The sequence below is a fragment of the Delphinapterus leucas genome, chromosome 8, assembly GCF_059928025.1.
Source record: "Delphinapterus leucas isolate spDelLeu-1000000601 "Yukka" chromosome 8, BTC_Dleu_Yukka2, whole genome shotgun sequence".
Lineage (NCBI taxonomy): Eukaryota > Metazoa > Chordata > Mammalia > Artiodactyla > Monodontidae > Delphinapterus > Delphinapterus leucas.
The window spans coordinates 1,281,990-1,349,060 of record NC_143136.1 but is presented as its reverse complement, the minus strand read 5'-3'; the positions used below and the strand labels follow the sequence as shown (position 1 = coordinate 1,349,060).

General features: G+C 58.4%; 3 protein-coding genes and 1 long non-coding RNA gene across 13 annotated transcripts; 3 read left to right on the top strand and 1 right to left on the bottom strand.

Moving 5' to 3' along the window:
• Positions 1 to 25,193: 25,193 nt before the first annotated feature.
• LOC111171998 (uncharacterized) lies at positions 25,194 to 27,698 on the bottom strand. Its single transcript, XR_002643813.3, has 2 exons — positions 27,331 to 27,698; positions 25,194 to 25,875 (listed from the first exon to the last, which is right to left on the bottom strand). It is a non-coding gene; the product is annotated as an uncharacterized LOC111171998 (long non-coding RNA).
• On the top strand, positions 26,935 to 27,820 carry DUSP28 (dual specificity phosphatase 28). The gene is made up of 2 exons (XM_022568141.3): positions 26,935 to 27,469; positions 27,683 to 27,820. The coding sequence occupies exons 1-2, from the start codon at positions 27,077 to 27,079 to the stop codon at positions 27,809 to 27,811; spliced, it is 522 nt and encodes a 173-aa protein (XP_022423849.2). The 5' UTR covers positions 26,935 to 27,076; the 3' UTR covers positions 27,812 to 27,820.
• A 4,917-nt stretch (positions 27,821 to 32,737) lies between these two features.
• RNPEPL1 (arginyl aminopeptidase like 1) lies at positions 32,738 to 42,849 on the top strand. 3 transcript variants are annotated; one of them, XM_089916108.1, is made up of 11 exons: positions 32,738 to 33,366; positions 36,753 to 36,893; positions 37,438 to 37,571; positions 38,093 to 38,209; positions 38,389 to 38,624; positions 38,851 to 38,964; positions 39,347 to 39,489; positions 39,860 to 39,968; positions 40,902 to 41,132; positions 41,205 to 41,347; positions 41,876 to 42,849. In XM_089916108.1, the coding sequence occupies exons 1-11, from the start codon at positions 32,839 to 32,841 to the stop codon at positions 42,161 to 42,163; spliced, it is 2,184 nt and encodes a 727-aa protein (XP_089772234.1). In that variant the 5' UTR covers positions 32,738 to 32,838; the 3' UTR covers positions 42,164 to 42,849. The 3 variants fall into 3 exon arrangements, with proteins under 3 accessions (XP_089772234.1, XP_022423852.2, XP_022423851.2); XM_022568144.3 differs by having other exon boundaries at positions 32,739 to 33,366; positions 37,420 to 37,571; positions 39,347 to 39,459; XM_022568143.3 differs by having other exon boundaries at positions 32,739 to 33,366; positions 37,420 to 37,571.
• A 113-nt stretch (positions 42,850 to 42,962) lies between these two features.
• Positions 42,963 to 62,558, top strand: CAPN10 (calpain 10). 8 transcript variants are annotated; one of them, XR_016394004.1, is made up of 13 exons: positions 42,963 to 50,118; positions 53,187 to 53,318; positions 54,460 to 54,656; positions 55,443 to 55,660; positions 57,229 to 57,370; positions 57,858 to 58,024; positions 58,293 to 58,513; positions 59,293 to 59,495; positions 59,581 to 59,833; positions 60,556 to 60,636; positions 61,420 to 61,619; positions 61,748 to 61,915; positions 62,196 to 62,558. XR_016394004.1 is itself a non-coding variant. In XM_089916110.1 (13 exons), exons 1-13 carry the CDS (start codon positions 49,984 to 49,986, stop codon positions 62,223 to 62,225), a joined length of 2,025 nt encoding a protein of 674 aa, XP_089772236.1. In that variant the 5' UTR covers positions 42,963 to 49,983; the 3' UTR covers positions 62,226 to 62,558. The 8 variants fall into 8 exon arrangements, 6 of the variants coding, with proteins under 6 accessions (XP_089772236.1, XP_089772237.1, XP_089772235.1 ...); XR_016394003.1 differs by having other exon boundaries at positions 61,730 to 61,915; XM_089916110.1 differs by having other exon boundaries at positions 61,870 to 61,915.
• The last annotated feature ends 4,513 nt before the right edge of the window (positions 62,559 to 67,071 follow it).

Here is a 67,071-nt window from a genome sequence, read left to right as displayed (position 1 = left end):
ACGCAGGACTTGACCCTGAAGCCGCGCACCTCCCCCCATCCAGCCACGCGGCTCCAGTGACCGCCCACGGTTGACGCGTCCACCCCGGCAGCCCTGCCACGTGCTCCCGGCGCCAGCGTGCGCTTCTCTGCAGCTCCGCCTCCTGCAGCTGCCCAGGACACGCTGAGCGTTTCAACGTTGAGCTCTGACCCTACACCCCCTCCCGCCAAAACTTGACCCGTCACTTAGACCCGTCGATCGCTGCCTTGTGCCCCCCCCCACCGTGGCTGGTCCCCCTCCTGCTCTCGTGGCCCTGACACCCAGCGCAGCCCCTGAGGGACCCAGTGCCAGGCCCTCGGAGCTCCTCCCTCTGGGGCACCGAGGTCCCGGAGAGTCACCAGGCCTCGCACACCGTACTCCCTGGCCTCAGCCCACCCCCCGATGGCGGTCTCACCCCCAGCGCTGCTGCCCCAGCGACCTTGGACGTTCCCCTCCCACCAGCCTCCAGCAGGCGACCGGCAGTCCCAGCGACGCCATGACCCCCCGAGGGGGTGGGACCCACGAGGGAGGGGCGGGCAGCCTCCTCCAGGTCCAGGGTGTCGACGGGGGCACAGGTCGGGCCCAGAGTGCAGCCTGGACACAGCCTCCCTAGCTTCCTGGGGCCCGTCTTCCTGCCGCGGGTCCTAAGCGACCAGAACTCCAAGTTCGCAGAGAGCCAAGGGACCAGCGGCCAGCCCAGCCCACTGCGGCCGGGAGAAGGGAGGTGGGATTTCGGGGCACATCCTCACGCTCAGAGAACAGAAGCAGGCAGAGGGTCTCAGCAACATCACAGAACTTTCTGGAAAGGGAGCTTTGCTTTGCAGGAGCCCCTAGCACGGGGCCCCCCTTGCTCCACACACACTGGCAGTGCCGGGCGCCATCCTGCTCTGAGTCTGTCAAGGGGAAAGCTGACCCCAGGGACAGCCAAGAGCCCAAGCTATCCCTGTGTCTGAAATCCCGACCGGCGGCTGCCCGAGGCACTCGGGACCTGAGGGGGTGGCCATTGGCTTGGCTGTATCCCTGCTCTGGACGGAGTCTCCGTGGACGGCAATGTGGGAGAGGAATGGCCGGCACGAAGGAGGGGTCCATGAGGCACAGCCTCCCAGACACTGCAGGGACCACCAAGGGCAAGGTGAGAGGTGATGGGTTCCCGTATATACTGGAGACGCAGCTGAATTTCCGGGTGAGAAAGGGACGGAGAGGACAGCGCTGGGCCCGTGGCCTGAGGATGGCGGTGATGGGGAGATGCTTCACCACACAAGTAAAAATACACAGAGGCACAGCATCCATTAAATAGATCAATGGAGCAGAGAGGTAAGATTTAAGCTGGGACGACTAAAGCGCAACAACCATAGAATGGAATGCCGCGTATCCTTTTAAGAAATCAGTGGCTGAAAGCATTCCCTTAAAGTCACAGGTGGCCTGCCGCTGTCACGTCATCCAGCACCACTGCAGCACCGGCCAGCGCGCCGGGGAAGGGATAGAGAGCCACAGACGCCGGGGAGGGACGGACCCAGGCATGGCCATCTCCGGAGCCCGTGGCCGACCACCCAGAGAGCTGGGGGCAAGCAGCAGCCGCGGCTGCCCGATCTCATCCGTGGTGCGGGCACAGGTCATGTGTAAGACGGACGCTGGGGCCTGTGGGTGGGTCCCCCCTGGACGGTACTGAGGCACTGTTGTGGCACCTGCGGTTCAGCTTGGCACACAGTCCCTTGTGGAGGCCGGCAGCCGTGGCCCTCCCCCACACAGCAGCTCTCGCTCCTGGAATGTGGGCCCCCCCCCAGGGCAGGGACCCGGTGCCCTTGTCCTCTGCGGTGTCCCGGGTGCCCAGAGCATGCTGGGCAGCGGGGAGGCACTCAGTGCACGTGTTGGCCCAGAAAGGAGTGGACATCGCAGCACCCATCTGGGGGCGGGAAGGAGGGAATGAACCACGTTTTTGGGAGGGCGGTCCAGCCAGAGGGTGGAGCCAAGCGCCAGGGTGGGTGTGGCGACGCAGCGGCCAGAGGCGCGAGGGCTCTGAGGGCGTGCGGGTGGAGGGCGGAGCTACATGGCCCTGGGCCACACATTGAAGGCGGAGCTGATCAGACTTGCTGAAGATCTGACGTGAGGTGTGAAAGAGGTTGACGGTGATGCCTTTGTAACGGAAAATATCGAACTCAACAGCAACATACTGTTGCCTAGAAAACAACATACAGAAGATGCTAACTGTCTCCCAATCAAACTAAACACTGAAAATAATTACAAAGTCCCAGCAACACATTCTTGAACCTAACAATTTACAATTCATCTACGTACGGACAACAGCTAGTGCATTTCAGAGGGAACAGAACCCTGGTGGGATTGTCCCGAGGACAGTAGAGCCAGCAGCCTGGAGCACCCAGGAGCACGTGTGCCCGGGCAGCAAACAGAAATGGACACTCGATCACCATTAATCCTGGGGGGAGAGGTCCAGCTAGGCGGCTCTCGGGTCCTGCACAAAAATGAATTCTAGTCTGATTATAAAATTACAGGTAAAACCATAGTGCAAGAAAATCGTTTGTAAAATCTGGGCACACCCTTGTATAATCTCGTCCAGGGTTGCTCCCTAAGCAGCCCAGCAAACCGGACCCTGAAGGACAGAACAGACGAAGTGAAGAAAAGAGTAGAAAATTCCACGTGGCCAAGTTCAACTGGGAGAAGGCCCTTTCCACAGGAGAGGGAGAGGGGATGTGCTTTAGGAAGAGTCCTCACAAGTCGGGGAGAGCAAAGCTCTCCAGTGAAAGCAGGGCAAGAGGAAAGACAAATGTCGAATCGGAAGTGTGGAAGTCTGCTCACACTGGTACAAGCGTTCCCCAGGGGACCGGACAGGGCGACAGTGCCAGAGCCCGTGACTGATGGTGCGGTGTGGGGACACGCGTGGTGACCTCCCAGAACGCAAAACTAAAGGTGTGAAGAGTTAACGCCTGTGAATTTAGACAAAGGGGAAAATAGGCCAATGGTGTGTGTGCAGCACCCTCTCACAGGTGAACGGTGAACCCAAACGCCCTTCACAGGGGCATCGGGCAGACGTGCTCGGGTTCCTGCGTGCAAGTGACAGGACCGCGCGGTGCTCTAGGAAGGCAGGTTAAGGTCGCAAAGTTAACCTTTGTTTTAATTAACGTAAATGGACAGAGGGCATGATAAAGCTCATGTGTGCATGGGGTGCTTGAGGACATACACGCATGTATGCATGCGTGCACAGACGAAAGTCTAAACATGTTCGGCATAGTTATACTTGAGTAGGCTCGGATGCTTTACACTGAGTTCATCTTGCATAACCAGAATAAAACAAACTTCATCCGGGGAAAATGATACTGCAGGTGAGTATTTAGTAGCATAGAGAGATGTTCGTGGCCTAGTTTAGAACACGATCGTGCTCCCACTTTAGATAGGCATGTGCGGCTGTGTTGTGTGTACGTGTGTTGTGTGTGTGGTGTCTGTAGACACAGAGATGAAGCTGGAAGGACACACAGCGCAGTGCCGACCATGGTAACTTCCGGGTGTCGGGATAGTCGTCGTTCGCTATTTCTTACTCTTGTGCACCCACCCATGTTCTCTAACTTTTCTAAGAATCCTTGTTAGGACGTTTTCCTCTGGCGGATGCAGTGGGAGGCGGCCACACCCCCGCCCCTCCCCTCCCCAGGAAGGCCCTCCACTGCCATGTTATGTGTCCCCCCGGGGGCCCTGCAGCCACAACTCGCTGAGGCTGCTACAGAGGCCCAGCCCCCAGCCTCCATGGAGAGCCCCTCTGAAAAGCCAGCCCAGCTCCAGAGCGACACACGAGGTCATTTCTCACTCTGCCCACAGGCCTTCCTCTCCCCTTACAGGAGCATAGGTCGGGACGGCCCCCAGCACACCTCCCACATAGGGAGCCCCGTCTCCCACAAGAGGCTATGAAAGTCAAGCAAAACCACCACGGCTGCAGATGCCGCCTTGACCAACAAAAAGCCTGCCTGGTTGGGGTCCTCACCTGCGGGGCTCCAGCCCCGACTCCCTGCCCACTGCCATGCCCCGCCCTGCCCCACTCCCCACGGTTCTGCTCTCAGCAGCGAGCCCCCCTCCCGCCACCTCCTCCCTGGAGACACCAGCACCTTCTTGCCCTCACTCCTCACCACGCCCTCCCCCACCCCCTTCCCCCCACCCCCTCCATGAGAGCAGACGCACCCCCCAGGGGCCCACCCTCCTCACGCTGTGCTCCTGGCTCACGGTCGCCCTCTAGTTCCTCCTCCGTCTCAGTCCACACCCAGCAGCCCCCCTAGAACACCCCTGGCAAAGCAGACACTCAGTAAATGCACGAGGAAGAAATGAACGCGCTAGACACCAGCGGACAGCCTGGAGCCCGTGGGCAGAAACGTGAGACACCCAGCCCATCCCTTCTGAGCCCAGATGGAGAGCAGGGCTGTGGGTCCCCCGTCCCAGCGATAATCTCTAGAGCGCGCTCCAGCCGCACCCTCCGGCCCTCCTGACAGACGGCCCAGGCCCACGGGCCCAGTGAGATGGCCAGCACAGACGGGGAGCCCCTGGCCCGGGTAGGGGCAGAGAGGGTTAAAAACACCCCAGGGGGCGCCGCTTTATTGGGGGTCAGGAGGGAGACCTTGCTCCGCACAGCCCTACAGGCGCAGACCCCCGCCCCCGATTCCTTGGGGCCAGGAGCCCAGAAGCGACCCCAAGGGGCAGGTGCCAGCAGGGGAGAACAGGCAGCCCGGCCTCCCGGCGGGAGCAGCCTCGGCACCAAGTGCGGCTCTGCCACTGAGATCCTTCCACCCTCCAGTCCTCGTCCTTCCGGTGGGCCCCTGCACAAGGAACTGGCAGGGACGAGGAGAAGGTGAGGGGCCTGGGCCGTCCCCCGGGGGCCCGCACGCCCTCGAGGGCTGGCGGCTGCTGCTCCCAGAGCGGGACTCCGCTCCCCACCGCAGCACCAGGTGACCACAGCCCGACTTGCGGTGAGGGCTGCACAGCTGTGCCGTGCTCCGTGCGCGCTCGTGTGTGGGTTACACGGCAAGGACTCCCTGTGCGCTGCGACTGCTCCTCAAAGAGGACCCAGACACCGGTGCTGCAGCCCCGACGTGAGGGGGCTGCGAGCAGATCCAGGGTGCACCCCACAGGGGGCCTGTTATCAAAAGACCCATCACGCAGGGGGGAAACGGAGGTGACACTGGCTGTCAGAGCTTCGGGGGCACAGGCCCGCGGGCAGGGTTGAGCCCAGCGTCTCTGGTGGAACCGAGGACAGGCTCTGAGTAAGAACAGGTAACACCTGCCCCCCCCAGCCCCCCGCCGCCTGGCCACGTCCCAGGGGACGGTCTGCACACAGCCCTGCTCGCCACCGGCCTCACCGGGAGCACAGGGCCAGCGGAGAGTCACTACCCACGCACCCTCAGCTCCCCTCGCAGCCCACCAGAGGGGGGTGGGGAGGGTGGGAGAGGAGGGTGCTTCTAGAAGCAGACTCCTGCTGCGACGGACACCCGGGTGAGCGGGTTAGGAGGAAAGTTCCAGAAGCAGCCCCAAGGCCAAGTGCCCTGCAGTCCGGGGAAGCCACTGTCTAGCAGGGCCTTCCAGTGTCAGCAGAGCCCCCAGGTGTCCAGCGGAGCCTCCGGTGTCACGTCACACCTCCAGGGAGCCACGGGCACACTGAGCGTGGCATCGCCACCTTACACGGGGACAGTGCCCTCCCTGTCCCCACACAGACCCATCTGGGAATTCTGCAGAGTGGCTTGAATTTGAGCAATTTCAGAGAATGATGGGGGATACTTGCCCGGCCACCCTGCAGGCCGGTGCCTGTGTTCTGGGAGCAGCCCGGCCCGACACCTGGACTCACCGATGGCCATCAGCTAGTGGCAATCCTTCTTGCGGAAGTCGGTCCAGGCTTTGGTCTTGCAGTATGTGCTGCAGGTCAGGATCCCGTAGCAGTGGGTGCAGGGTGCGAGGCGCACCCCAGTGGAGCGGCCACACTCGTAGCAGAACTTGAAGAAGGGAATCCTGCAGGGGAGCCACGTGGGCCGTCGGGAGGCACCCGTCACCTGTGCTCGAGGCCCTGAGCCCCAGGGCCTGCCCTGTGTCCAGTGCGGTGCTACTGGGAACAGGAAACAAGCCCCGTGCCCTGGAAGCCACCCAGGTGCTGGCCGGCCCAACTGGGCAGGAGACGACACCACACCGTTTGGGGACCCGCACCACGGCGTGGGAGTGGGGAGGAGTCTTTGGTGGGGGGAGCAGACTCCTAGCGGGCGTGCCTCGGGAGTGGGCCTGGCACGCCTGCGTCAGGGGAAGAGTGAGCCCGGTGGGTGTGCCTCCCCCGCGCCCCACCCCAGCCCCGCCCACCAGGGTTTAGTGGGCGGGCGCCGTCCAGGATGCCCACCGCCCGCAGCAGGGCCAGGCCACTCGAGAGCCGTGCTGTCTGGGGCAGCGCAGGTCGGGACCGGCCCGGCAGCACACCCAGCCCACTGCCACCCTCAGCCACTCACTGCTCGTCCAAGCCCAGGCCCTCGGGCAGGCGGTGCCCTTCCGCTTCAGCCGGCCACAGGGGGCCAGCTCCGTTGCACCGAGAGACCGCGTTAGCCCCCAGGGGCCCTCCTGGTCACGCGTGACGCCACATGCGGAGGGGGCTCTGAGCTGCCCACCTCGACCACCCTCCTGTGGTGGGCCCACCCCTGGCTGTGCGGCAAGGCAGGCAGGCGCCCCAAGCCTTGGACAGCCCCCAAGCAGGTCTGAGGGCACAGAGTGGGGCTCGGTGTTGGCGGCGTCCCTCTGCTCCTGCATCCGGGCCCTCGGACCCACAGCCTCCAGCCCCGGCTCTGTGTCCGCTCACCACGCCTTGAAAGGCCACCGGGCAAGCACCAGCTTCTCTCTGGCCTTGCCCGGCGGCTCACACCCCTCTCTGGAGGGGAGACTCTTGGCTCTGCTCTCTGGCCACTGGTGGCAGGAGGCACAGTGGGCTGGGGGACAGGAGGGCAGCGAGCCCCCGACAATAATCATCACAGGCTCAACCACGTCCCTCCACCTTCCTGCCCTTAAACAACACACAGTCCTCCCGAGAAAGGTCACCCATCCTCCGCTTCGCCAGCACCCCTGAAGATGCAGGAACTTCACAAAGAAACACCTGCTGGCAAGTAGAGAAGAGCAGAGAAGGTGGGAGCCCCTCATCCCCCCGCCAACCGCCACGCCCACCAGCACCCAGAGCCACTCCCCACGCTGCTCTGGGGACTAGGACGTGGGTCAGGAAGCCAGCTGTATGACGAAGTGTGCAGGGCCAAAGCCACCGTCCTGAAGACCACATGGCACCAGGGCGATGCTTCTGGGAGGGCTGACAATAAAGCAGAACTTAAAAGTGGATCTGATGGCACCTCGGTGTCACAAATCACCTCTTTTAAAGGCAACAGGGAAGTGACAAGAGGGCATGTCTGTTAGAGTGCTGGGACTCTTTTGTGAACAGCTCTGTTGAGACCTAATTCATATTCCATCCAATACCCCCATTTAAATGTGCACAATCCAATGGCTTTTAGTGCATTCACAGCTGTGCAACCATCACCACAATCAATTTTAGAACAATTTCATCCTCCAAAACGGTTCCCAGCCCGACAGCTTTCATGCCCCGATTCCCCTACCCCTCCATCTCTAAGCAACCACTCATCTACTTTGTCTCTGTGTATTTTCCTGTCTGGACAGTTCATATAAATGGAATCATATAATATGTGGTCTTTCACGACTAGATTATTGTGCTTACTACAATGTTTTCAAGGTTCATCCATGTTGTAGCATGTTTCAGTACTACATTCCTTTTTATGGATGAATAATACTCCAATGTATGGTAGACCACAATTTGTTTATCCATTCATCAACTGATGGATACTTGGGTTGTTTCCATTCTTTGGCTTTTATGAATCATGCTGCTACAAATCTCCGTGTGGACATGTGTTTTCATGTCTCTTGAGTATATGCCTAGGAGTGGAATTGCTGGGTCTTATGGTAACTCGATGTTTAACATTAGAGGAGCTGCCAACTGTTGTCCACAGCAGCTGCACCATTCCCACCAGCGGCGCACGAGGGTTCCACCGCCTCCACATCCTCACCGACACTTATTATTGACTTCGACTATAGCCATACTAGCGATTGTGAAGTGATCTCTCTTATCTCCCTGATGGCTAATGATGTTGCGCATCCTTTCACGTGCTTATTCGCCATTTGTGTATCTTTCTTAGTAGAAATTTCTATTCATACGCTTTGTCCATTTCTTAATTTGGTTGTTCGTCTTTATTATTAAGTTGTAAGATTTTAAAATGCATCCTAAATACATACAAGTCCCTTATGAGATATATGATTTTCAAAACATCTCCCATACTGTGGGTTATGTTTCATTTTCTTCATAGTATCCTTTAAAGCATGAAAGTTTTACATTTTCATTTATTTTTTTCTTTCCTTGCTTATGTCTAGGAATCCATTGCCAAATCCAAGGATATGAAGATTTATCCCTGTATTTTCTTCTCAAAGTTTTATAGTTTAAGCTCTTACATTTAGCTCTTCAATCCAAATTGAATTAATTTTTCTATGTGGTGTGAGGTCGGGTCAAATTTCACTCTTTCGTGTGTGATCACCAGCAGTCCCAGCACCGTTTGTGGAAAACACTGTTTTTACTCTCACTAAAAAGTCTTGGCACCATTGTTGAAAATCAGTTGACACAGACACATGGGTTTATTTCTGGGATCTATTCTACTCCATTGTTTCTATATGTCTATCTTTAGGCCAGTATCATGCTATCTTGATTACCGCTGTTTTGCGATAAGTTTGAAATTGGAAAATCAGAGTCCTTCAGCTTTGTTCTTTTTCAAGATGGTTATGGCTATCCTGGGACCCCTGCCATTCCATATGAATTTTAAAATCAGTCTCGATTTGTACAAAGAAGTCAGTTGGGATTCTGATAGGGAGATGTCTTTCCATTTATTGAGGCCTCCTCTAATTTCTTTAACAATGTTTTGTGGTTTTCAGAGTATAAATTTTACCCTGGTTTCGTTAAATGTATTAATAAGCATTTTATTCTTATTGATGCCATTGTAAATGGAACTGTTTTTGAAATTTCACTTTTGGTTTGTTCCCTGCAACTGTATAGAAATACTATTGATTTTTGTATGTTGATCTTATATCCTGCAATCTTACTGAATGTATCTATTAGTTTTAATAGTGTAATAGTTTTATTTTTAGATTAATATTAATATTTTTATACTTAGTCAAAATAGTTTAATACTAGTTTGTTAGTTTTAAAAGTGGTTTCCTAAGATTTTCAATCTGTAAGATGATATCTGCAAATAGAGTTTAACTTTTTCCTTTCCAACCTGAATGCCTCTTATTTATTTTTCTTGCCTAATTACACTGGCTAACAACTCCAATATAATACTATATAGAAATGGTGAGAGAAGACATTCTTGTCTTCTTCCTGATCTTAGGGAGAAAGTATCTAGTCTTTCATCATTGAGTTTGATGTTAGCTACGGGGTTTTTTGCAGGTGCCCCTTATTGCGTTAAGGAAAGGCCCTTCTGTTCTTTGTTGTGTGTTTTTATCATGAAAGGCTGTTGGGTATTTTACATCAAATGTTTTTTCTACATCAATTGAAATAGTTTTTTCTTTCATTTCTAATAATCTAGTGTATTACATTTATTATTTCGTTGTTTAACCACCCTTGCATTTCTGGAGTAAATCCCACTTGGTCATGTCAGATAGTCAATAGTTCTTTTGACATGATGCTGAATTTGGTTTGCTAGTATTTTGTTGAAGCTTTTTGCATTTATATTCATAAAGGATATTTGTCTGTAGTTTTCTCATAATGTCATTGCCTGGCTTTGGAATCAGAGTAATGCTGGCTTCATAAAATAAGTTAGGAAGTGTCCCCTTTAATTTTTGAAAGAATTTGAAAAGGATTGGTGTTAATTCTGCTTTAAATGTTTGGTATAATTTACCAGCCATCTGTGCCTGGGCTTTTCTTTGTTGGGAGTTTTTTTTATTACTTATTCAATCTTTTTAGTTGTTGTAAGTCTGTGTAGATTTTTTATTTCCTCTTTAATCAGTTGTGGTAGATCATGTGTTTTCAGCAATTTGTCCATTTCATCTCAGTGATCCAATTTTTGTCATAAAATTGTTCACAGTATTCTCTCATAAACCTTTTCATTTCTATTAGTTTGGTAGTAATGTCCCCTCTTTTACTTCTGATTTTAGTAATTTGGGTCTTCACTTTTTCCTGGTCAGTGCAGCCAGATATGTCAGTTTTGCTGATTTTTTTCAGTGAACCACCTTTTGGATTTATTGATTTTCTGTTGTTTTTCTGTTCTCTGTTTCATTAATGTTTGCTCTAACAGACACACGTTTATCCGGCTACTAACGAGCTTACTTTAGGTTACTGTGCTCTTCTTCCACCAATGTTTTAAGGAGGAAGGTTAGGTTACTGATTGAGATTTTTTTTTCTTTTTAATATAGGCATTTACAGCTATAAACTTCCCTATAATCACTGCTTTAGCTGCATTCCATAAGTTTTGGTAAGTTGTGTCTTCTTTTGCATTCATATCAAAGCATTTTCTAATTTCCCTTTTGATTTCTTCTTTGACCCCCTGGTTATTTAGGAGTGTGTTGTTTTATGTGATTTCCCCAAACTTCTTTCTGTTATTCATTTCTAATTTCATTCCACTGTGGCCAGAGTACATAATTTGTATTATTTCTATCCCTACAAATTTATTAAGAGTTTTGTGGGTTTATGACCTAGCAGAAGCAGACTCACAGGTACAGAGAACAAACTAGCGGTTACCAGTGGGTAGAGGGATGGGGGCTGGGGCAATATAGGGGTAGGGGACCAAAAAAGGGTTATGGTGGGATTATATGAAATCACGTGTGTGAAACTTCTGAAAATTGTAAAGCACTATGGAATTTAAAAAATCATTCGATTTTAAATGTTTTAAAAAAGAAAAGAAAAAATATTATAAATAATCCATGAAAAAAAATTTTTTTAGGTGTGTTTTCCAGTTCTGCTATTGAAAAGGCCTAAAAATAATAACCAACCAATGCAGTAGTGATGAACACACAGATCGTGGTTTCTAACTATCACGTCCCACTAAAGAAGCCAGGCTCAACGTGTAAGCAGTCGACCCTGGGTGCAGGGCAGGAAGTGTCTGAATGAGCCCGGAACTCCTTGCAGAGCAGGGGGCAAGAAAGCTACCAAAGCATGCTGGAGTTGAGTCAGAATTGCAAGAACTAAACTAAAGAGGCTCTCCCTGACCACAGACGGGCCCTGGGCATCAAAACGCGTAATGACTGCAATGGACAGAAACACATCACACATATTAACAGCCAGGAGTTGACAAAGATACTAAAAAAAACCTAACCCCCACTGATCACCATTGAAGACTGTTAGGAAATCAATGTATTATTCTGAAATAAAGAAAGGGGAAAGATCATGTTATCTTGCCTTTCTTGGACAAACTACCTCAAGGTCACCGAAGAGCTGATGAAGGATTTTTTTTTTTTTAAAAAGCAAAGAAGGGTATTTATTGGTTTACATAACTGAAAAGCCCAGGGAATACACTAGCTTCAGGCATGGCTGGATCCAGGGGCACAAACATTGTCATCAGGACCCAAGTCTCTCCATCATTTGGCTCTGCTTCCCTCTGTACTGGCTTCATTCTTTGACTGGCTCATGGTTTGAGCTTTTCATCCTACAGAGCTAGGCAACCTTAGCAGAGCTTCTGAGCTTCTCCTCCACAGTTCACTAAAACTCTCAGGGTTGGGTATCACTGGACCAACTTGAATTACATGACCATTCCTGAACCAATCACTATGGTCAAGGAGATGGACTGTGCTGATTGATCTGGTCACTGGTAAGACCAGATATTGAAAAAGTTTCATCTCTGCTCATAAAGTTGAATGGTTAACAGCTGGCATTGGTTCCTTCCTTGACAATAAATGTATTCCGGAAAAAATCATGAGGAGCAAGTTTGTCTTCTACTCAGGAGGCTTGTAATCCATTTGAATGTAATAACCACGCCCAATAGCATACTCTGGGTGACACTATACAGTTTCAATGTAAGTAAACTCAGTGGTCGTGAGTTTGAGAGCCCAATTGTCTTGCTGACAGGAAGCAGGACAACCAGCCTCCCACTGGCAAATGGTTCTGTGATACTCATCAAGTCAGGGGTAAATATTAAGTTCAGTGGAAAAGTTCTCTTATGTTCCTTTAAGTCTTTTGCCAGGTTGAACTGGTACATTTCTGTGAGTACTGGCAAATCAGATTCATCTCTGTATTACTGTAGAAGAGAGGAATGGACAGTGATTTCAATCTGCTCTACTCCTTCAGATCTGGTGGAAAGGGGCCCAAGTGCTGAAGATGATCTAATATATATAGGCATAGAGGCTGACTCGGCAGTTAAAAAAAAAGAAAGAAAGAAAGCTTCTGGTCAAGGAGTATACAGCACAGTCCTTCGTGTTGTGAACATTAAGTCCTGGTGGGTGAGGTGCAGACTGCTTCTGTTCAGAACCCCTTGGTGGAACTGGGTATAAGAAAGACCGAGATCAGCTGTAGTCTTCTCAAGACAGCCAGTCTGATTGCAGCCATGTCAAAAAAGCAGGCAAGGGCTGAGTCAGGTAAACAGGCAAGTAGGTAAGGTACTTTCAGCAGGGCCTGCCATGTCAATAGCCAGCCTATGAGCTAGAAGAACAGGCAGTTTAATATCAGAGCTCTGTAAATTAGTTTTAACCCTGAGTACTCCAGGGTTAGTCCACAGGGTTTATGGATTAACTGGATCTTAAAGGGCCAGTCAGGTACAGCAACTTTCATTTTCCTGCTCATCTGCCCAAGAACCCTCAGCACAGGAGAAGGCTATCTCCTTAATCCAGACTTGCGGCTCTGTCTAGAAGTCCATTCTATATCTGGGAGCGATAGGGTTGGGAGAGAAAGGTTGGCCCTACTTTCTTTGGTAATCAAGTCTCCATCTTCTGTGACTCAGCCCAACTCTGAGAATCATCTCATCAACAAGTGAAGCCCTCAGACTGGTTGAATGGTACCGCTGAAAGATGAGATCTGAGGCATGGAGATAGTAAGATACTAGGTTTGAGGTTTACGCTTTTTCCACCATCAATTCTTACACACAGTGTACTTCACACTCTTGAACAGACGATCATCTTTACCTTTTGTCCCTCATTTTGACAGGATTACAGGGAATGACTGCCAGTGTAGATCAAGGTCTCTTTCGGTCAAGTATAGGAGAAAAAGAAAATCGAGCTGACATTTTGAAGGCAGTAGAAGAACTGAGCTTGTAGATAACTTCTTCATTACAAATAACAGTTGTATATACAAGCAGGCTAGTCATCAGATTTTATTTGTTGAGGGTGAGCAGTACAGAGTAACCAGACTTAGGCCTTGTTTGGTGATTTATAGACTGATTTATACAGAGTCATATAATCACAATTAGTCTAGAAGATAAGAGACAAAGATGCAAAGAAGCATTTCCAACATTTTACCAGTGCATTCATTAAAGTAGCTGAGGACAGCTGGTCCTTAAGTCGACTCTGAAGTAAAGCAATGAGGTTTTTCCTCATGGCACAAATCAAAGTCTACATGATCTGGTCTGGGAGTTCATGAATCAAATCCCTTCTGAACAGGTAAGTTGTCTTAATGCCTGAGAGTATTTCATGACAAGGAATGAAGTCAGCCACTCTGATTCATAGCACTGAGACCGATGAAATTCCATGAAAACATCCACAAGGAGAGGGGACTGTGGTCTTGTGACATTAGGAAGCAGCAGCAGGAAGCTCTTGAGTCTACTGATAAAATTTTTAGCGGCAGGCTTTGTAGATTTCAAGCCAGTCTACATTTCCAGCAGAAAGGTAGATGATACGCAATTTGAGACGCCCACCAAGTAAGCTATCATGGCCTGGTCAAAAGGCCTACCTCGAAACATCATTAACACCAAGAGTTAATGGTACCAGACATCAAAAGACCCATCTTAAAATCTCTCATTGGCTGGAAGAAAATGTTCGAAATGGCCACATTTTAAATCACACACACAAGAAAGGATGTTCAGAGATTGTCTCTTGTGGATCAGGTATTACATGTAGGTAGAGCTAAGTATTCATAATTTTGGAGAATAGGCACATATGCCAGTGATGGAGGAACTGTTTTAGCGATTTTTCAACAGTTATTAGCTCATTCATCCTGGAAACAGCAGTTAAACTGGATAAAAACCAGGAAGTGTAACTGCCACTGGCGGAGTGATGTGACATAGTCTGAGAAGATGGATAATGACCTGGTACCCTCTTAGGTAATGTTGCCAGTCTTTGAATTCTGCTTTCATAGTTTATGGTTAACCCTTGCACACGAAGTAGAGTACCATGGCTGAGGACGGGAGTTCCAATGTACAGTTGGTCTAATATGGCTTCAATGAGACATCAACTTCAGCATCAGCTCCAATACCTGGTGATTCACGTATCCAAGAAGGATCAAGACTTCAAGGTCATGTATTTCAAGCACCACTAGAGCCTCTGGTGTTTGTGAAAGAAGCTGGGTAAGGGGGTTTGTCAGTGTAGAGTATGGATGAATTGCTCTCTGGCTATATCAAATCCAGGAATCACTGGCAGTCCATCTGCGGGTAGAGGGCTATTACTCTAGGTCCATTTGATACCACCTCTTCAGCCCATATGACTAGTCTGGGGGGCAAAGATATGCCCATCTTCTTGCACTTTTCTGAGTTTGCCCACGGTAACTATTCCTAAGAATGTTCACCATCAACTGAACATGGACGGTGCTGGGTACAGGTACAGGACAGAATGCCATTCAGGTCGAACATACTGTTGTCTAGGGCAGTGGTTTTCAAACTGTGTTCTGAAGAATTCTAGTTGCTGTAAAGAAGTCTCCTTAGATGTCACCATGGTGGTAAAGTAAGATGCTTGTGGCAGGTTGCAGGCCCCCACTTCTGCTTCCTCCAGAGCAGCTTCACTTTTACTCTGGGCTTCCATAAGTTTTCACTCGAAGGGCTTCATGGCCACAAAGCCTTTGGAAAACCCAAGATCTAATTGGTTTAACAACAAAAATAAGTTGTTCACAAAGTGCTGGATGTATCAAGAGGCCTTTTCTGGAATCTGATTGGAGCTTCGTGAGATGCTGTTAGGTAAACGGATTCCTTGGTAGAATTTCTTCCATCTGTGGGAAAAGTTCTGGTTCCTGAGTAATCCCAAAGAAGATGCTGGGAGTTCACTGTGCCCTTGTTTTAATCCCAGTGGGTCAGAACATCTGCTTACTCATTCAGCAGGCTACTACAGATCTGACACAGAAGAAGAATGGGGTGCAGGTTACATATTTCCTGAATGTCAATCTTTTAAGATAGTGGGGCATGGTCCGATGTGGTTCTCAAAAAGACGTTGCCATTCTTCAGACAGTGCTGACAACTAAAAATCCCCTGGTCCAAATGTATTATGTGTCTCTGAAGGCTTTAACTGAAGAAACGAAATGCACACTCATGGAAGAAACTGAGCCTTTGTTGTGATAAAATAGCTTCAGCTATTTGGCTTGAGGAGTTGACTTCCCTACAAAGGGCTGTGCTGAATCTGGGTAGAACAGGACCGGAGTGGAGGTGAAGGCCACATCATGATGATTCGATGGATGCCTCCTGGGTCACAGTGGTCCACTGGAATGACGCCTTCTTCAGTAGTAAGGTGGTAGAATCACCATGGGCAAAAGTCCAGGTGCCAGATCTGTAGGCGGAGTTCACTTTGGGTGGAGCATCGCCAGAGTCTGCACTGAGCGTCTGGCGAAAACTCAGGTCTCCGAATTCCCAGTAATAGCGCTGGTGGCAGTGCTTGCTGTCATTGTCTCTTTTCTCAGAGCAAGGACGACAGTCCCCAAATTCAAATATAAAAAAATCCAGCTCCCAAGTTCCTGTCACACTTTGATAATCTCTTCCAGGTCCCTGATCCAGTTCTTGAAAATCTGGAAATCTGGAGTCCACGCCGTGACTACACTGAAGGACATCTGTTCCAGTGAGAGCAGAACGCTGTAGTGAAACCCTTTCAACCTCCTATCCTGGACAGCTCATGTTTTGTCACAGAACTTCAAGCTTTGAGTTCCAGTTGCTTTTTTCCTCCTTTCTCCTGCGGAAAGCACCTTATCACCACAGTCTTAAGATTCTTCTGAGGTACATCCAGATTTAATTACAAAAGAGCTAAAAGACCAACACATCTTTCTCCAAAACAGTCACTTCTCTGGAAACGAGATCCTTTGTCTCTGCCCTCTAGGTAAAGAGAACAGTCAATGGATTTTTTCCAGATGTTTGTATGAAATAGCACAACCGGCTAATACCTAAACAGACAAAACACTTACGTGGGTTTGTGCCTGCTTGCTTAGCACTGTGCCACTGGTAAGCACCACTCCACAAACTGAAAAAACTGTTTGAAACCCAAGTGTTCAAACATTTCTCTAGTGTTTGCTGGATAATGGCCTGGAATTTGATAAAAGCAGCTGACAATTAACAAAGAAGCACAGACTGGCCTTTTGGCCATCTGGGTAAACACACTTGCAAGCAAAGCGAATACACAAAGCAGGCCGGGAAAACGTTAAGGTTTGAAACACTTGCAACCTACTGATCTTGAGGTTCAGCAGAAGTTCTAACAAAAGTTGTCAGAGAATGTTAACCTTCAATTAATAAAGACGAACCCCCAAACATCTTCAGGAATTCCATGCCTGGTTCAGTTTGTCCAGTCAGCCAGCTTGCTAAAAACCCACCTGCACCGTTAATTAGCTGGACTTGGCAGCGCCATTTAAAACTAAGCCTGCTCACTACCAACCACACAAACTAAGAATATAAGATAGGAGCAACGATGGCAGCCGTGGTCGTGGAAAATGGTCAGTGAGACAGTCAGGAAGGTAGTCAGGCACCAGAAAATAAGCTGTTGGCCCAAAGATTAAACAGGCTTCTTGATCCTAGAGAACACATCCACTCCTTCTTTCAGCTCCTTTATATTGGGGGCCACCGTACCATATGCGTCAACCACCCCTCAGGCGACCCATGGTGAAAAGACTCAGAATAGAAGCCAAACGGTGGAGTGTCGTTACCGTGAATATCCACTATGCAGAGAATAGCTCACATATCCCAGGGATTCAACAGAGATTTCAAATTGGTTGTGACGGGTCCCAAATGACATCTAGGCCTCAGTTTCCTCCTCGTGGCAAAGGAATTGTGATTCTTAACTCTTCTGGGTCACAGCCCCCTCTGAAAACTTGCTGGCAATGGATCCTCATTCCCCTAAAATGCCCATTCCCACTAATTTTTGCACACAATTTCAGGGAGTTTGGGAATATACACCTCCAATCCAAGGTTCCCAGGTTCAAAATCCAAGGATCGGGCAATTGCTAAGTTTTCTTACAACTCAAAAAAAAAAAAAAGAAAGAAAAGCCAACCATTACGAACAATAATCATCCCTTACATTCACTGACGCTTTATAGTTTCCAGATGTTATTTTTCACAAAGATGCAAAGGCTAGGCAGATGGAGTTGGAACACTTGGACGTCCACACGTGGAGGAGGAGGAGGGAGCCTTACTTCACAAAAACCCAAAAATTAACTCAAACCCAGACCTACAGGTAAGAGCTAAAACCATAAACACAGAAGAAGACACAGATGACAGTCTTATGACCTGGCAAAATTATAGGCAAAAACGCAACGGCTGGGTGCTGGGGGTGGGAAGACAGACCTGTTCCAAGGGCACAAGGGGTGACGTTCTGGGGCTGCTGGGACTGTTCTGCACCTTGACTGTGGTAGTCGTCACACAGCTCTATGCTCGTCAGAACTTCCAGATCTGTATGCTGAAGTGGGGCTTTTACTGGAATGAATAAGATGGGGGCGGGGGAGGTATCTCTATTTGCAAAACCAGGAATCTTCTCCAGGAAAAAGGGCAAGTCTCAAAACAATAAGTGTAGACTGAGCCAGTTTATGTGTAAAAAGGTAAATATCTTCGGTGAGTCTGCTGTTTAACCTAAGGGTACACAACGTGCTGCTAGCCGATCCCTGCTCCGGGGAGCAGAACAGCGACCAGCCTTCATTTTTTTCTCCTGTTGTTTTCATTTTCTTTTCACGCATCTTATGACTGTGCCTTATGATGATACTATTATACTCACTAAGACCAAGAAAGCTACTTCTTGTCAAACAAACAATCTTCCCCAGGAGCGCCTGTGCTGCTGTCCGGTGGCCTGAACACCAGGGCCATCCCCTCACCTGGAAGAGCCTCTCCTTCAGGTATGTGGTGCCGTAGCCCTCTCAGGCGCTGAGGTAAAGCGTGCCCGTGAAGCTGGAGCCATCCGGCCACACGTAGGTGCCCAGGCCGTGGCGGTGGTCCCGGCAGAACTGCCCGTGGTAGGACTGTGAACAGAGAGCTCCGTAGCGGCTCTGTTGGAGGAGCCGCCCCGCACCTCCCCAGAACCTTCCAGAATGCCCTCCCAGCTGAGCCTCCAGGCCTGGGCCACAGTGAACAGGGGCTGCACTGGGCTCACAGGGGGCCGGGCCACCAGGCCCCCCTCAAGTGCCAGGGGTCACCCGAATCACGCATAGCGGGTGCCAGGCGCTCGGCCCCCCGATGGCCACGCTCCCTCCTGCCCGGCTCAGGCGGGGGAGTCTGGGGAGGTGTCGGCACTGCCTGGGTTTGGGCGGGAGCTGTCTCCAATCGGGAGCCCCACGCCGGGCTCCGTTCTCACCCCGTCGCCCCCGCTCAGGTCCACGTTAGCAGGCTGGCCCAGAGAGTGGGGGGCCGCTAGCCCTGGGGTCGCTGGCGTGGCCCTAACTTAAGACTGCTCGCTCCTGAGGCCATGGACGTGGGCCGTCTGTGCTCTGGTCCCGAGCCCCGGGCGGGGGGGAGGGGGGAGTGTGGTGCAGGTGCCCCTCTACTAGGGCCCCAGGAGGAAAACAGAGCGCCATGTCCATTCCGAGCACTTTTCAGTCACTAGACTTGACTCTCATGCGAGTCAGACAGCCGCCTTCCCCACCAGAAGCAGGCGGGCTGGGCTCTCAGGCAGCCAGCGGCCGTGCTCACAGGCCACCCTGCGCCTGAGGGACGGTGACTGCGGCCTGCTTAGCGCCCCTTCTCTTCCTCTGGTGACGGAGACGAGTCCCCACAGGTTGACGGAGGACTGACCCCAGCCCCTGGCACACGTGACCAGGCCTGGCCAAGTGAAGGGCTCCCAACCCCCGCCTCCTGCCTTGATTTGGGTTTGGTCACGGGACGCATCCCCAAGTCTCACCGGTGTCCACTAGGGCCCTTTCTCTCTTGCAGGAAGGTGTGACACCTTCACCACCCCCTTCTGCCTCATGGCAGAAGGTCAAACTTGGCTGCCCACATGGAGATGGGAGAGAGAGGGCCTGATAGAGTCGCTGGAACCCCTGGATCCAGCCAAGCCTGAGGCTGCGTGACCCCTGAAGGTGGACTTTGCAGTTACAGCAGCCTACAAGGGTCCTTTCCAGTCCCATGTGGGGGGACCTGGTCCTGCCAGTTACTACTCCTGGCCAGTGCAGGGACACAGTGAGCAGTGAGGCGCCGGGCGGGGGACAGCCCATCTGCTGCCCACCTTCATTCCATCTGTATGATTTGGGGGGACCTATCAGAGTCTATCCAACTGAAAAGAAGTCCCACGTTGCAGACCATTTGTGTAGAACTGTGAGGAGAATCCACCCCCCCGGGGGCTCCTCAGGTTCGCCTGCAGGAAAAAGGGTTTCTGTCCACTCCCAGGAGGGCGCAGCTTTGGAGGAACCTCTCCATCCTTCCTCCACACAGTGCCGGAGCCTCATCTGACCAGCCGGACTGATGCGCTTGCGCCCGTTCCTCAAAGACAGCTGACACGTTTAAAGCCGCTGCTCTCAGCCTGCACGCCCTCTCGTCCTCCTGGCCTCTCTGGTTCAGGAGCCGCCATGGCTGCAGGAGCATCTGCTCGGTGGACCCAGACGTTCCCCCAGGCAGTGACAAAGCCGATGCTCCACCTGCTGTGGTCCCCCTGCATGGCGAGGACCTGGGGCCAGGAGGACCGGTCAGTGGGCCCCAACCTACCACAGCTGGGAACGTAGGCTGTCTGACCACTGGACACCACAGTGTTGGGTAAAAGAGGAATTAGCCAAGGACTAAAGAAACAGATGCTGAACAAAAATCAGCGCTTGGTCATCGGGGTCACGATGCCGTGCATTCTTTGGCAGAAGCACTGCACGGGCTCAGGTCGCGGCCTCTGTCCTCACGAGGTCCGGAGGCTCCTCCGAGCTGGGGGCGCACTCCAGGTGGGACTGGGCTGGGGGCCCAAAAGCTCCGCCTCTGCCTGCCGCTGCTCCTGCTGTCCCCTCCCTGCCTCCACCGCTCCCCAGGCTCCATCCCAAGACCCCCGCTCGCCTCCCTGCCCCGCTCTCCCCTGGACTCAGGAGACTAAGTGCAGGAGGTGAGGGGCTGGGCGAGGTCCCCCAGCCTTGGGCGCCAAAACCAGGTGAACCGGGGCCCCACAGGCAGAACCAAGCCTGGAAGAGAGAGGGGCAGAGCCGGAACCCTACCCATCCCCTAGGAGGTTGTGCCAGCCAGCGCCTGCTTCCCAGAAGAGCTTCAGTGCCAGGTGTCCTGCCCTCTGATGCTTTTCCAACCCCCCCAAATGCACACACCCCTACAGTGCCTCCAGATGGTTTTTATTATCTGCAAGCAAAAGATGCACTTAAGTCTCCACTGAATCACACAACCCTGCAGCAGGGCAGAATCCTCCACCAGCGCACCTGCAGCTGGCAGGGATGCAACACATTGTCGGGAAGCCTTCAGAAGCCAGCTTCCCCCTGGCGGAGGCGCACTAAGCCCCCAGGCCACAGCATAACCCCAGGTTCGCCACACGCACGGCTGCTCCACCCTCGCGGGGACACCAGGTGGCGCCAACAGCTCCTGCCACGGGCCCCTCAGAGTCCCCACTGAGGTCCTGACACCGCCTGCTGCAGGGGCGCAAAAGTGCACTTTCACTTTTAGGAAGATCCACTTTTTCTGTTTGAGCTTAAATACAAGGCAATTTCATCAATACAAATATACAACTCACGACAGTAATTCGCAATTTTAAACTATTTGCCTAGAATAAGAATTTATCTTCTGAAGTCACAGTTTCCCGAGCTGCAGCCTGTGGACACCCAGGCGAACCTCGGACGTGATCTCAGAAGTCTCTCTGGGTGTTTCTCAAATAGGAAGGACATTTGCCTAGCATCCTTCCCATCGGTGGATCTACGAGCTCACAGCACGTGCCTCTCCGAAGGACAGGGACAGGCCGTGGCTGGCTGAACCGGGGCCGGAGAGGGGAGAGCACCAGGAACGACTTGCCTCGCCCGTGGGCCGAGAGAATGCTCCGCATCCCAGCTTCATGTCCTGCCGAACTCTCCTCGGTAGACGCAGCCGTCCTGCCACTCCTGCACACCCTGGGTGAGCTCGATGCAGGCCTCCTTCAGGTCCTGCTCCCTAAGGGGACCCTCGGGCTCCTCCTCTTCCCCCTCTGGGGCCTCCGGGATGAATCTAGGAAGATGAAGAGCAGGGGGAGGGGAGACCGACGCTGGCTGAAGGTCTTAGGGCCACTGGGTACCGAGATCCACACACCATCTTATCTCAACCAGCAACCCCCGAAGCCGATTGCGTAGCTATCCCACCGGGGCGCCCGGTGCCCCGTGGAGACACTCACACCGGCATGCTGAGCCTGGGCCGGCGGTCTCCACCTCGGACACCCATCTCGCGGTCAAGCAGAGGACGGCGGGTCAGCCTCTGGATCAGGGGCTCCCCGGGGGAGATAGTGCTAAAAGCTCCCAACGCCCCCCAGGAAGAGCGCAGAGGCCCCGTGTGAGACCTGAGGACACTGAGGCACAAGGGAGTAAATTAACTTGTCCATGGTCACGTGCTAGCACGCGGTAGGGCCAATACTTGATCAAGCCCTGCCTGACTCCAAAGCCGGTCGTTTCCGTTCAGTTAGTGTTTGTGGAAGGCACAGAGCAGGAGCTCACGGCCTGGTTGGGGAAAAAGACGAGGGAGGCGCCGAGGGTCACTGGGAGAGAAGGGTTTAGCTGTCTGGACCGAGGGGTCACTGGGGAAACCTTTATGGGAGAAGATTCCTAAGTGGGGTTTCAGAGGATGAGTAGGAGCTCTCTCAACAGAAGAGAGTGCATTTCAGGGAACTGGACTAGTACGTGCAAAAACACAAGGGTGGGAAAGAGCATGAGGCCTTTCTGCCACCGAAGCAGTTGTGGCTTCCTGGAGAGAGAGCGAGGAGGGGCTCTCTGGAGGCACAGGGGTTGGGGTTCTCGACACAGACTGCCCCTTGGAACAGGGGAAAGGGATAAGAACACCTGACGACCAGGCCCTCCCCCACGAGCTGGAGTGGTGGGAAGGCGGCAGCTGTGCCAGGATCCCAGGGTTCCAGGGGCACTTCCTCCACCCTGCGATCTGTCTCCCAATTCACCTCTTTCTTCTCCCTTGCTCCCCTCTCAGCCCCCCAGTACCACCTTGGTTCCTAGGTCCCCTCTCTACCTCTTATCCTTTCCCCTCAGGTCCCGTCTTTGCTTTGCTCCAACTGCAGCTTGCGAAGCTAAGCAGAGACAAACTGTGCTGTCTGTAAAATTTGTTTGTGAAGAGAAAGAAAAGCAGTCAACTAAAACTTCCTGTTAAACCATCCCACCTGCCGAGTTGAGCAGTGCCCCCCCCGCCCCCCAAAAAAAGATAAGTTGAAGTCCTAACCCCTGGGAATGACCTTATACAGAAAGTATCTTTGCAGATGCAATCAAGTGAAGAGGTCAGACTGGATTCGGGTGTGCCCCAAACCAAATAACTAGTGTCCTTACAAGGAGAGGGAGATTTGGAGACACACACACAGAGGGCAGAATACACTTCCATTGTTTTCAGCCTAAGGGTTTGTGGTAATGCTTTGCTACGTTGACTCTAGGAAACTCACATATCACCCAGAATAAAAGACTGACTTAACAGCAGCTAAAACTATTTGTTTCAGCAAATCTGACAACTTCCTGAGGCTGGCAAAACAATTCTAAATACTGACATGTGGCCCAAAAAAGGTGTTCTGGAAAATTCTATAAACTGGAAAAAAATGCAATATGAAATGCTGAAATTCCGCTTATGTTCATAAGAATATATGTACCGGTATTTTTAAAAACCAGGCATACAAAGATTAAAAAGCCCTATTTCCACAAATTGATACAAGTCCTACGATGATGCTGGAGGATACATTCCAAGAGAACGTTTTCATAGGAAAAATATATTAATATTCATCGACAACATTCAAGAATATTAGTTTTTAAAGTTTTTGGTGAATCAACTTGGTAAAAATCAGCAAATTAGTAGTTCAGCAAACTGACCTTTAGGACGACTGGCTTTCAGCAAGTTAGCTGTTCAAATGACCGGTGATGGTGTTAGCAAATCTGAACCTGCGATTATAGTTATGAAATTTAGTGAAATATGGCTGCTGACTTGTGCATGGGGAAGAAGAGTGGCATTTCTATTAAAATTCAGTTGAAGGCTTTGAAAAGTCAACATAAGCCACTTAAAAATTGTAATCAGGGCTTTCTTGGTGGCGCAATGGTTGAGAGTCCACCTGCCGATGCAGGGGACGCGGGTTCGTGCCCCGGTCCGGGAGAATCCCGCGTGCTGCGGAGTGGCTGGGCCGGTGAGCCATGGCCACTGGGCCTGCGCGTCCGGAGCCTGTGCTCTGCAATGGGAGAGGCCGCAGCAGTGAGAGGCCCGCGTACCGCAAAAAATAAATAAATAGATAAAACTGCGATCAAATTAGATACATGTGAGACACTGTAAAAGATGTGTGAGTAAAAAAATATTTTAAAAAATTCCAAAAGGACTCTACTGGCTGATTGCTTCTCAAGTGCTTTTAAGTTCACATGAAGGAAAGCAAGGGAAACTGGAAGTCATGGCCCGGCACCAAGGGCCACTATGAGTATTGCCTCAGCTGACCCACAGGAAAAAGTGAGCAGATGTATATGTGTGATCGTGACTCATCGGAGGAAAGTAAGTGGATATACACGACAGGCAGTAGGTCAAAATACAATATTTAAGGGAGTGGATAAAAGCCTTGCTTTAAATGACTTTTTAGATCAACTAAATGATGGTTAGGTTTTTCTTTTATCAGAATCACACGGAAGGCATGGTAACACGCAGCTTCCTGTGTCTCACTCCCAGGGTTTCCGCTTCAGCAGGTCCTGAGCAGGTGGACTCCTGAGAATGTGCATTGCTACCAAGTTCCCAGATGCTGCTGAAATTTGGACCACGCTTTGAAAGCCACTGGGCCATGGTGTGGTGGGCAGGTGGTGTCGACTGAAAAAAGGAAAAGCACAACCTGAGAATTACGAGTTAAGTTTTTTGGGGGGGGCAAAATGAGGACAATACCCCAGGAGGCAGCATTTCAGATAGCTCGGAGAAACTGCTCTGAACAGGTAGCGGGGAGGTCAGTACAGATGTGATTTTGGTGAAGGGGGAGTACATGCAATCAAGCACATATTTTTTGCAGAAGGTTTCTGCTCGTCACGAGGAGCAGACGTCACCATGAGGGATCTTAGTGCTCTTCTACATAAGAGGAGAATCAAGAAGTGGGCTCATAAAATCTTCTCCTGAAAATATCTAACCATCTGAAGAACTGTTCTGCCAGTTTTTCCTAGAGTACGGAGCGCCACATTCCTGATCTCTGCCCTGAATTCCTGTCAGGAGGTGCTGAAGGTCAGCAGCTGCATTGGCTCATAATTTAATCCTTGTAGAGGTAGATGGTCAGTGCCAATTTGTAGGTGACAAGGGAACAGAGAGAAAGGATGATGGACAGGACAAAGCAGGAGGAGCCTTGAACGCCAGGTTAAAAACAGAAGCAGCAAGACATTTTTAAACAGGAGGGCGGTGCAGTCAGATGTGTGCTCTGAGAGGTTTCAAGACTTTTTGCCTGGGACCCATTGTAATACCCCATTTCATATCATGAGCCAGTACAAACTAACTCAAAAAATTATGAGGAAAAACTCACTCTGCTACATGCACGCACCCTAATATTTTCATGTAGTCTGTTCTTTTCTATACTGTTTTACTAAAAATAAAATATAGATCATAACCCACAAAACTGATTTCACAACCCACTAACGGATAACAACTTGCTGAGTCAGGACCGACATTCAGAAAAGCACTGCTTTAAAAAGCGGATTCCGGCTCCAGTGAGGAAGGCTGGGAGGCTCCCCTCAGGCGGCTGGTGCCAAGCCCAGAAGAGGGTGGCCCAAAGTAAACACAGCATCAAGGTGGACAGAAGGGATCTGAGATACTCAGGATGACTCGTTACCGATTCATTAACTCAATGGGGTGAAGGAGTGTGAGGTTATCAGTTAAGAGTCCTTGGAACAGAAAATCCACCTCAAATATCCAACAGTAAAGGGTGATTGGATGGCTCAGGAAACCAAACAGTCCAGAAGTTGGAGGCTCTTCAGGTTTGGTTTGATTCAGTGGCCCAACAGTATCTTCGAGGACTGTTTCTTCAGCTGTGCTTTCAACCAAGGCTGGCTTCCCTTTGTGCTCATAAGGAGAGGACAGAGGTTTCCAAGCCCCTCTCTCCTCTCTGGTTCATATGGCAGCCCAAGCCCTTTCCCGAAGCAGTCATGGGGGTATAGGCGTCACTGACTGGACGTAATCAGAAGCCCGATTCTGGAGCTGGGGGACAGGGAATCTCCACCTACTTGGATGGCTCCCGGGAACTCTGGGAAAAATGGGAATCCCATCCCAGGAAAGTCAGAATCCTTCCTTAGGCCACAGAAGAAGGAAATGGATGCTGAGAAGGCCTCTACGTAGGTGATGTCTGGACCTGTGAAGACCAGTGAAGACCTGGTTACACACCAACATTTGAATCTTTAGCTCAAGGGAGAACCCCAGGTAGCAAAAAAGATCTGACAGTTACCAATGCTTGGTGGCTTTGGCTAGAATGGAGAGAATCAAGGTCACCCAGAGAGACTGTATAGGTTCATTCTGTCAGGTTTATTGAGTACTCTGTGTGTGTGTGTGGGGGGGGGCATGGGTGTACTGGAGAATAATTTCTGATAGAACGGACTGCAAATCTTAAGTAAATGATGCAGATGAAGCAGAAAAAATGTTTTCATATTATTAGAATAGAACTGAAATGGCAATAAGTAGATGCATGCAGGACTGGAAGACAGTTAACTTTTCACTGAAACCAGCCCCTGAAAGACACTGGACCTCAGAAAAATCTAGTGAAGAGGGCTTCTTACATGGCAACTGTGTAATTAAATGGTATAATAATTGAGAAAAATAAAAACAAAAATATTGGTCTGTGAAAAAATGAGGAAAAGCTAACAGTAAGTAGCTTTATTTTATATGAACCATGTTTTACAATAAAAGGGAAAATAAAATGCAGAAATTACACAGAGTGATTTATTAGGAAACAAATAACAAAAAGGAATGCACATAAAGCTATACTAAAGGGCACCTCACCTGGCGATGCGGTTATAAGAAAATCAGATATTAAGGGGCCTACCTACAAAACGATGTGGCGGATACTGTGCCCAGATGAGAATCTGTGACAGGGTCGCCTGCTCCTCTGCACACCAGCCACAGCTTGAGAAGCGCACCTCCCCGAGCCCCGCCCGGCTGGAAACCTCCGCGTTCGCAGGGACAGGCACCAGCTACTCTCAGATCTCCCGGCTTGCAACCTGCGGGGCTCTGGTATCCAGCGAGGGGAGGCCCATTCCTCCCAGCAACCCGAACCCGCCCACCTCACTGCGGCCAATCAGACTCTTCCGATGGCCACCAGGCCGGCCAACGGCCGCAACCCCCAGCCTTAGCCAATCAGAGGAGGCCTCTCCCGTTTAGACCTGACCAATGAGGCGGCGGCCAGGGCTTTGCGGGCGTGCCCGCTCGTACACAACCACCACAGGGCCCACCCCGGGGGGGGACGGGCGCCTCCCAGAGGCCTCTAGGACCCGGGGGCGCCCGGCCGGCCTCCCGACGGCCCAAAATAGACACCCGTGCTGGGGGCCCGAGAGCCGGTCATGGACGCGGAGCAAGCCGGACGCCGCGGGGCCACCAAGGCCGCCCCGCCGCCGTTCGTGCGCGTCGCCCCCTCGCTCTTCCTCGGGAGCGCGAACGCCGCGGCCGCCCCGGAGCTGCTGGAGCGCGCGGGCGTCACCCTATGCGTCAACGTTTCGCGCCAGCAGCCCGGTCCCCGCGCGCCCGGCGTGACCGAGCTGCGCGTGCCCGTATTCGACGACCCGGCTGAGGACCTGCTGGCGCACCTGGAGCCTACCTGTGCCGCCATGGAGGCCGCGGTACGCGCCGGTGGTGCCTGCCTCGTCTACTGCAAGAACGGCCGCAGCCGTTCGGCCGCCGTCTGCACCGCCTACCTCATGCGTCATCGCGGCCTCACGCGGGAGCAGGCCTTCCAGGTAGGGCGGGATTTTCTCGTGGCGGGGCTTCCGGCGGGAAGAGGCGGGGCCTTCTGGGAGGGGCGAGGCTCTAGGCAGGGGCGGGGGCCCGCCCGTGGGGGCGGGGCTTCGAGGAGGGCCCGCTCGTTGGGGCGGGGCCTCCGGGCGTTGGGAATGCCAGCGGAGCTTGCAGCCGACGCTGCGCGGTGTCTAACCAAAGCCTCTCGTTTGCAGACTGTGAAGAGCGCCCGCCCGGTGGCCGAGCCCAACCCGGGCTTCTGGTCCCAGCTCCAGAAGTACGAGGAGGCCCTGCAGTCGTGGTCCCGCCTGCCCGGGGAGCCCTCGGGCCCGACTGAGCCCTAATGGATCAGCCCTTGAGGACGGCCCAACCCCAAAGCGGAGCGCTTGGAGTTTCCTGCAGCCTCGGGGTGGGAAGAGGTAGTTCATGCACTGACTGGGGGGTGGTCTGTCCTCTCCTGCCTCACGTCCCACGGATTTTTTATTTTCTGCAACTTCCTGAAGGTCTCTGTCCCGCCTTGACGGTAGGGCAGGGGTGTGTCCGCCGAGGAGAGAACTGAGGACTGTACCTCCCCTCGTCAGCAGGTTTATTACACAGCGCTTGGTCAGGAACATCAAAACCACTTGAGGAATTTTAGCCAGAAACACATTTACTACAGAGAGATGGAGGCCAGGGAGCCAAGGTCAGGGGATGGGGAAGTACAGGAGTCATGGAGACCCGCCACCCTGTTCCTGGCTGCCTGCCACTCTGATGTGGGTGGCTTCTGGGGGGCTGCTGGCAGAACCTCATGCCTGCCACCTGCTCAAGCCACAGTGGCTTTCCCAAACCTCACACTGGCCCCGTCACAAAACGCAACATGCGATTCAGCTGGGGGGGGCCCAGTTTCCAGACTTGTAGCTGCTGTGACACAGAGTGAGGGTCGAGGCTGTGTGACAGACCACCCAATGTGGGCCCTTGGGGGTCTCAGTGTCCGTACCCACCTCCTACCTTACTGGCCTCCCAGTTTCAGCAACAGCAACGAGTCCCAGCCTAACATCCTGCAGCCAAGGTCATGTCGGCAATGCAATGACCACCCATGTCTCTGAGCCTGTTGATTCCTCTTCTGGTTCAGAGGCACTCCGCCTGGACACACTACAGCCTAAAGACTATACTAGAAAACTAATCACCACCAACACTCCTTAAATAAGATAGTGGGGAAAGAGTAAAGGAAAAATTGGGTAACACGTATGAGTTACAGATAATATAATCCCTGGTTAATATACAAATATATACATAACAAGGTTATGAATAAAATACTGTAGTTGATGTTTATCATTTTCCTTGACCCTCAGCCAATGCCTCAGGTCCTGGTCTTTCCTAGTCGGGTGTCTGATGAGCCCTGAGTGGTCCTGCCTGCACTGACGCTCTGGCCTCCGTGACCTCTGAAATACAACCAAGGAGTACTGGGAGGCATCAGGAGAATGCCCTGAGTTCCAGCATACTCCTCCTGGCCCCCCTGAGCAGCAGCAAAGCCCTGCTGCCCCTTGAAAGTCAGGATCAGGGAACTCCCTGGCGGTCCAGTGGTTAGGAGTCGGTGCCTTCACTCCTGGGACCCAGGTTCAATCCCTGGTCAGGGAACTAAGATCCTGCAAGCTGCATGGTGCGGCCAAAAAAAAAAAAAAAAAGAGTCAGGATCAGTCACCTCACCCAGCAGAGCAACTCCCGATTTGAGGCTTGTGGAGCCCCAGATGGTGACGTGGTGTCTCAGCCTCCCGTCCAGCTGTGTCCCCAAATGGAAGCATCCTACCTGCAGATGAAGACCTCTGACCCAGCAGAGCCCGAAGTTGTGGGGATGGGAAGCTCACACTCTGCTAGTGACGCACTGGGGTGGTGGTGAAAGGGTCTTCCTCCCCCCCAACCCTCTTGCACATCTGGGCTCCCAGCTGTGACGGTCCCTGGCTCAGAGCATACACCACACCCTGCAGGTCAGCACCCAGCCCGGTGCGATGTCACCAATCAGCAGCCCCCATGTCCAAGAGCCATAGCCCTCGTCATAACCCAAATGCAGCTCTTCGTGGCTAACCCGACTTTCACACATTTTTGGAAGGCTTGCCAGCTGCCACTTACTCGCCACAAGCCCCTCATAGCTCGTGTCACTTTTCATCAACCCCATAAACAAGCTCCTGCTGTTGCCTCCACGTGGCAGGTGAGGCTCCGGTGGCTCCGTCTGTAACCTCAGGTGAGCTGAGCGGTTTGCCCAGCTAGGAGGTCAGGAGCCAGGACCTGAGCCCACGTTTCTACCCCGTGTGCTCATGACATCCTTGCTGGCACACCCCCTCACCTGCTGACCTGGCCCTGGGTGACAGGGCTGCCAGGATGTCAGAGCCCGGGCCAGGCTGAAGGACATCTGTGGGTCCCATCAGCCTTTTGTCCCACCAGCTCCATTCTGAGAACCATCCAGCTTCGGCTGCCACCAGAGGCCCAGGTATCCCTAGGAGCTCTGACCCAGGGACAACACAGCCCCCAGCTGAACACCACAGGCTTCCTGGAAGCCCTCCTGCCTCCGTGTCCACCTGCTGGCAAGTGAGGCCAGGGACCCACTCCCCTCCCAGTGCCAACGCACTTGAATAGGGGTACCTAGTCCACGTGCATCAGGGGAGAGCTGGGGTGCAGGCAGAGTGTCAGCTGCATCAGCCCACCCAAGCCAGCCAGCGTTTGATCATCAAAAGGCTGGTGTATGAAAATTCCTATGGGAGAAGCCCCAGCCTCTAGCAGTCCCGGCTTTCAGGTTCCTCTCCCCTAAGTGGTTTGGGGTGGGGTGACAGGAGGGCTACGCTGCAGCCACCCTGGACCTTTGTCAGCAGGCAGTGCCCCCATCCCCCAGCACTGAAGGCACTGTCCTCTGCAGGACAGGGACAGGGTGGAGAGTGGAGACGACCCCTGTGGCCCGCACAGTTCACAAATGCCTTGGTGGGCTGCCTTTAATACCATAGAACAGGTCTGTTTGCTCCCGTAAGACTGGTTTGTGTTGGTTCCTTACAAAAATGTGGGGTGGGGCTTCCCTGGTGGCACAGTGGTTGGGAGTCCGCCTGCCGATGCAGGGGACGTGGGTTCGTGCCCCGGTCCGGGAGGATCCCACATGCCGCGGAGCGGCTGGGCCCGTGAGCCATGGCCGCTGGGCCTGCTCATGCGGAGCCTGTGCTCCACAGCGGGAGAGGCCACAGCTGTGAGGGGCCCGCGTACCAAAAAAAAAAAAAAAAAAAATGTGGGGTGGAAGGCACCGCCCCCGCTGGGGGGGGGGTGGGCAGAAGTGGTAACAGCTCCTCTGGACCTGCAGGACTGCCCCATTCCACCCCTTCCGTGTGCAGAACTGGCCACTGGGAGGTGCCCAGGAGAGAAGGGATGAGACCCAATCCCTGCTCACCCAAGTCCAGGGGACCAGGAGGGTGAGAAGCCCCCTGATGTTAACTTACCCCGAGTGTGCAGGTGGCTGGTAGACCTGCCTGCGGGTCCCTAGGGCAGGCTAGTGTGGGTGCCCACACACGGTCCTCTTGAAGGTCTTCTGACTCCAGCCCCACCGGCCTGGTGGGGGGTGGATGGCTCCAAAAGGCTGGTCAAACTGGGAGTGCCATCTAAAGCACTCTGCCCTTGGCACCTGGGCAGGCGCTGGGCCACCTGAAGGCCTCGAGGACTGATTAGACCCCAGTTCTCTTCCCTCTTGAGTCTCGGACGCAGGACTGAAACCCCTCCTCCAGGTGACTGGCGAGTTTGGGGTGGGGCCCCGACAAGGAGATTGTGTCCCCCCTGCTAAGATGGCACATAGGAAAAACTGAAGAGATGCCTCAGTGCAGGTGCTCTGAATCAGTGAACATGTGTCCTCCCACTCAGCCATCCTTCCCACCCAGCCCCCCACCCGGGGAGGAGGGCAGGCAGGATCACATGGGTGACAGATTGGGATACTGAGCCCAGAAGGATCAAACGCTACTCGGGGACGCCATCGAGGTCAAGTGCATTGTGAGTCAGGCCCCAACTTTGCCACAGGGAGACTGATCAGGGGAGAGAAGTGGGTGGGATTCCAGGCCAAAAAGCCCCTTCTCCCTAAGGGTCTGACTTCTTACGCGATGATGACAGCAACATCTTGGTGGCCCCTCTGGTTCCATGGCTTCGAGATCGCCCTGATGCTAGCTCTTTGAGCACCCTCGCTGGTCTGCAGGCATCCCCTCTGGGCCTAAGTCTCTGAACAGGCCTGGGCGAGGTGGAATGGGGACAGGCAGGCCAGGTCCTGTTACTGCCCAGCACTCACCTATACAATCTTCCTCCAGGGCCCCAACAGGCCTTAAGGCAGCACTGTCCGGCACAACTTTCTACAATGATGGGATATCTGCTCTGTCGAGGATGGCTACCACTAGCCAGACACTATCCTCCAAACACACACGGAGACCTTGAAATACGGCTAGTGCAACTGAGAAACTGAACTTCTAATTTAATTTAAATCTAAATAGCTACAATTATCTGACAGCACAGCCTTAAGGTTCTTGAGCACCGCCATGTACCATATGGCACGTAACACAGACCACTGGTCTCGCAGGGGAGTGGGTCGGGTGTATGGAAATCATTCCATCATTCCATCACTACCCGGGACCAGAGGTTCCCGAATGGACGAATAACACTGAGTTCCAGACGCCACACTTCCCAGCTTCCCTGACCCAGGTGTCCCAGCAGTCGCTGCCCCAGGAACCTGGCCCGCAGCATCGCTGAGGGATCGGGCATCCTGACTCCCGGGGTCTCCCAGACGCGAGCCGGGTAGGAAGCGCAAAGGGGTGGGGAGACCGCAGGGCCACTCCTCCGCCCGGCGCGCCCCGGACCCCGAGCACACAGCGTCCCGCCCCTCACCCCCGGCTCCCGCTTTCCCCACCCCCCAGCACAGTGCCCCGGCCACCTGCACACGGCAGCCGCAGCCCCATGCACCGCACCCGGCTCTCGGCCTCAGCCCTGGCACAGCGCCCCCAGCCCCAACACAGCACCCCCGGCTCCGCTGTCCCCCCGCCCCGCACAGCGCCCCGGGCTCGCGGTCCTAGCCCCGCTCTCGGCTACTCGGTCTCCCGGTTCACAGCGCCCCCGCTCACTGCGCCCCCGGCTCCCCGGTCTCCCCGCGCACAGCGCCCCCGGCGGCGGCCGAGCGGAGCCCGAGCGGGGCGGCGCACAGCGCGGGGCCGGGCCGGGCGGCTCCCGGCGCGACTTCCTGTTGTGCCCTCGCGCCGCCGCCGCCGCCGCCGCCGCCGCCGCCGCCGCCGCCGCCGCCGCCGCCGCCGCCGCCGCCGCCCCTGCCCCTCACCCGCTCCCCGCGGCCCGGCGCGGCCGCCGCCCATGGATTTCACCTAGCGCGGCGGCCATGGCGGCGCAGTGCTGCTGCCGCAAAGCGCCCGGCGCCGAGGCCGCGCCCGCGCGTCCGCCGCCCGAGCCGCCGCCCGCCCTGGACGTGGCCTCGGCCTCCAGCGCGCAGCTCTTCCGCCTCCGCCACCTGCAGCTGGGCCTGGAGCTGCGGCCCGAGGCGCGCGAGCTGGCCGGCTGCCTGGTGCTCGAGCTGTGCGCGCGGCGCCCCGCGCCCCGCGCGCTCGTGCTCGACGCGCACCCGGCCCTGCGCCTGCATTCGGCCGCCTTCCGCCGCGCTCCCGCTGCCGCCGGCGAGTCACCCTGCGCCTTCGCCTTCGCTGCACCCGGGCCGAGTCCCGCGCCGCCGCCCCCGCTGCCCGCCTTCCCCGAGGCGCCCGGCGCGGAGCCCGCATGCTGCCCGCTGGCCTTCAGGGTGGACCCTTTCACGGACTACGGCTCCTCGCTCACCGTCACGCTGCCGCCTGAACTGCAGGCGCACCAGCCCTTCCAGGTCATCCTGCGCTACACCTCGACCGACGCCCCCGCCGTGAGTCCCCCCCCCCCGCCGGGTGGGCGCTGGGGCGGTGGGCTGGTCGCCGGGTCGTTTCCAGGCGGCCTCTCCCCGCGCTGCCGCCAGGCTAGGGGGGCGTTAATGTGGGCTCTGCGCCTGAGGCACCTGCGGAGAGATGGGGCCGGCCTGGCACTTCCCCACCTGGCTCCGGAGTCCTGTCCAGGTGCCTGCAGTGCTTCCCAGCTGGTGCCCGGGGAGCCCTTAGGAACCTTGGACCGAGCGAGAGCCTGGGTGCTGGCCCTGGACCGTGGGGACAGGGGACAGCATGCCACCACGGGAAGCCTCTCCTTCCAGGTGTGCAGGGGCTGTGCCTGCCTGGGGACAGGGACAGCTTCTGGTGAGCACACGCCAAGCCATACATCTGAGGGAGCCTGGCACTGAGAAGCAGGCCAGGCAGTGTCAGATGTGGAAGGGCCACCGTGTGACCTGGTCTTCAGAGGACTGTTCCCTGGAAGTGGCAAGAGGGACGGACCTGCCGGAGTGGGAGGCGGAGAGGCCCGGGTTGGCTCTAATGCTTCAGGCCCCGTGAGGACTGGCGGGTGCGGCGGCAGGGTTGCCCTGTGTCCCCAACACAGACACACGTAGGCTCTGCAGGGCTTTGGACGTGGAGCATTTGCTGCCCCAGGGGCTCAGCAGGAAGGCTGCGTGGCCCAGGCTGGGTGCTGTGGCTGCAGCACCCCTCCCCCATAGGAGGGCTTTCAGGATGGAGCAGGGCCTTCCGTTCTGGAAGCATGGGGCTTCCTGGGTCTCCGTGTGGACAGCACACTTGTGACACTGCCCTCCCTCCAAACACACACACACAACATACACGTAGCTCTGGGAGGCCCCAGAAGTTTCCATGTGTCACCGCCCACGGCATGTAAATGGATACGGTGATGTATAGGTGGCACAGAGGCACCAGGTCAGGAGCCATCAAGGTGACATCTGGACAGGAAGAGCCTAGAGCAGACACACACCTATGGGCTTCCTGCATGATTCCCAGGAGCCCTCAGCTGCCACCTCACCTCCTTTGTGAGCTTCCGTGGGTGTGCTGGCCTGGCCCCTGGCCTGCTGGGTTGGCACCTGCTGGGGTAGCCTGGATCTCTGACAGCGGCATGTATGCCTCCCACCACAGCCGTGAGAACAAAGGGGTATGATCCTCCCGGACCTTGGTCTGTGAACTTGGAGCCCATGTGTCTGGTCCACCCAAGACTGGCAGAGTGGTGGGACTAGGGCCCATAACAGGCCACCCTTGCTGGCCTGATCGTATCCCCAGCAGCCTGACCATGGGGGCCTGTCCCCAGCATGAGCCAAGGGCTACCTGCAGAAGCACTGCCGGGGGAGTCTCATTAAATGCAGATTCCTGGGTCCCAGCCCCAGGAAGCTCTGTGGCAGGGCCCAGGAGTCTGCATTTTTGAACAGGCTCCCCAGACAGGCCTTCTAAACATCTGGGGCAGCCCTAGGGGTCAGCAGAAAAGGAAGATACCACTGCACACTCCTCACCGTGAGAGGACAGAGACAAAGCGGCCCAAAGGAAGTTTTGAAGACGTCTGTGAACGCTGACAGTGGTCTGGCTGGGTCTGCAGGAACTGGATAGGCAGCCCTGCCGAGCCTGGGCGTCTGCTAAGATCTGGGGTCTGCAGGAGAGGCAGCCCCCTCCTGGGTCTGGGGTCTGGGGTTTGTGGGGTGGGGAGCCCCACCGGGTCTGGGGTCCTCCACCTCTGTGGTGTCAGCATGGACAACTCCCAGTGGCAAGCAACTGTGGATACCATCAGCTGTGGTTTGCTCAGACCTGTCACTTGCAGGGGGCTAGGGTCCTTCCATAATGGCCCTGGGAGAACCTGCGTGCGCTCGGTCACTGAAGTGGGGACACGGAACAGTCCAGTTGGCTTCAATGATCGTGTCGTCCCGGCAGAGGGGGCGTGAGAACAGATTTGGGGCCCCACAGAATGACTGCGGTTGGGTTGGGGGAGCTCCCCCAGGCTCCGTGCTGACCTTCCTGGAGACCCTGGAATGTTTGGCCAGAGTTGAGAGGGGGTGTCTTGAAATGGCCCTAGGGAGGCTGGGGGCAGTGGTGGGCACGAGGGTGCGAGGGAGGGCTCCCTAGTGGGGGTGGGGCCTGGCCTTGGCATCTGGGGGGAGGTTGGCTGAGAGGGCGACAGTGTCCGGCAGGCGTGGAAGCAGGTAGGCGGCACGGCACCGAAGAGCACCCCCATCCTCGGCCCCCCGTGGCCTCCCCGGGCCACCGGCACTGTGCGGTGGAGGCATCTTCCAGGCAGGGGCCGTTTCCTTGCGCAGAAGCCCTGAAGGGCATCCTCCCCACTTCTGCCCTGAGCCCACGCCCGCCCCTGACGGCTGCCCTTCCCGAGGACACCGTGTGTGGTGTCAGGTTCTGTGCGGAGGTCCCCGTCCATCCTGCAGATGAGCGAGGCACCCACCAGTGCCGCCCCGCCCGGGAGGTGGGTGGCTGGGCGCTGGTGGCCGCTGCGGGGTCTGTCCACAGTGCTCCGGCCGTGGCCCCAGCGGCCCTCCCCCCAGGCTGCTCCTGTCCCACGCGTCCTCTCCGAGAGCCCAGCCTGAGCTCCCTGCCCACGGACCCTGGCCGGGAGCCCTTCTCCCCGTGGGGGATCCCTCCCTGTGAGGCTGCCCCATTTCCAGGGGTGGCCCTGGGCTCAGGCGCACGTGGGGGTCACCAGGAAGCACTGCTCTCCCCACACGTCCACATTCCCGGCTCCCTTTCCCGGCTGAGACCAGGTTCGCGCCTGCCTGTGAGAATTGGACTCAGGTGCTCTGACGGTCTCAGTTTCCCTCTGGCAGCTGGCGTGAGGGGCACAGGCTGGGGGACTCCCTGGGTGCCTGGCCTCCCACCTGGAGAGAGGCCTGGCCCTGGTGGCGAAGCACAGGCCACACTCTGTGTCAGCCGCCCTGCCTGCCCAGGGTGGGCAAGCAGTGGTGCCCAGGAGCTGCTGTTGGCCCTGGACGAGCCCAGTCGGGCCATCCCCTCCTGGGCCCTTCCTCATTCCCTCCCTCTCCAGCCGCTGCCCCAGCAGGCCTGGGCCTGGAAGCCTGAGCAGGACAGGGGGGTTGGGGCCACTTCCCAAGGCCTTGCCCTCTCCAGAAACTCTGCCTAGCTTTCAGGAATCAAGGCTGGGCTGGCAGGGAGGGGTGTTCTGGCGTCCCCACGTGCTGCCCTCTGTGGGGCAGGGCCCCCAGGCTCCCCCCATTCCCTGTGTGCCTCAGGTGCCCCCCGCCTCACTGGTACAGTGAGGGCCGTCAGCCAGCAGCTCTGGTCTCCAGGAGGCCTCAGCCCACGTGATGGGGAGGGCGTCAAGGGCCAGAGCCCAGGGGCCGTCGGCTGATACCCTGCCCACTGCCCACTGCAGATCTGGTGGCTGGACCCAGAGCTGACCTACGGCAGTGCCAAGCCCTTCGTCTTCACCCAGGGCCACTCCGTCTGCAACCGTTCCTTCTTCCCGTGCTTCGACACGCCCGCCGTCAAGTGCACCTACTCGGCCGTCGTCAAGGTCAGCGCCCAGCAGCAGGCCCCGCTCTGCACTCTTACCTGCCCAAGCCTGGCCCCGGCTGCCACCGGGACCACTGCTCTAGGAGGAGCCCACCCTCCTCACTGTGCAGGAGGGGGCAGCCTGATAGGGTCGGGGTCCTGGACCCAGGATGAGCCAATAGGACCCTGACGAGGGGAGGGCACAGACGGAGTCGCTGGGTCCCAGGGCTCCTGGCCTGAACGTGGCAGCACCCCTACGCCCACCCGACTCCCGACTGGGGCAAGAGGTGTGCAGACCAGGAGCGTGGGGTTCCCCGAATAGTGTGGGGGGACCCCTGATGGGGCTGAGAGGGTCCCCGACAGTGACGTGGCTACCTGATCCAGGTGGCAGGGCTTCCCGTTGGGGACGTGGCGTTCCCTACCATGGATGTGGGGCTTCTGACCGGGCTGTGGAGTTCCCACTGGGGACACGGGGTGCCCTGACAGGGCGTGGGGCTCCCCATCGAGGACACGGGGTGCCCTGATGGGTGGGGCCTCCTCGAACACAGGCCCCGTCGGGGGTGCAGGTGCTGATGAGTGCCACACAGAGCACCTACGTGGAGGAGGAGGGCGTCTACCGCTTCCACATGGAGCACCCCGTGCCCGCCTACCTCGTGGCCCTCGTGGCCGGGGACCTCCAGCCGGCAGACATCGGGCCCAGGTAGGGCCGTCTCTTGCTTCCTGCAGCTGCTGCCCGGAGTCCAGGCCTCGGGGAGACCCTACCGTGGGCTGGGTGTGCGGCCCACGTCCGCAGCCGCCCGCCGGAGGACCCCACGTGCAATGGCGCCACTCCCCGGGGCCGCCCCTGTCAGTGAGAGAGGAGCTCGCTCGCTCCCGTGCACCCCCAGACCCGGAGGCTGGGCTTCCGGCCTCCCCAGCGCCCTGCGCAAGCTGGTCCCCCTGCCGGGCCGGGCTGCCGCTGGACGTAGCCTCACACCTGTGCGGGCTCCCTCGACTCAGAGACAGAAGGAGCCAGCGGCCCCTCGCGTGTGGCCCGGCCCCCACTGCGGGAAGGGTCTGCGCGGTGGCAGTGAGTGAAGCAGGGCGGCGGGCAGCAGCTGGGCGGTGGACCAGGCCAGACTAGGTGCAGGTGGTGTTCGAGCCCAGAAGCAGAGGGAAGGCCTAGTGGGGTGAGAGGGATGGGGACTGGCCGGCCCCCACCCACCCTCGCCCCTGTGACAGGAGCCGCGTGTGGGCTGAGCCATGCCTCCTGCCCACGGCCACCAGCAAGCTGTCCGGCGCGGTGGAGCAGTGGCTGAGCGCAGCCGAGCGCCTCTACGGGCCCTACCTGTGGGGCAGGTACGTTCTGGGGCCCCTGGGAGCCTGGGTGACTGTAGGAGGGCTCAGAGGGTTGCTTCCCACCCTACCGGGAAGCAACGGGAGCCCATGGTGGGGGGCCTTGTCTGACCTCCTAGGAAGGAAGTGATGCTCACTGCCCGGGCCCCGGCCCTCTCACGGTCACCCCCCACCCTGGGCAGGTATGACATCGTCTTCCTGCCCCCCTCCTTCCCCATTGTGGCCATGGAGAACCCCTGCCTCACCTTCATCATCTCCTCCATCCTGGAGAGTGACGAGTTCCTGATCATCGACGTCATCCACGAGGTGGCCCACAGCTGGTTTGGCAACGCCGTCACCAACGCCACATGGGAGGAGATGTGGCTGAGCGAGGGCCTGGCCACCTACGCGCAGCGCCGCATCACCACCGAGACCTACGGTACCACCCGGGCTGGGGCAGGGGCGGCGGGGTCACCGCCGGGGCCTTGTGCAGGCTGGGCTACCGGGGCCATCCGGGCACTGTGTGAGGGGCTGGGAGCCCAGCCTGGCCCCCGGGGTGCGGTCCCCCTGCCGTGCATGTGTCCAGCCGGGTGGCCAGGGGTCATCTCCACAAGGCTCAGGGCAGGGAGCCGCAAGGGCAGCAGTCTCACCCCTGCCCCGTCCAGGTGCTGCCTTCACCTGTCTGGAGACAGCCTTCCGCCTGGACGCCCTGCACAGGCAGATGAAGGTCCTCGGCGAGGACAGCCCAGTCAGCAAGCTGCAGGTCAAGCTGGAGCCAGGTACCCACTCCCACCGGCCCTGCGCCGGGCCCTGGACACACCATCCTGCAGGGCCTCCTTGCCCAGCCCAGGCTAACTCTGGCCGGGCGTCCCTGTCCCCACCGTGGCATCCCCGCAGAGGCCAGGTCAGGGGCCCCTCAGCCTGCCACTGCCTCTCACGGGCTCTGACCACCCGTCACCGTGGTGTGTGGACCGAGGTCTCCACCGAGGCCCCCCGGGTAAGGCGGGCCCCGTCTCCACACTCCTAGGACATCTAGATGTGAGGGACGGCGGCCCTCAGCGCTTCCCGTTTCACACAGCACCTGACCGCCATCCTGCCCCCGTCCCTCGGGACATGGGAGGGTCAGGGCACCGCCCAGAGCCACGGGCGTTCCCCTTGCAGGGGTGAATCCCAGCCATCTGATGAACCTGTTCACTTACGAGAAGGGCTACTGCTTCGTGTACTACCTGTCCCAGCTCTGCGGGGACCCCCAGCGCTTTGACAGCTTTCTCCGAGTGAGCAGCCGCCTCCCCGAGACAGGCCCCGTACGCCACCCCTTCTCTGCCCCAACTCCCAGGGCTGCCCTTCTCTCCTGGTGGTGAGGATGGAGTGGCGGGGGCCTGTGAGCGGAGCTGGGACTCGGCCTTCTCTCCGGGCAGTGCCTGGGGTGCTTCCTCCTCTCCGTCCCTCCCTCCCTCCCTCCCTCCCTCCCTCCCGGTTTTGACCACTTGGTTGGGCCCGTGGGGCAGCAGTGGGTGCCTCCGCGCCGCCCTGGGCCCTGCACACCGCTCTGTACAGACGCCTCGGTGCGGCGGCCCTTTCCAGCTGTGCAGGCCCCAGCTGTGGCGCGGGTGGTGGGATGGGGATGGTGTGCCCAGCCCCCAGGCCTGCCGAGCCCTGCCCCTGCCTCTGCAGGCCTATGTGGAGAAGTACAAGTTCACCAGCGTGGTAGCCCAGGACCTGCTGGACTCCTTCCTGACCTTCTTCCCGGAGCTGAAGGAGCAGAGTGTGGACTGCCGGGCAGGTGAGGCCCACCGCCTGCCGCGGGTCCGCAACCGGCTAGCCCCTCGGCCTGCCAGGGAGGCGGCGGGTGTGTGGGCTCCACCGCACAAGATGACCCTTCTGCCTGGAAGAAATTCCCTCGGGTTCATCCATCCTTCCTGCAGCCACCCTCGCTGGACAGTGTGGGCCTCGGGCTGGACACCATAGGAGCAGAGAGGAGGGTGTGCTTCCCAGCATGGAGGTGGTACTTAGGCCAGGCTGACCTGATTAAGCAGTCCCAGAAAAAGGTCCCCGGAAACTGTGCAAAGGGCCTGGGGCAGGATCTGCGACACGGAGAGAGGTTTGCCTGAGAGCTAGCTGAAGGCAGCTGGCCTGCTTGTGAGGCTCGTGGGGCTGTCCCTGGTCCAAGGGCTTGGGGGCCAAAGAAGAGAGTGGAGGGTCTGACGTCTGGGAGAAGCCAGGGCTTGCTATAGGGCAGTGAGGTGTGGCTGGGAGGCGTGGGCAGGGGGACCCTGTGTTTGGGAAGGTTTGGTAGGTGCTCCAAGGGCTTTTGGGAGCGGGCGATGGGCAGAACCTGCCCCCACGGCTGCCCAGCTCCAGGGTTTTAAAGCAGGAACATCCTTTTCCCAGGGTGGTGCCCCCTACCCCCTCGTGGGGCAGAGCCTATCCCGCTGCCTCCCCTCCAAGGGTTTACAGTGCCTCGTTGTCTTCTACCCAGGAGAGGCGTGGAGGGGCCGGGGGTCCCTCAGTCACCAGCTCGAGCCTGTGTGCCCCTTCGCCGAAGCCACCCCAGTGGTTTGGAGTGGCAGGGGCTAGAGGTGACCCCGGTCGTCCCCAGACGGCCCCCACCCTCCGGGCTCCCAGGCCCGGAACAGGCACACCCAGGCACACCCTCGGGGTCTGGGGTCTCCTGGGCAGGCCTGCTCGGGACCCCAGGGTGGTGTCTTCCCTGCAGGGCTGGAGTTTGAGCGCTGGCTGAATGCCACAGGCCCCCCGCTGGCCGAGCCAGACCTGTCTCAGGGATCCAGCCTGACCCGGCCCGTGGAGGCCCTCTTCCAGCTGTGGACCGCGGAGCCCCTGGACCAGGCGGCCGCGTCCGCCAGCACCATTGACATCTCCAAGTGGAGGACCTTCCAGACAGCGCTCTTCCTGGACCGGCTCCTGGACGGGTCCCCGCTGCCCCAGGGTGAGTCCGGCAGCCACCGGGGTGGTGGGGGAGGGGAGGGGCCGGCTGGCCTGACCTGCCCGTGGCCGGCAGAGGTGGTGATGAGCCTGTCCAAGTGCTACTCCTCCTTGCTGGACTCGATGAATGCCGAGATCCGCATTCGCTGGCTGCAGATCGTCGTCCGAAACGACTACTACCCCGACCTCCACAGGGTCCGGCGCTTCCTTGAGAGCCAGGTGCAGCCACCTGGGTGGCATCTCCACGCGGGCCCGCCCCACCCCTCCCCTCCCCCCCCACCCCTCCCCTCCCCCCCCACCCCTCCCCTCCCCCCCCACCCCCACCCACTCAGACTGGGCATCCCAGAGAATGGGGTGGGGAAGACGTGGCATCGGGGCTGGCGGTGGGGGGAAGAGCACAGACCCCACCGGGCCTTGGGGCGGTGGTGCCCGAGGGCCAGGCCAGGAGCAGAGTCCAGGGTGGGGGTCTGGGCCCACTGGGCCCTGGGCGTGGACAGCCGGCGCATCTGAGCTCCTCAGAGGCCCTAGGACCCCAGGCCTGCCGGGGCCCGGCCTCCCCACTCCCCAGACCTGTCCCCCGGCAGTGCCCCCCTAGCCCGAGCTCCCTGGAGATGGGGCCTCTACAGAGGCCTGCAGTGGTGGAGGCAAGGACAGTGGGGCCCCTGCTGTGGCAGTGTGACTGCAGCCCTGGGGCCCGCGGGCGGGAGGGGCCGGGGAGCAGCCAGTGTGACAAGCGGCCGCCCGCAGATGTCCCGCATGTACACCATCCCGCTGTACGAGGACCTCTGCACCGGCGCCCTCAAGTCCTTCGCCCTGGAGGTCTTCTACCAGACGCAGGGCCGGCTGCACCCCAACTTGCGCCGGACCATCCAGCAGATCCTGTCCCAGGGCCTGGGCCCCGGCACAGAGCCCAGCGTGGAGCAAGGCGGGGCCGGAGCGGACTCGGAGGCGGACACAGACGCACCAGCCCTGCTGCTCGGGGACGAGGCCCCCGGCAGCGCCATCTCTCTCAGGGATGTCAACGTGTCTGCCTAGCCCTGACTGCTCGACACCACGATTGTGCCTTCCGGGCCTCGGCCCACCGTGACCGTGCCCCAGCCTGGCCCGCGTACCCCTCCTGCAGGCTCTCTGGGGGCACCCCCGGGGCCGGCCAAGGCCCGGGGACCTGGTCCCCACAGCCCTCTTGCACTGCAGGCCTGGTGCGGCCAGCACACGCCACACCCTCCTGTCTCAACACTGACTGCCAGGCGCTGCCCCTGGGTCGATGGCGACCGCCACACCGTGCCTTACATCTGCCGGGGGCCTGGGCCATGCTGTCCCCCCAGCGTGCTTCCTGCCCGCGGACCCCGCACCCCACCCCCGGGGATGGCAGCCTCGGTTGGCCTCTGGCAGAGGACGCAGACATGCCCTCCGTGTGGGGGGCAAGGGACACCGAGTAAAGGGTGGATGTCCCTGGGGAGGGGCCCCCCGGAAAGCCTTAGCTCCTCAGGGAACACGGGATCCCAGGCCCCAGGGGGAGTGGGACAGGACCGTCTGTCTTGAGGCTGCCTGGGGCCAGTGCAGCAATAACACACAGGGAGGGGCAGGCAGCGCTGGTGCTCTTTCTAGGCCCACCCTGCTGGGAGAGGCCTGGGGAGCCCAGTGCTTAGAGCCGGGCCCCCCGGGGGACCACTGTGCAGGGTCACCGTGACTGTCCCATTAAACCTCCACTCTGCAAACTACCTCCCGGCCTGTTCGTCCCAGCTCCTTCACACCTGCCCAGCTGCCGTGGGGCGGGGTCCTGAGCTGGTCACCGCCAGACACGCAGGCCAGAGGCCGGAGGAGCTGGGTAGTGCTGAGGCTCTTTTCTGCCCCCCAGCCCCTCCTGACCATCCCGGCTCTGCCCTCGGAAGCCCCCGATCCTGCCCGGCAGCCCTGGGGGTCTGAGCGCCAGCGGCACCCTCCACCCTCCCCAGCCCCTCCCCCCCACCCCGGACCCCCAAACACCAAAGCAAGGAGGCCACTTGTCACCACCCTTGCTGCGGGCCTTTCTCAGCAGTGGTCCCCCATCCCAAACTGGAGTAAAGGAAGAGGTGAGTGTGACTTTGGGGGATTCAGAAGGAAGGACGTCTGCAAGCACAGGTGCAGTCGAGGCTGCAGGTACTGGTGGGGCTTGGAAGAGGGAGTGAGGTTGGGGACTCCACTTGGGGCATCGCCACGAAGGATGGCTAAGCTGTGGACACTGGGATTGATGCAGCCACTGCGACAGAGGGCAGCGATCGGGCCCTGGTCCTCCTGGTTGCCCGTGGGGTTGGGCTCACGGGGTGGCACGCCTCTAGTGTGGGTCTCCCACCAGCATTACACGCTCTGGCCCTGCAGTGACATGTCACCTGACCAACTGGCCGGACCCAGTCACAGAGCCCCCCCCCCCCACCCAAGGGGCCAGGGCGAGGGAGGACCGCAAATGGTGGGCCAGCAGCCCTGGCCCTGCCACATCCGGCCCCCAGGTCACCAGATGTCCCACTGATTCTCCTTCCTGCACTCAAGATGCAACCCCTCCACCTCACCCCCTTGCCCCGGCCAGGAGGTGACTTGGTCCCATCCAGTTACGGTCCAGGGTCTCGGGGGGCTGTCCCAGCACCAGGGCCCGGTGGGGCTCCACTCGGCCCAGCCACTCGTGAGCTGGAAGGCCAGTCACCCGCCCGCGGGGAACAGGGACAGGGCGGCAGCAAAAACACCCCTGCGGAGGGAGAAACACGGGGGGCCAGCAGCCCCCGCCCCACAGCAGTGTTAGAGGCCTGCCAGGGGCCCCATCCTGGGCCAGGCTCCCCAGTCCTGGGTTCTCTGTGGCCCTTGGCTCTGCCCTGGGAAGGGTCAGCCCTCCTCCTGTCTAACTGGTCACGCCTGATCATGGCATTGCCCAAGCCCTCTCTGGGGGCTGAACTGCTTCCTCGGCCTCTTCTCCACCAAGGCCATTTTCAAGTCTCTAGTCACAAACTTTTTAGTCCCAGCCTCCTGTTTTCTTCGGCAGTGCAACTCTCAAAAGCGCTGTGGTTCCCCAAGGTCCTGACGTGGCCTCTGTGGGCGTGCAGCCACACCCGAGGCGCCTGCTTCGCTGCCCGCCCCCCGGCCTCGCCCGACTTTGCGAGGCTCAGAAGCAAGCCCCACAGTCTCACCGGAGTGACACCCACGCCTCGGTGTTGTCCTGCCACATGGTCCTGACTCTGATCTGCCCTCTGGGATGAGCAGGTGGCCTCTCAACCCCATGAGTCCCTGCGTTCCTGCCTTTCTCGATTCCTTTTCCTCCCGGCTTGCAAACCGGGCATGTTTTTTCAGGCTCTCTCTCCCTCGTGGTATCTTGCCAAACGCAGCCTGTGACCAACACAGGCTGCCAGGGTTTCCCAACCTCTTCCACCAGACCTGTGAGTTATTTTGGACATCGTTTGCCTCATGGGTCGTCACGGTTGAGTTTTACCAAATGTTTTGTGGCTGCATACCACGGCTTCCAGGGATGGGCCCGTGCCAGCCCCCGGCCTGCATCGTATGTCCTGATACAGCCTCACACCTATTCTGGGGCCGATGTCTGTGCTCTGGCAACAAACAGCTCTAAAATACCAACGTTTTATTTTTTTAATTTATTTTTGGCTGTGTTGGGTCTTCGTTGCTGCGCCAGGCTTTCTCTAGTTGCAACGAGCGGGGGTTACTCTTCATTGTGGTGCACGGGCTTCTCATTGCGGTGGCATCTCTTGTTGCGGAGCACGGGCTCTAGGTGCGCAGGCTTCAGTAGCTGTGGCTTGTGGGCTCTAGAGCGCAGGCTCAGTAGTTGTGGCGCATGGGCTTACTTGCTCCGTGGCATGTGGGATCTTCCCGGACCAGGGCTTGAACCCATGTCCCCTGTGTTGGCAGGTGGATTCTTAACCACTGCACCACCAGGGAAGTCCCTAAAATACCAGTGTTTTAAATAACGAAGTTTTATCTCTCACTCGTGCCTTGTGTCTGCTTCAGGCCAGGCGGGGGTATGGGCTTCCTGTCTCTCATTCCTCAAGGACCCATGCTGATGGATGAAAGCACCTCGTCAGAGATGGGGCTGTGAAGGGGCTCACACCAGCAGTCAGATGCACTGGGGCCATGCGCCACGTCTGTCTGCTCCTGCCACGTGCATGGAGGTGGGGGGTTTTGGCCAGTGGCAGTACTGACCACCGTAGGGGCTGAGGGCAGTGCTGGGAGACAGAACTTTCGGGACAGAGAGGGGAGCAGTCAGGCAGGAGAATTGGGCCGAGGGGGGTGATGTCCAGGATGGGGATGGGAGTGGCTGTGAGCATCAGATCTGCTGGGGCCAAGAAAGGCGGGGCAGCGAGGAGAGATGGTGTGTGGAGAGCTGACCCGTGAGGGTTTGTGCATAGAGCCCCGCGCTGCCTGGAGCCTCTCTGGAGTCCAGGTACGGGCGTCTTGAGTCCTTCAAGCCGTGTCCTGTGTGGTCCAGACTTGCCTTGGGGGCGCTTCTCTCCCCTCCCCCACTCTTACTGGGACTTACTGGGGGTAAGCCCCCCTCTCTCAGGCCAGGTGCCTTGGGTAGAACTTCAGATGTAAACATAAGGCCGAGTCAAGCACCCACCCAGGAGAGCACCAACCACGTGCACAGCGGCCAACACTCCCCGGCCCAAGCTGACCCCCAGGGAAGCAGGGCTGACAAAGTAATCAGAACACAACTAACGTCTCAGCCACACAATGGCGGGGTGGGGGTGGTTTGAAATAAACCCTAAGACAGGAATAGGCACCTGTGAGATGACCAGGAATCAAGAAAAAGAACCAGTCAGAGACCTTGGAAGTTTCTTAAAGGGACAACTTTTTAAATAAAAAAAATGCAACCCGAGAAGAATGGTCACAGTGAAGACGGGACTCAGGGACTGGAGCATCAAAGAGCCCTCCTCGCGTCAGCAAAGGCCTGACGAAGGGAAAGAACAGAGGAAGCGCGAAGCGGTAGGATTCGCCCAAGACCCGGGGTCGTGGAAAGACTGGGCCGCACGAAGAAGCTCAGACTGATCAAGGCATCCTCGCTCTCAACACATCCGGGACTCCAGCCTCCTCTCCTTAGCCATTGCCCCCGTCTACCCACCATCAGACCTCCCCGGCCAGGCTGGGCCACCTAAGGCCGCCTCGCCCCAGGCAGCCTCCCTAACACACATACCCTAACACAGGCTGTCCTTCCACCAAGAGGATTCTGATGGCAGCTGTTAAGGGTTTTGTTTTTTGTTTTTGTTTTGTTTTTCTTCACTTTCTCTCTAAATAATCACCAGATGCTGGGAGGGTGAAGGCCAAGCGCAGGGTGCACCCTGAACACGGGCTGTGCCGAGGCTCCCACAGGGCTAGCTCAGCATCCGGCAGGGGCTCTCAGCACAGGGCAGGGTGCGCCCTGAACACGGGGTGTGCCGAGGCTCCCGCAGGGCTAGCCCAGCATCCGGCAGGGGCTCTCAGCACAGGGCAGGGTGTGCCCTGAACACGGGCTGTGCCGAGGCTCCCACAGGGCTATAGCCCAGCATCCGGCAGGGGCTCTCAGCACAGGGCAGGGTGCGCCCTGAACACGGGGTGTGCCGAGGCTCCTGCAGGGCTAGCCCAGCATCCGGCAGGGGCTCTAATGGGCACAGGGCAGGGTGCGTCCTGAACACGGGGTGTGCCGAGGCTCCCACAGGGCTATAGCCCAGCATCAGACGGGCTCTCAGCACAGGGCAGGGTGCACCATGAACACGGGCTGTGCCGAGGCTCCCACAGGGCTAGCCCAGCATCCGGCAGGGGCTCTCAGCACAGGGCAGGGTGGAGAGTGCTACCGCCCACCCACCCAGGCCCAGATAATCCTTCTTTGTTCAAAAACGCACGAGCTAGCAGAGAGGAATAGAGGACGCGACGCCCGCAGTGCAGAAAATATCCCACTTGGAAATCCGGTCACCTCAGAGCAGTGAAGTCAAGAAGAAATTACCTGTATTGTGTTCAAAATAAAACTTAAGAACACATGACCACTTTGGAGCAGTAGTTAAGGGGGAAAGTCCTATCAGGAGCGTGTATTATTTTTAACAATGAGGTAAAAAAAAAAACCCAAACAATCTAAAACATCACCGCAAAAGAATCCATTCCTCTGTCAGCAAGCAAAGCGACCTAGGCCTGCCTGGTTTCGGAACGCTGGCTCCGTCCCACGTATAGCTGTGGGGTCCTGGGCTGCCCCCTCCTCCCTTTGAAGTTCAGGTTCTTTGTCGTAAAATGGGACGGTGACACCTACCTCTGAGATGCGTGAGGATCGTACAAACTCCGCGTCTCAGCGTTGTCAAGTGCATTTGACCCTTCAAGCCCTTAGGGGCGGGACCTTCCTCACTTCTGTTGAACTGATTGCGGGTTGCAGGAAAGACACAGATGGCTTTGTTCCAGCCCTGCCTGGGGAGATTCCTTCAGCTGGAACCTCCAGACAGGGGCAGGGAGAGACCCACGCTTCCAGGACACACTCCCGCTCCGCCCCAGCGAAGACCGTCCCACAGGGAAACAGTCCACATTCGTGGCCCTCGCTGACGCCCCTCGGCCCAGGCCCAGCCTTGTTTCTCACGTAATCGTCAGCCCGCCCCAGGGTCCCTGCACTGTGGGGGTTGCAGCTGGAGACGGGCCCAGAGAGCAGCTGGGACAGCCGCCCAGCAGGGCCAGGATTCCGGTGACTCTTGCTCAGGTGACCTCAGGGTGCTCCTGGCTCGGGGGCCCTGGACTACTGCTCTGCGTGCCCCCGGCCCCAGGGGGGCGGACACCCGCGCTCCCACCATCTCTCGGTGCTCAGAGGCCAGAGTCAGCTCTGGGATGTGCGTAGTGGAGGCTGGTCCTGCCCGCCCAGGGCCTTGCTAAGGTAGGGGACCTCCCACCTGTCCCGTCCCCTCAGGAGGAGAGTCCCGGAGAGAAGGGCTTGCTCAGAGGGACAGCCACCCCACCGCCCGAAGGCCCGGGACATGAGTCAGTCTCGGGCTGCCTGGGGTCGGGCACGTGGCCTTCACTGTTCTGTGGGCCTGAAACTGCCTTGCAATTCAGACGCATCAATGTCACTGAGAACGTGTCTCAAGAGCTTCCTAACCTGAGAGGCCCGAGGCCAATCCTTCTTGCAGCTCCACGGGGCCTCCCGATGTCTCACTTGCAACCGTCAAACAGCGCTATGACATGGAGCTGGTGTTCCCGCCTTACAGCGAGGGCCCTGAGGTCAGACTTTAAATAACTGCCCATCCCAGGACCTGCGGTTGTGGAGACTGGGGTTGTGCACCAGCTGCCCCCAGAACACCTCCTCATTTTCCCACCCCAGGCTGCCTCCATCGCCTCCTGATACCCACAAGCCAGAGGCTCCACTCTGCACAGGGCTGGGGGGTGGGCCCAGGAGGAAGAGGGGACTACTGCTAATTGGCCAAGGGGTCATCTCTGCACCCAGAGGTGGGGAATGGCACCACAGGGCTTGTGGGGGTAAGTGTGGCCCAGGAGGAGCTGTGCCCGCAGGCCGACAGGAGAGATGCCTTCATGCTGTCTCGGTGTTGGTCACAAACCAACACTGCAGGCCTGGGCTGGTGCCTACCCCGCACCAACTGTCTGCTGGCCCCTTCTCTGGGCCTGGGCCCAGCTCTGCACACCGACATGCCCGCAGGAGACTGCTTGCTCTCCAGAGCTTGCAAGCCTGGGTAAGTGGCACAGCAGAGGCCCCCACTTAGAGTCCAGATCCTGGGCTGGCCCCAGCCCGCTGCTCACCACCCCAGCGTGTTACCTGGAGCAGACCAGTCACCCAACACCCCAGGTCAGGGAAGTTTCTCTTAGTCCTTCAGGACACCCACATGAAGCAGGGCCCAGGCCATTCCTGACTCCATTCAGCTACGGTGCAGCCTCCAGCCTGCCATAAACATCTTCTGGGAGAGTCAGCACCACGGGGGCAAGGGTCATGAAGTGAGCATCCCAGAGAGAGATGTCAGACGATGCGGTCACTCCCTTCTCTACAACCTCAGCAGAGATGAGGACCCTAGGCCTCCAAACCCCCCCGTATCATGCCACCACCAACAGCTGCTCCTCATGCAGGCCTTGCTGGGCCTCTCAGAGGGAGAAGCCGCAGCTGTCACAGCAACTGGGGGCTCTGGAGCAAGAAGGCCGGGGCAGGGGCTCCTGGACCACGCTCCGTTTCTCATCAGCACGGATCAGATTGCAGAAGGGCTTCGATCTGACCACCCTTCCTATCTGGGAGGCTGGGCAAAAGCGGCCTGGGGATACAAAATCTGAGAAGCTCTAGTAGGTATCAGAGAGCTGTTCTAGAAGGATTGTGCCCCACCCCACCCCATCTCCTCCCCCGTGCGGCCCTCTGTGAAGGCTCCAGCCACAGTGAAGCAGGCTTGGAGAGGCAGTCAGAGAATAAGCCTCTGGCTGGCTGCCTGCCTTCCTTCCTAGGAATGGGGACGGGGAAGGGCAGGTTCCTGCAGCAAAATGCTTGAGCAGATCCTTAAATCACTGCCCTCACCAACCCGCAGCACTGAGCGGCCATGAGCTATAACCGCAACTCCAGCGGGTCACTGTCCAGCCCACCAGTACCAGATGCCCGGCCATCTGGGGACCAGGAGGATGCTCCAGCCTCATCGCCTGCCCGGCTCAGGATCTAGCGCGTCTGATCCCAGCCTGCCCTGAGACAGCCTCCCAGGCCTGGGAAGGCCCTCCCGGGGCCGTAACATTCCCCAGGACCCCAGCACACAACCACAACAGTGGCGGACACCACACGGTCCCCGACGGCCCACAGCTCCCCTTCCCGAGTCTCTCATTGGCTCTCCCGACACCAGGTGGCCGGACCCACCGCCCCCGCCGGAAGAAGTGCATTCTGGAGGCAGCACGGCATGCTGGGACCTGTAGTTCGTAGCCCGACCTCGGCCGAGACTGCCTCTCTGGTCCCTTCAGCCTCAGGAGGCAGTCCCGACGCCCCGACCCGAACCACACCGGCCCCAGGACAAGACGCTGCTGGCTTCCCAGGTGTGAGTATCCGCTGAGACACCTTCGAGCCCCCCGGCCCTGGAAAAAAGAAGTGCAGCCAAGGCGACTAACCGGCTTCGCTGGAGCCTAGCTCGAGAGCCACGCCCCCTGCGGGCTGGGAATCTGGCGCGGACTTCCCAACGCTCGAGTGGGATTGGGCCGTTCTGTCATGTGATCGGGGGCTACGCGCCTGGTTGGCTGCAGCCTAGATCGACGGTTACCGGGGCGACGGAGCGGGCGGGCACCGGGGCCGGGTGGTACTGTGGGTCCAGCGGGGCTGGGGGGCCGGGCCGGACGGGGGAGGCGCGAGGCAGGCGGGACCGCGGCCGGTTCGCGCTCCCTCCGGGGCTGCGCGCTCCCTCGGCTGCGCTCGGCACCGGGGCGCGGGCAGCAGATGGGAGCTCGGGGTGCCCAAGATGCGGGCGCCGGCCAGGGAGCTCTTCCGGGACGCTGCCTTCCCGGCCTCGGACTCCTCGCTCTTCTCCAGCTTCTCCACGCCGCTGGCCCAGTTCCGGGAGGAAATCACGTGGAGGCGGCCCCAGGTGGGGCAGGGGGGCGCGCGGGTCTCACGCGTCTCGCGCCAGGCCTCCAGGCGCTCCTTCCTGCAGGGGTGCGAGCGCGGCGGCCGGGGTTAGCCGGGGCTGGGTGCACGACGGTCGGCAGGGTCTGCCGCCGCTGTCCTCCTGAGTGGGCTCCCAGGCCCCCTCCCTAGTCCACTTGGGGTGTGCTGGACCCGAGTTTACGGCCCCTACTTGCGAGAGTTCTATTCAATAGGAGATTCAAGCCACAGCGAGAGGGGCGTTTTAACAGACGCAAACTCAGCCGCACTTGCGTCTGCTTTGAAGAGCTTCCAGTCTGCATGGCTCTTCTGGCCACAAGCGGTCTCGTTCTGTTTCTCATTATGTTCTGGAAGGGCCAGGCTGAGCCTACAAAGCAAAGCTGTTTTGCTGTGCACGTTCCTGTCTTGGACCTCGTGCACTTTAAGGTGGCAGTTAGAGGGATGCGCCGGCCTGGTGCTATGCTGGTATCTTTAGAAATGGCGTATCAGCTGAATAAGACTGTCCAAGGAACAGTCTCTCCCTGAGTGTATGCAGTCTTAGTGGGGACATCTGTGTGCAGCAGCCCTGGAAGAAGTCCAGACCTGGCTCTGCCTGTTGAGGTGCTTTCCGTGGGCAACACTGAGAGGGCCTGTTTGGCATGGAGGTGCCAAGGGCCAAAGAGCCTGACCGGCCATGCCGGTGGAATTTGGGTTAAAAAAAGTGTGGGGAGTGGATTTTAGGGACAATGGGAGGCCATTAGAATGTTTTTAGTAGAGGAGTGATTCGATTTGATTTACGTTTTAAGAAGCTCACTCTTACTGCCAGGTGTGGAATGGATTGTTGGGGCAGGAATGAAGGTGGCCATTGCAGTGGTCCTGGAGAAAGATGAAGGAGCTCAGATTGGTGTGACAGCCGTTGGGATGGGGCTTTGGAGTGGATGGATTTGAGAGATATTTTGGAGGGGGGATTGATAGGTCTTAGTGACCGATTGGAAACTAGAGTCGGGTTCATGGTGGTCAGGAAATGGGAAGAGAAACTTATATTTACATAACGCTCATTATATGCCAGTAAAGGCTATAGGTATTCTATGTGCACAGAATTTATGCCCTTGATTTTATTTAGTCCACCTTGGTACTTGTATCTCCATTTTACAGACCAGGAAACCAACGTTAAGTCAAAATGTTGCCCAAGGTCTCAGAGCTAAGAAGTGGCAGAGGTAGGTCTGAGACCCATTTGTCTTAGTGACCGATTGGAAGTAGATGGTGAGGATGAAAGAGGGACCAAGAATGACTTCTAGATTTCTAGCCTGAGCACCTGGGGGGATGATGGTCCCGGTTGCTGTGCTGGGGAAACTGGGAGGTGGGGGAGAGCTAGGGGTGGAAATGTAGGCTTGGGTTTTGCTCTCACAGGTTCAGGCGGAGCTGACAGTAGGCAAGTGGATATGAGAGTCGGGAGCTCAGGAAGACCTGGCCTAGATGCTCCACTGGGAGCTGGGACTGTAACAGATGGCTTACTGTCCAGGGTCTGGAAGGGTATCTCAGGAGAAAGTATGGGCAGAGAAGAAGAGGCGGCTTGGAACCGAGCCTTGAGGAACCGCAGGTGCCTTGACAGGTAGACTTGAGAAGTGGCAGGCAGTGAGGGGAAAGGACAGCCAGAAGCCCTTGGAATCATGGAAGCCAGGAGGGGACTGCTGGGGTCGGGGGCAGACACTGCTCTGATGCTGCCGAGTGTTGGGAAAGACAAGGACAGAGGATGCCCGTTGGAGGTGACGACACGGAGGTGACATTGATAAAAGCAGTTTTGGGGGCATGGCTGGCTCAGAAGCAACGAGGTGTGGCAAGGAGCCGGAGGGAGGAAGTAGGGGCAACAGCTCTTTCGAGAAGTCGGTCAGTGACGGGCCTAGAGGGGAAATAGTGCCCAGGGACAGCATCTTAGAGAAGAGGAGACATCCTCTCCCATGCCTTATGCTGGTGGGATCCTCCCTGCAGAGAAGGAAGGAAGCGGGGATCGTGGGAGGGATCAGATACTGAGGGCAGGAACAGGTCAGGTCCGGGGGCTTCTGATGGAGCATCAGGTGAGGCCATCCGCTTAGAGGGGCGAGGGTGTTTTGGGAAGAGAAGGAGGAAGGAGAAGGGGTAAACTAGTCTGGGGTGTGGAAAATTGAGCCTTTTAGAGAAACAGTATAGAGGACCCACTTGAGACTTGCCTGTATGAATTTAAAGTGAAACCGTTTTCTAGACCAACTGTTTTATGAAAGGCAGGGTAGGATTCATCCAGAGTTGGGAGTTTTGCCAATTAAGGAAGGTGGACAGAGACAGGGACCCCGGAATCTTAAGTTGGATGCGATGATCTGAAGCCAGGAGAGGCTGACGGATACTGGCTGCAAGAAGCCAGCTGCTTCCCGTCCCCTCTTAGGCAATGTGGATGACCAGGAAAGCTCCTCCCCAGCCCCTGTCACATAGATCCTCTATTCTTAGTTTTAAAGCTAGCCACAGGCATGAAGTAATTCTGGACGATTTTCTTTATTTCAGGAAATCTGTGCCACGCCCCAGCTGTTTGCAGATCGCGCTCAGGAAGGACAGGTGAAGCAAGGGCTGCTAGGGGACTGCTGGTTCCTGTGCGCCTGCGCCGCCCTGCAGAAGAGCCAGCACCTCCTGGACCAGGTGTCTGCCACAGCGCGGCTTCCCCTCCGGCCCTTGCTTCCTGTCTGCCCGCGCTGGAAGGAAGCAGGAGGCAGCCAAGCTCTTGCCCTGCGGGGCTCGGCCCTCGGGGGCTCCAAGGCGCAGATGCAGTGACCCCCTCCCGCAGGGGCCAGCAGGGCTGCTTTCTGCCCTGCTCTGCCATCTCCTGAGCCCTGGGTCAGGCAGGCATTTGGAATAAAAAGACAAACGTGCCAGCCCAGGGTAGAAAAGGGTTGGCTGAGAGGTCCTGTGCTGCTTTGGAGTAAGCTTCCTAGCTAGTTGCGGTTGCTTTTTTTTTTTTTAACAGGTTTAGAATATAAATTGGCAAAAGGTGATTAAAACTGTTTCCGATGCTAAGCAGGTACCACAGTTACAGAAGGCCTGTCAGGCTCCTTCCCCAGGAGCCCTCACGGCCTCGCTAAGTGTCACCGATACAGGCAACAGTGTTGACGGTGGTGACCCCTTTCCGAAATGCTCCCATGTCCCAGGCCCTGTGCTAAGCCCACCCCATTTGCTGGCTTTCATTCTCACAGGACTTGCTGGCTTTGACCCTTTCTTACAAACGAGGGCACTAAAACCATTGTCACGTTCCCAGCTAGTAAGGGGCAGAGCCAGGCCCAAACGAGGCCATCTGGGTCCAGAGTCCGTCCTGTCTCTCAGCATTAGGCCAGAATCACAAACCCAGCAATGAACAGTGGGCCGGGCACTGTCAGAGTTTCTGAGGCCCCAGGCTCCAGCCAGGGGGTCGCTGTGCCCATGGTGACCTGCCACCAGCCACTCTGTCGAGAACTGGGTCACTCAGGCCTATAAAAGTCACATTTGTTTTGGATTCAGGTCACATGCTTATTGGGGACAGTAGGACATTAATGGTCGACTTTGACCTCTGGGAGACAGTCGGCTCCCTCGGTGTGGCCCTAGCATCTTTTATTAAAAGGTCTATTAGTCTTCTGTCCAGTAAGCGGGTTTTGCATAAGCACTGCCAGCCAGGCGTCGGGGGAGGTGGAATCCTTTGCGTGAAGGGAGGGTACCGTTCAGCACGGTCACGTTCTGCTCGGGATGCTGGGAGTGCGCCGCGTGGTGGCTTCTCTCACCGTCTCCTTTTGCCTCTCCCCGCGCGCGGCAGGTCTTTCCTCCGGGACAGCCGAGCTGGCTCGACCAGACGTACCGCGGCTCCTTCACCTGTCGAGTTTGGCAGTTTGGACGCTGGGTGGAGGTGACCATAGATGACCGTCTGCCTTGTCTTGCAGGGAGACTCTGCTTCTCCCGGTGCCAGAGGGAGGATGTGTTCTGGCTTCCCTTACTGGAGAAGGTCTACGCCAAGTACGCACGCTGGGGGTGGAGGGGCCGGGCCAGGCGGGCTGGGGGCCCGGGAAGCACATCTGCTCTCCCTGGGCTGCAGCGTCCTTGTCAGCAGCTAGGGCCTGGTGGCCAGTCCTGGGTGGGGCGACCCGTCCAGAGACAGAAACTCTGAGACTTGGCCTGTGGTTTGCTGTCCCCTCTGCCCACTCCCTCTTTCCCTGCCCTCATTTCAAAGTTGGGCATGAAGGCCTCGCCTCCAGAAAGAGGGTGTGTGTTTTCCTCTCTCTTTCCTCAAACCCAAGCGAGAGAAATGTCTCTGTCTATCTGTGTCACCACTGGGGACAGGCGGCCTCTGTGCAGGTTGCTGGGAAGGAATGAGGCCACTGAGGTACCATGCTCGTTTATCGTAGTCCTGAGACCAAGGACTTCCTCCCCGAGTGTGCTGATGGCCGTGCTGAAAGGCGCTGGGCTGGTAGGCAGGCTTCCGCGGTGGGAGTGAGCCCTCCACTGCTGCCGCTGGCGGGGCCGAAGGCCTTGATCATGAGAGACGCAGGAGTGGGAGCTCACAGCCTCTGTGCCCGCCTCCCGCTGGTGCCCCACAGGGGCAGAGGCCGCAGGGCACTGCGGGGTGCTGTCCCTTATGGCCTTGGAGGCGAGCTTGTGTCTGGACTTGGTGAGGACAGGGTGGGAGGGAAAGAGGGGAGGAAAGAGAGGCGATTGAGGTGGGTAGAAGGCAGACCACAGGGGACAGGAGAGGGGCAGGGGGCCTGGTGCCGGAGCCTCACGCCCTCCTGGCTGTCTCCCCAGGGTCTACGGGTCCTATGAGCACCTGTGGGCGGGACAGGTGGCTGACGCCCTGGTGGACCTCACTGGTGGCCTGGCCGAAAGGTGGAACCTGAAGGACATGGCAGGAACCAGCGGCCAGCAGGACAGGCCCAGGGGCGCGGAACGTAGGACTTGTCGGCAGCTGCTCAGCCTGAAGGACCGCTGTCTGCTGACCTGCTCGGTGCTCAGCCCCAGAACAGGTAGGGCGGGAGCGGGCGGTGGCATGGCAGGCCTGCACACCTGAGCCCTCTAGGCCTCCTGTACAGAGCTTTTTACTGTGGTCCTATATGGGCTAAGTGGAAAGGAGGACCTTCGGAACTGGTGTCTGAGTGTGTGACCTTCCCTACTGACCGTCCTTCTCTGGAGGGAAGTGTCCCCTTTTCCCTTGACCAGGGCTTACCCCTATGGGGAGACGGGAGCCTGCATTGGGGTCACCAGGTGGTGGCACCATCTCTGGCCCAGCTGGTAACCTGGCAAGAGCGACAGTCAGGTTTTCAGTTTAGTAATATACCTGCTCATTGAAAGAAATCCGTTGAAAGAAAAAATCACTCAGACTTGACTACTTTTGACTTTTTAGTCCCCTTTCTCAGTTTTTTTTTCAAAAAGATGTATATGTTTTATATTCTATATCATATACCATTCTCTGTGTTGCTGTGTAAGCTTTGTCAGCGTCTTACGTTATCAGTGTATCTGCTGCACTCTTCTTAACCCTTCCCTTGATGTTGGGTATTCAAGGTCTTTCCATTTTATGCTATTATAAATAACATTGCAGTGGACATTTTTATTCACAGTTGTTTTCATATTTACGGTTATTTTCCTAACGGGCTTTTTGTCCGAAGAATAAGAACATCAAAATAAACTGCCACGTGTTGGCCGTTGCGCTGCCCGGCGGCGCGTGAGCGTTAGCACACAGCCCCGGGCTGGTCTGCCCACCTGCAGGCCTCAGGGTGGGGTTGGGGAAGCACACTTGGGGGGTGAGGGGAGCCCACAGAGTGCTGTGCTGGGACGCTGTGCGAGACACTACCTCAGACGGTGGCCTGTGTAGCACCAGCTGCCCCCAGGGTGGGGTAGGGCTAATTCTAGGCACTTCAGGCTTTGGGGGAATCCACAGGCAAAGATGGAGAGCATCTGGAACCCACCGAAGTGGCAGGGGGCTGGGGACGTGGGCGGGACACCCAGAGTGGTGGCTCCAGTGCCTTTCTAAGCAAAGCACTTAAAGACATTCCAGGAGTTTCTTCTCCTGTCTGGACCACCACCCGCCCACCAGTCTCTGCTTGGCCCCTTCACTTCTGCGCCTGTCTGTCCCAAGGCCTCTGGCCAGGTGGAGGGTCTCCCGCGGGCCTCCAGCCCTCCCCACCGGTTTCTGCTCAGACACTACCTGACGCCCCTGACACCTTAGCAGATCGCTGAGAAGAGGTTTCTCTAGTTTCTGGTGTCGCAGAGCCGCCCATGACAGTGCTGGGAGCAGCCCTTTTGAGAACCTCCCTCATCATTCCCAACGAGGACCGAGGTCCAGAGAAGGGAATGACTCGTCAGGCCTGGTGGCAGCCGAGCCGGAGTCTAAACCCAGGTCCTTCACTGTGACTCACGCTGCATAAGGCCACTCCTGAGCTGACTTGTCGGCAGCGGTCAGGAAAGGAGCCCCTGGTGGCCCGCAGGGACCCGGGTGCCTGTGCAGCCGCAGTTGAGTGGGCTGGGGCGTCCCAGGGAAGGAGGCGGACCTGTGCATCTCCTCGGTTTGAGGACTTCCTGGCTGTCCCTCACCCAGGTACCAGGGCGCTGGGGGAGTTTCATGCTTTCATTGTCTCGGACCTGCGAGAGCTCCGGGGTCGGGCTGGTCAGAGCATCCTGCTGCTGCGGATTCAGAACCCCTGGGGCCGGCGGTGTTGGCAGGGGCCCTGGAGAGAGGGGTGAGTGCGGCGAGGTGCACTCTGGGTCATCGCGCTGGTCTTGCTGGGGGAGGGGTGCAGGGCCCGAGGGGCAGCCCAGAGCCGCCTTGACCGCGTGCGCGCCTGGTGTCCGAGGCTGGGCCGTGGTCAGGACAGGGTTTGGTTGCTCTCCTGCTCGTGGGCCACCGTGCTCTGTGCTCGGCCCCGGATGGCCTGTTGAGGCAGGCTTAGTGCTGGGCCCTGCGACCCAGGCGCCCGGGGCGGTCGGGGCCTGTCCTGAGTCAAGGGCACCCACGGACTGGTGGATGCCTTGCCGGGCTGCGGGTGACAGACCCACGGAACGCCTGCACCCAGTCGTCAGCGTCAAGACCTGGACCAGGGCTGCTCCCCTTCTCCGGCCCAGGGTCGCAGAGCGGGACCAGCATCCGCCCCCCCCCCACCCCGCCCTGCCGCCCCTGTCATCCACTCAGCAGGCGGGAGGCCTCGGCTGAAGGGAGGTTCCTTCCAGGGGTGAAGGGTGGAACCGGGTGGAGTCCGAGGCCCAGTCTGAGCTGCTGTCGCAGCTCCAGGAGGGGGAGTTCTGGGTGGAGGAGGACGAGTTTCTGCGGGAGTTTGACGAGGTCACCATCGGCTTCCCCATCTCGGAGGCTGGCCACCTGCAGAGCCTCTGCTCAGGTAAGGGAGGCCTGCGCCCTTGGGGAGGCCTCATGGGCTCGCAGTGGCCCGGACAACTGGACTCTGAAGTCCGGGGCTGAGCAGGCACCGCGCCCCACCGCGGGCTGCCCGAGCACCCCTCTTGCCTCTTGGCTTCTCTTCAGGGCGGAGCGGTGGTTGCATCCCCACCTGCCCTGGGGGGACAGGTGGCGGGGTGGGGGGCCCCTGCTAGTGCAGGGAGCGCGGGGGGGACCCCGTCCCTGCAGCTGACGTGGGGGTCCCCGCCCAGGAAGGGCGCTGTGCCACACTCAGGAGCTGCCCGGGGCCTGGGTCAAGGGCCAGTCAGCGGGAGGCTGCCGGAACTACAGCGGCTTCCCCAGCAACCCCAAGTTCTGGCTGCGGGTCTGCGAACCCAGCGAGGTATACATGGCCGTCCTGCAGAGACCACAGCTGCGCACGGCGGGCCGCCCAGGCAGGGACTACCAGGCCGTGGGCCTGCACATCTGGAAGGTAACCCACCCGGGCCTGGCACCCCGCTCTGTGGGATGCAGGCACAGGGGTGAGGAGGCCTGAGCCCCAGGAGCCCCCGATGTGCCTCTCGCCCCCCCGGCTGTCTTCCCACAGACCCCATTCAGATCTGAGTCCACAGGACTCACCTCCCTCCGCCTGGCCCAGGGTGTGCCCTTTGGCCAAAGGCAAGCTACACAGAAGCAGCCGTTAGCAGAGCTGGCAGAGGTGTTAGGAGGGCTGCTGAGGGCAGCCCGGGACCTCCCTCAGTCCCCTCCCTACAAAACAGGGATGGGGTTGTTGTGCTCTCGTGGGTTGTCTGAGGGTAGGTCTGTGGCTCCCGATGGAGACCCCTGTCCTGCTCTCCGAGGGGACAGGAGGGTGGCCAACAGAGGACCGCGCTGCCCGTTGGCTTGCCCAGTCGCTTGGTTTTTAACCCTGTGTGTCCTGACGGGGTCTGACAGCTCACATCGCACTGTTCCCCGTCCCTGTGTGGCCACGGCCTGCCTGGTGTTGCTTTCCTCGTGCAGAAACTGCTAGCAAGCTTTTGCCTGGCAGTCCCCAGATTGCATCAGCCTCCTGCCTTTGCAGGCACGGCCCTGTCTGGATTTGTCTGTCTCCTCCCAGAGCAGAGGAGGACTTGCAGGCTCCCGTGTGGGACGGAGCCGCTGACCCCAGGGCTGAGGGGAAGGCCCGGGTTCACCGGGGTGCGGGGGACCCGTAGGCCTGGGTGCTTCAAGTGGGGCCCTTCTGTGACGGGTGCACATGGGCCTCCCCTGCAGGTGGAGAAGCGGCGGGTCAGCCTGCCCAAGGCCCTGTCCGCGCCCCCCGTGGCGGGCACCGCGTGCCATGCGTACGACCGCGAGGTCCATCTGCGCTGTGAGCTCGCCCCGGGCTACTACCTGGCCGTGCCCAGCACCTTCCTGAAGGACGTGCCAGGGCGGTTCCTGCTCCGGGTCTTCTCCAGCGGGAGAGTCTGCCTCAGGTGAGGGCGGCGGGCGGGCCGGGGACTGGGACAGGGCCACGTGCGTTCGCGCCACGGCCGCCTCCTGTGCTTGTCTCCCCGGCAGCGCCATCCAGCCGGCAGCCCAGAGCGCTGCCCCCCGGGAGGCCCTGCCTGTGGGCGAGTGGGAGACCGTGAGGCTGCGGGGCTCCTGGAGAGTCGGCCGGACGGCGGGGGGCAGCCGGAACTTTGCCTCCTACCCCACCAACCCCCGCTTCCCCCTCTCGGTGCCGGAGGGCGTGGGCCCCCGCTGCGTCCGCATCACCCTGCGCCAGCACTGCCGTGACCACGAGGTCGCCATCGGCTTCCACGTCTTCCAGGCAGGCGCCCCTGCTCCCGGGCGTCCGGGTGGGGTGAGCTGGGTCAGGGAGAGAGGCCCCCCGGGGTCTGTCCGCATCATCCAGTCACACGCAAGACTCATTTCTAGGTTTCCTAAAGTCCATAGCTCACTGGGGGTCACGGCTCAGCTCAGGAAGCCCCTCGTCCACTCGCCCGGGCTCAGAACCACTGGACACTTGTGTCCTGAGCTGCCCCCAGCATTGCACCTGCAGCCGGGAGGCCCGACAGGGCGCAGAGGGTGCCGTTGTCCAGCAGGAGCCGCCCTGAAGCCGCATGAATCCTCCCCGCCCCAAACCCCGGTCCTGAGTCTGGAACCAGCGAGGGCCTGGGCTCTGGGGACCAGCAGGGAAGGGACGGAGGGGAGGCCCACACCCGCTGAGACGCGATGGACGGTCGCGCCACCAAGTGAGGGTCTTCTGATCAGAAAGAGAAGATAGAGCTGGGGGTAGGAGCTGAGAGCGAGGCCGAGGTGCGGGGCCGAATCCCAGGCAGTAGGAGGGTGGGGCGGCCTTCGGGAGCTCGGGGAAGTGTGCCGGTTGCCCCCGCGGAGGAGAGGCTGCCTCCCGGGCTCACGTGGGCCTGAAGCTCTACCCACGGGTGGCAGGAGACCGTGGAGGCCAGGCGAGGGCCAGGGAGTCACAAACGCCGCCCCGAGCGCCTTCCCTGGCCTCAGTCAGCTCTTCCTCTCCCTGCACGTGAACAGGATGCACCTAGCGGACGTGTAGCTGGAGAAGGCGGGGAGGTGAAGTGCCAGAGGTCGGAGGTCGCAAACCCAGATCCCATGGTGAAGTGTGGCTCCCCTGCTCCTTCTGGGGACCCCGCTTCAAGATGGGCTTGGGCAGTGGCAGGTGCCCGAGGAGGGCATGGGCTGGAAGATGGCCCGGAGCTGTGCCATCAGGGGCCCGTCATGGGGCTGGGCACGCTTAGCCTGCAGTACAGACGACGTGGGGGAGGGGAGGGTCGGCTCTTCTCTGAGAAGGTTCTGTGCCGTCAGGATCCCAACGGCTGAGGACGTACTCTGGTGCCTCGCTCCACTGCAGGCCACCCCTGGGGTACCCCCCCCCGGCGCTTCGAAAATAGTGCCGGTGCCGGGGCCAAAGAGATGAGTCCTGGGGCAGGGGCTTGTGCAGTGGGGGCCTCCTGGTGCCCTGGGTCTTAATTCCCCCACCTAGCTCCTCCCAGCGGAGGAGGCTGGGCTGTGCCCTGGGACACGAGGTGCCCTGGTCTCTTCCCCTGAGAGCCCCAGGCAGAGCTTCTCAGGGCCCAGAAGCTGGGGCTGCAGTGACAGCCGCTGGAGGACGTGAGGGCGGGCCTTCTGCTGGTCCCCAGCCTGGGGCCCTCGGGTGGTGGGGCCCCGGTGAGTGGCGAGTCCAGCTTCGGGGGCCTGGCATGTGTGACGGGGTCCAAGCAGACTGCACCAGGCTGCTCCCAACCCAGGGCAGTGCTGCCTGGGAAGGGAGCGAGGCCAAGGCTGAGATAGGGGACTTGCCTTTGCCGTCCTGGCGGGCACAGCCGATTCGGTCCGCCCACGGGCAGGCCGCCCGGTCTGAGCCCGGGCCTCCCCCAGGTCCCAGCGGACGGCGGGGGCCAGGATGCGCCCTCCTTGCTGCTCCAGGAGCCTCTGCTAAGCTGTGTGCCGCACTGCTACGCCCAGGAGGTCAGCCGGCTCTGCCACCTGTCCGAGGGGACCTATTGGATCGTGCCCTCCACCTACCTGCCGGACACAGAGGGGGCCTTCACAGTGACCGTAGAGACCAGAATAGACAGGTGGGGTGCCGGGGCCGTGTGTGGGTGGGCGTGTGTGTGTCGGTCGGGGGGCCGTGGTCCTCAGCATCTTAGCGCCCCTGGTTCTCTCCCACCTGTCGCACACACCCCAGCTCTCACTGTCCTGGCAGAGCCCAGAGGCCTGTGGGAGAAGAGTGCGCCGTCTAGAGAGCAGACGGGCCTGGAGCGTGGCTGCCTCTCCAGGTGCGCAGGGAGGGACCCAGAGGGGTGAGAGCGGTGTCTTCTCCCACAGGCGCTCCATTCACAGCCAGGAGATGCTGGGGCAGCTCCTCGAGGAGGTATGTATGGGGCCTGGGAGGGCCCAGCTCACTCTGCTTTGGGGCCTCCTGGTGCCCTGGGTCTTAATTCCCCCGCCTAGCTCCTCCCAGCGGCCACCCTGAAGGCTGGGCTGTGCCCTGGGACACGAGGTGCCCTGGTCTCTTCCCCTGAGAGCCCCAGGCAGAGCTTCTCGGGGCCCAGGAGCTGGGGCTGCCATGACAGCCCCTGGAGGGCATGAGGGCGGGCCTTCACCCCTCGAACCAGGGCAGTGCCGCCAGCCCTCGCCATCTCCTCCCGCAGGCCTCCTTCGTGGCAGTGATGAAAGCCTAACCGGGTGACCCTGCGTGTCGGCTTCGGTGACCAGGGGTCTGAGGGACTCCCAGTGGCCCACACGCCAGGGCCGCGGCGGCCGGGCCTGAGCGGGTCCTGGCAAAGAGCCCCCGTCCCTGCAGGTGCTGCAGGAAGGGCAAGAAAAACTCACGGTGGGCACCTTCGTTCCACGCCGCTGAGCCGACAGAGCCTCCCTGAAATCCTCCACGCCCTGTCTCCCTGGCCCCAGAGAGAGGCCTTACGGCGCATCGGGACAGATCTTGTTTAAAACTATTTATTAGAAACGTTTTTAGGATGTAACTTTATAAATAAACATCAGTACTGAGCAGCTTCCAGCTGGGTCCTGGTTTAGGTAGCCAGCGGCTTCACTGGCTGTCACTGGGGGAGCAGGTGAGGGGCTCCCGCCCGGCTGCTGAGACACGGGGGGGTGACCAGGTGGCCCGAGGGGGGCAGGGCTGGTGTAGGGAAGGAGGAGGTGGGTAGTGAGAGAGAAAATTGGAGGGGCGGCACACGGCAGTCCACGAGTGGCCGAAGCAGCATGGTGCCATCGACTCCACATCCATGCTGGGTCCCCCACCTGGCTGCCTTCTAGTCATCTGGTCTACCAGCCGACGGGCTCTGGTGCGAATGCTGCCGCCGGCGCCCAGCGGTCTCCTGCTTCCTTCTAGGAGGTGCGGGATGAGGTCCTCTGCTCTTGACTTGGGAGGGGATAGCCCGCAGGCCTCTGACCCCTGGACCCCTCACCCCCTAACCATTTCTGGTGCCCCTGCCTTGGCCTGGTTTGTCTCCTGCCCCATCTCCCTCCTCTGACTTCAACACCGTGTCATCACCATGACTGGGGCGTCGAGCCAGTTGGGTCTCTTTGTCCTGTATTAGAACACAGTCTGGAAAAGACTGCCAGTGGCCGTTCCAGTGCGCGAAAGCGTGGGCTGGTCCTCGTCTCTTCTGACCTGCACCGTCACGGAGCGCTGCCGGGCCTGATGCTGCCCTCGGGGGGCAGGAGTTGTCCTGGGAACACCGAGTTCTGTGTCATGTGGAGCTGGGCTGGGGCCGCCCTGAGTTCTGAGTCACGTGGAACTGGGCTGGGGCTACCACTCCTGATGGGACCACCCCAGGGTCTTCGGAGACTCAAGGGGGGGGTGTCCCAGTCTCCACCCTCCCCCGAGGTACCGTTTGTGATTTGTTGTCTGGGGTGGGTGATGGTTTCAGCCTCGCCCTTGGGCTTCCTGACAGGCGTCTCTGACCCCAGAGAGGGTGTTGGTCGTTTGCACATGTGAATCCCAGTTACATGTTTGGAGACCAGGAAGTGACGCCATTGCCCGCTGGGAGCCGGTCCTGGCAAGATTCCACTGTCAACAGCCTCCTGTGTCCCACCCTGGCAGGGCCCATGAGGATGTGCCAGAGGTCAGTGTCAACTCAGGACCTGAATGCCCACTGGTTCTCAAATGTCTGGACGTCCCCTCCCTCTCCCTGAGCGCAGCCAAGGAGTAGAGGGCCTAAGGGCCAGGTGGGTGGGAGCATCTGGGGGAATCTGTTGTGCACACTTGCTGTTGGGGGAGGGTCCTTCCTCTTGGAGCCCGGCTACCTCTGCAGTCAGTGGGCCCAGGCCTGGCTCTCTCTGCCCTGCAGCTGGAGCTTCTTCTTGAGTGACCAGAGGCGGCCTCACACCTGGCCCCCAGCCACCTGCCCTGTCACCCTGCTGTCCGTGTATCTCAAACCCCTGGACGGAACGAGATCACCACCTGTGCCACCAGAGGCAGGCCCCTGTCGCCAGGCGCAGTGGGTGATCCAGCTCCAAACCCCATGGTATCAACTCTTCTTGGACCTCGGAGGCGACACGAAAACAAGTTTGGGGTGCAGGATATTTACAAGGGAAGGAGGGGAGGTCTGACACGTGCATCCGGAGTCCCACATGGGGCTTAAATGCAGGGTGTTTACACCCCTCCCGGCTAGGTCTCCCCGGCAGGCTACCCCGTGGGTGTCCTTAGAAGAGGTAGCAGAGCTTCACGTGAGGACATAGAAGGCGGCCTTCCGTGAGCCAGGATGGGGGCTCCGCCAGGAACCAAAGTGGCCAGTGCCTTGACCTTGGACTTCCAGCTTCGAGAACTGGGAGAAATCAATGTCTGTGGTTAAGCCTCCGAGCCTGCGGTGTTTTGTCCTGGCAGCGACCGAGACAGGCTGCTCCTGATTCTTGAGCCGTGGCCGCAGCCTTCCCTGGAGTGGACTTTCTCTCTAAGCCTCCACAGGGTGCGTGTGCTCTCTGCAGCCGCCACTGCCTCGAAGAGCTCGGTCCCAAGATCGGCTGGGGTGTGGAGGGGTGCCTCCAGACCCACACGTCCCTGCCCAGCCTCAAAGCCCTTCTGCAGTCGGCCAGCTCACCCGATGGCCCTGCCTGGACGACCAGTGCCACTGCCAGCCAGCTGTGTGCCGGACGCCTCTCCCTCGGGCCAGCCTGGGGCTCCCTGCTCCACCGGGGCGGTCTGGGGAGGCCTCCGGGGGGCGCACTTGAGCTGGGCCACCGCGTCTGAACTCTTGTCAAACACTAATCCCCTTCCCTTTCCCACTTGCTTCGCTTCGAGGCACTTCATTTACGTGAAAACAGAGAAAGCCAGTGCACTGTCTCACCCCGTGAGGGTTCAGACAGGGGCCTTGCGGAGCGCCACCCTTCCAAAGGGCCAACGCCACTGGCCTCCCACCCTGGGCAAGGCGCCAGGACTCCCAGAACCCCAGAAGGTGGGGGTGGGCCTTCCCGGGGCAGAGGTGGGACGCTGCCGGCTTCTCCCCAGGAGCCCGTGGGGTGACTCACGGTTCCCCTCGGCCAGACACCCTCGCTGTGCCCGTCTGGGGAGAGTCCTGGTCCCTCGCTGGGTGAGGGCCCCGTCTGGGTCCCACGGCGGGGTCGTTTGAAGGCCAGGACTGCGGCCGCTGCAGATGGGAAGGTGCCCACCACCTGGGCTTCTAGGCCACAGCTGGCGCAGCGGGCGCCGGCCTTGTTTACTGAGCCAGAGGAAGCAGAGTCTGGGCACTGAGAGGCAGGGCGCCGTCGGGGGTGGCCTCCATGCCCTAAGCACCAGGCCCCCGCCTGCCGTCAGCCCCAGGCTTGCGCCAGCTGTTACATCATCCCTTCACAGTGACCAGCCACCGGCCGAGCTGAAGGGGGCCCTGCGCCCGGCCAGCCTCAGGAGCCAGGCAGGCCCAGTTCCACTGCACACGGTCGCCTCGTAGCTGAGCCACCGCCAGCGCAGCTTGTGTCCTCTGGGCTCCAGTGTCCTCGCCGTCCGGGCTCTGGCCACACCGACATGGTATCCTGTGTCTGCTCTCTGGACCTCCGGTTTGCCCTGGACTCCCGGGTCTGGATGCGTCTGCTCGGGTGGGTCCGGCGCAGCCCAGGTCTGCCGACGAGGGGAGTGAAGGAAGGGGCCTGCTCCCGGGGGTCTTCCGGGGTCTGAGCCCATCCAGCTGCGGTGGCCGTGCCCCCTCCCGCCCGTGGTGGGACTCCTGATGCGTTAGAAACCTCGGGCCTTGTCTAATATCATGTCTGATGCTGGCCCCCAGGCCCAGTGCAGGATCCCCCGGGGTGAGGGGGACCGCAGAAGGCGGGGTCCCCGCAGGCTCTGGGACGGCCTGGGGCCCCAGGGGCGCCCACTGCTGCCTCAAGCCTCCACTATACTGACTGACACAGACTGGGACCCTACTCTGGGCCCACCTGGGCTCCACGGAACCCACACCAAGCTGAGTGCCCTGTGCTGAGCCCAGGGCTGTGTCCAGGGCCAGGACCTGCCTGGGGTCCCTGTTCTGTGGACATGCCACTGGGGGCCTCCCTCCCATGTGCCGTGGCCCTGGATGGCCCAGAGGGGCGGGCCAGGGGGTGTGCAGGTGAGGACGCCTCCTTTCCTGGGCTTTCCCAGAAGACTTTGCCCTGAACCGTCTGCTTGAGTTTTGTGGTAAAGTCACTTCCTGCTCCATGGACAGCAGGCAGCGCCTCCTCGGTGGGAACCGAGTCCTACCCAGCCCTGAGCCTGGACCTTCTCTCTCGCCATCCTCCCTCCCTCCCTAGGCCTGGTCAGCTTGGGGGCGGCAGAGCTTCCGGGGTGAGTGTCGGGATCCTGGTGCTCTGAGAGCGATTGTCAGGGAGGGCGCCCGGCGGGGCAGGGTTCCCGAGCAGCAGGCAGGATGGGGCCGGAGTGAGTGGGCCTGGCTCTCAGGTGCTCCAGGCCCTTCCTCTCTGTCTCTCTGTCTCTGTCTGCCTCTCTCCATTCCTAAGCAAGCCCTTTCTCTCTGTCTCTACCTCTCTGTCTCTGTGTGCCCCTCTCCATTCCTAAGCAAGCCCTTTCTCTCTGTCTCTGCCTCTCTGTCTCTGTGTGCCCCTCTCCATTCCTGCATATGCCTCGTTCGGTGTCCCGTTTACGCCTCTTGTAGCTTTACCTCCACTCCTACGCAAGCCTCGTTCAGTGTTCCGTTTACGCCTCTTGCAGCGTTACTGAATTCTTTTCTTCCCTGACGTGTAACATTTAACGGAGCTTTTGCTGCCGTGTGAAGTGAAGGGAAAAGGCACTTTGCTCCTGGGGACACTGAGTTCTTATGACAACACGTGGCCCAGGACATGGCTGCTCCATCAGAGGAAGAGTCCTTTCTAGTTGAGAGGACAAGCTTTGGGGCAGGCTGGGCCCGCCCGTCCCAGGAGTGCTCGGCTCTGCGGCTCTGGGGCCCTATCTGTCTCCAGGGTTCTGGCCGCAGCCCGGGGGTGTCCAGTCTGTGCAGCGACCTTCAGGCCATTCCTCTCTGATCCCTGGCGAGTACAGGCTGCATCTGCCCAGACCGCACAGCCCCTGAGTCCGGCCTGGGA

Excerpts from the sequence above, each read along its gene's own strand:
- CAPN10 (XM_089916109.1), top strand. The coding sequence starts at position 49,984 with ATGCTGGGACCTGTAGTTCGTAGCCCGACCTCGGCCGAGACTGCCTCT. Across the intron at positions 54,657-55,442 it reads CTGGAGAAGGTCTACGCCAA|GGTCTACGGGTCCTATGAGC; the intron begins GTACGCACGCTG and ends CTGTCTCCCCAG. Across the intron at positions 58,025-58,292 it reads CCTGCAGAGCCTCTGCTCAG|GAAGGGCGCTGTGCCACACT; the intron begins GTAAGGGAGGCC and ends GTCCCCGCCCAG.
- DUSP28 (XM_022568141.3), top strand. The coding sequence starts at position 27,077 with ATGGACGCGGAGCAAGCCGGACGCCGCGGGGCCACCAAGGCCGCCCCG. Across the intron at positions 27,470-27,682 it reads CGCGGGAGCAGGCCTTCCAG|ACTGTGAAGAGCGCCCGCCC; the intron begins GTAGGGCGGGAT and ends TCTCGTTTGCAG.
- RNPEPL1 (XM_022568143.3), top strand. The coding sequence starts at position 32,839 with ATGGCGGCGCAGTGCTGCTGCCGCAAAGCGCCCGGCGCCGAGGCCGCG. Across the intron at positions 39,490-39,859 it reads GCCTCCCCGAGACAGGCCCC|GCCTATGTGGAGAAGTACAA; the intron begins GTACGCCACCCC and ends CTGCCTCTGCAG. Across the intron at positions 39,969-40,901 it reads GAGTGTGGACTGCCGGGCAG|GGCTGGAGTTTGAGCGCTGG; the intron begins GTGAGGCCCACC and ends TCTTCCCTGCAG.